This window comes from Vombatus ursinus, unplaced genomic scaffold, assembly GCF_900497805.2.
Source record: "Vombatus ursinus unplaced genomic scaffold, bare-nosed wombat genome assembly UNPS02014932.1, whole genome shotgun sequence".
Taxonomy (NCBI): Eukaryota; Metazoa; Chordata; class Mammalia; order Diprotodontia; family Vombatidae; genus Vombatus; species Vombatus ursinus.
This window is the reverse complement of record NW_020954710.1, coordinates 7,880,298-7,952,386: the sequence shown is the minus strand read 5'-3', so window position 1 is coordinate 7,952,386 and position 72,089 is coordinate 7,880,298. Positions and strand designations below refer to the sequence as shown.

The window sequence follows — 72,089 nt, the reverse complement described above, 5'->3', positions numbered from 1 at the left end:
TACCAACTGGAGTAAAATATAATTGGGAAACATTTAACTAAATAAACAAATAAATAAAAACACAACAAAACATAGATAACATGACAATTGAAAACTAAGTCCTTTTGTATAGACTAGTGGGCACCATTTCTATTTGAGTTTGATACCATTAGTCTAGAAAAGGTTATGGGGCTGGGCATCCTGGACCTCCTGAAGCCTGGGAGGGTACCAGGAAACTCAATCACCCTGAACCCCTTAAAGGTAAAAACCATCCTAGCACGGGGGGGTGGGTGTTTCCAGCTTCAGAAGACCATAGAAAGGGAAGGGTTCCCTCTCCCTGCCCCTACCACAGGTTCAGAGCCCTCAAGGTATTGTCTCTTCTCCCTGGGACATTGTCCCTAAACCCTGTTGACTTTTCCTTTTAAAATAAATTTTAAAACTTTCCTCTAAGCCTGTGAAGGGGAAATGGAGTTGAGATAGGCAAGGGGGAAGAGAGAGGGGTTCCTTACATTTAAATTTAAAATTTTAAACTTTTTTGGGGGGGGGCTAGGCAATGGGGTTAAGTGACTTGCCCAAGGTCACACAGCTAGTAAGTGTTAAGTGTCTGATCCTGGTTATAAAAGGGGTTAATCAGGGGAGTCTCCAATTGACTTGATGAGACTTCAGGGCATGGACCTTTGCCTGAAGAGAACCTCCCACAGAATTAGGTGTGCACCCTGGGACTTTGCTGAGAGGACCCAGAGAAACCTTTTGCTCGCTTCCCACTGACTGGGGCTCATTCCAAGAAGTTTGGCAACAGAGAGTGGGGCAGGGAGCAACAGGCCCTGACTGGAAGAATTGTCCCTCCCCCAAAGTCTCTAAAAGCAAGCCAGGAAATGATTTAGGGCCTGTTCTGCCATTACGCTTTCTTTCCTTTGACTTCCAGACAGGAGTACCACAAAGTAGATTCTCCGTGTCCACCATTCCCCAAGAAAAGCATATGGCAGGCAGTATGAATTAGCCTAGGTAGCCTGAGTTCTTGGCCTGACCCAGTTTCTGGCCATTTTTTCCTACCTTTTTGTTTTCTTTTCTGAATACAGGTTAGGAACTGGAGTTCCTGAGAATGGGTTTGCCGTACCCAAAGATATGGCAGCAACCAAGGTCCCATAAGAGTTCTTGAAGAGGTACCTGGCAGTATAGTGGGCATGTGCTCAAGGGACTTGAGCTTCGCCAGCCTTGGGGGGTACTTTGTGGGCAATTCCAAGTAGAATCTGGACATTGAGTAGGATGAGTGAGGAAAAGGTTTCTTCCTCTTGTAACTTGAAGTAGAAGGAAGAGTCCTGAAGTGCAGCTAGAGTAGAGAAGCCTTTGGATAGCACTTGTTTACGTGAGGTCATGTGGGTAAATAGAACCTGAGCAAATGAAGTCTTGGGTCTGGCAGTATACCTTTGTAAATGCTGGCAGAGCACTCATCCGGTGACCAGCCAGAGGTAAGTGCAGCCAAACTGACTCAGGCTAGAAGGACTGCAGAAAGCTTAGCGCCTGGGGCCAAGTGGATGGGGGGGGCAGCTGGCCTTTGTAGCTCCTGGTGCAAAGTGGGTGGGGGCAGCCAGCCTCTGCAGCACCTGGTGCCAAGTGGATGGGGGGACAGCCAGCCTCTGCAGTTCCTGGTGCAAAGTGGTTGGGGGGCAGCCAGCCTCTGCAGCACCTAGGGTCAAGTGGGGGGGGGGCGCTGGCCCTTGCTGCTCCTGGTGCAGAGGGGGTGGGGGGCAGCCAGCCTTTGCAGCACCTGGGGCCAAGTGGATGGGGGGTGGGGCAGCCGGCCTCTGCAGCCTCCTGGCCCTTGAACCCATTAGCCCTGACCTTATGTGAAGCTTGTCCTTTCTAGATGTGCCTTTGCCTTAAAGACTTCTCTATGTTTGGTCTAGGGGATACTTAGGGCTTTTTGTTCTCTTGCTTATGGGAATTTAAAAATGCTCCTTCCTGACACTTCCACAATATTGTAGCTTGCATTGAAAAGGTATAATATCTCCCGTCTCTTTAAAGTATCAAGACCTCTCTTCAAATCTCCATTTGCTGCTGCTCCATTAATCCCACTCCAAGAGGAGTCTGGGTCTGGCCCATGTAGAGAAGTGTTTCTTTCTACTGGAGAATTTAGAAAGCCTACTTCCTGGAGAAGGCCATTGGCAATCCGTGACTTCACTTCCTTTCCTCTCATTCTTTTCTTAACTCTCTGTAGTCTGGTTTCTGTTCAGTTGATTTTTAATCGTGTCCGACTGTAGTCCCATTGGGGGTTTCTTGGCAAAGACACTGGAGTGGTTTGCCGTTTTCTTCTCCAGCTTGTTTTAGAGATGAGGGAACTGAGGCAAAGAAGGTGAAGTGACTTGCTCAAGGTCACTCAGCCAGTAAGGGTCTGAGGCCGGATTTGAACTCATGTCTGCCTGACTCTAGGCCCTGCTCTATCCACCATGCAACCTAGCTTCCCTGATTTCTGACCTCAACATCTCTTCAACGTTACCAATGATCTCAATTTTCAATGGCCCTTTCTCAGTCCTCCTCTTTCTTGACCTTTCTTCAGCATTTTTCACTTATGTTAATCATTCTCTTTTCCTTGATCCTCTCCTTTCTCGGTTTTGGTGACACCCCTCTTTCCTGGTTCTCCTACCAATCTGACCTCTCCCTTTCAGTCCCCTTTGCTGGATTTTCATCCAGGTCATGCTCACTAAATATGGGCGTCCCCAAGGCTCTGCCCCGGGCTCTCTTCTCCCTCTATACTATTTCACCAGGTGATCTCATTAGCTCCCATGAATTCAATTATTTTCTCTAGGCAGGGCTTTGAGCCAACTCCATTTCTCAGACAGAGAGAAGCACTAACCCTAGCAGTTCAAACCTCACCAACACACCAGTCACTTCTCAGTAGTTTCTGGATGTCCTATGACTTCTGATCACCACCATTCTGCAACAGCAGCCCTCAAGAGTTCTAGTGGACTGGGGGCATGGGGTACAGGGAAGACCACTCCATGCTATTACTGCAACATGGGCCTGTGCTGCTTCTGTATGACTCTCAAGATGGAGTCTTTTTTTCCTTTTTCTCCTACCCAGAAGTCTCTTGAACCCAGAAGTTCAAAATATCATCATACCGGTAAATTCTGAGACTACTTTTTGGGAGGCCCATGACGCAATGGTCAGCAGGTGCCTCATAAGGTTGGGCATTCTGAAGTTGGAGTGTTTCCAAGAGAATGAGAATTTTTTTTTTTTTGGCAAGGCAATTGGGGGTTAAGTGACTTGCCCAGGGTCACACAGCTAGTAAGTGTCAAGTGTCTGGTCTGAGACCGGATTTGAACTCAGGTCCTCCTGACTCCAGGGCCGGTGCTGTATCTACTGTGCCACCTAGCTGCCCCCAGGAATGAGAATTTTTGACTGAATGATTTGGGCACCAGCCCAATTTTCTCCTAGAGGGAGAAAAGATATCCTCAATTGTTTCTAAGAGGAGGAAGAGAACTGTCAGCGAGGATTGCCCTGCAGCTGAAGGATGGAAGCCAGGCCACAGTGGGTCACGATGTCTGGATCTCGCCAGTTCTGCTGCTGCTGCTGCTGCTGCTGAGAGACGCACAGCCAGTGAAGGCTCAATGTGACAGGCTTTGTTTCTTCATCAGGGCCTCAAAATGTATTTACCTTCTATGGGGAGTCTAGGGACCCATTTGACTGCTTTATGTTCCTGTATTTTTTTGTGGGCTCCAATGAGTCCTTTGCATCTTGAACGTTTTCTGTGGTAGGTATAAGAAATAAAATCTGGCCCATATATAACCATACTGTACCTTGAATGCCTGTGCAAGAGTTGGGGATCCTGTTACCTGCATCTGGGGAATCCTAGACATGAACCCTGGCTAAGCTTTGTTTTGGGGATTTTTCTGGAATAAAACTCTGTGGTAGGGTGTATGAGTCAAAGACGGAATGCGTCCCCAGGATTTGACCCAGCCTATGTGAGCCCAGAGTTCTTGGGTAATGGGTGACGTAGAAAACTGCTGTCTGGTCATATCTCCTCCCATTTTGAATTTGTAAAATTGACTTTAGATCAGAAAAGGAAGGGGAAGGGAGAAAAATCATCTATGAATATTCACCATGCCAGATACCATAGAGAGCAGTCACGACTTAGGAAGAATAGCTCGGAAATTCATAGCAAAAAAATTCAAAAATGGAATAAGGAGTAAAACCCATGGCTTCAGATATTTATATACAACTGGGCAAATATACATAAGTACAGACAAACTAGAAATCTGAATGCAAGGAACAGAATTTGGCCTCATAGGTAGGTATCACAGAGATTAAGTGGGATAAAATCCATGAATCTATATGCCTTGGATCATGACACCTTATTTAAAAGAAACAGAATTAAAAGGGTCATTGTATAGTAAGAAGGCATAGTTGTAGCCTTTATATAAACTATGGGGAGGGGCGTCTTTCTCCCAACTTCTACTTGCACTGATGAGTAGAGTGCCCTAGAGTAGTAAGTCTGGCTAACTCTATAACCCTCGGAATCCTAGGGGTGCCGACGATGGGCATTTTGATAGGGGGGTACCTTTCTACTGCTGTCGGCTCAAGATTCCAGTCTGCTGTGTTCTCCTCAGTGTCCATCACCACTTACAGCCCCCTATATCTTTGATTTACCATCATGCGACTAACATTGATTAGCTATTACAGGGGGATATTTACTGAGAAGAGATAGTAAAAACAAGTGTCACAAAGCATTTTCCCACAACAACTGAGGGAGTACTTTACCCCATACCACCCTGGTCCTTGAGGAGAGTGGGCTTAATTTAAAGTGGTTGCAACAAAATCCACGAAGGTCATTTCCAAATGTGTCTTAACTGATGGACGAAGTGGCTGTCTTGTTTGTAGAAGCCAGCATCCTGGTGTTAATTCACTTGGTCAAGCAGGTCTGTGGGGCTTTACTCATCACTGTTGGGCTTAGTTGCCTGCAAACTCTAGGATAGACTCCTGTTTCTGGACCTCTGGTGCTCCTCTGACATTTTGAAGCTCACAAAAATCACAGCTTAGTTTCTTCTGTTTCCAATACTCTTGACCCAAGAGAAAGAAAGAACAAATACAAAAAGGGAAAGAAACAGGTATCATGTTTAAGCTACAGGTCAGGCTGCTGCTGCTGCTACTACCACTACTACTACTACTACCACCACCACCACTACTACCACCACCACTACCACTACTACCACCACCACCACTACTACTATCACCACTATTACTACTACCACTACCACCACCACCACTACTACTACCATCACTACTACTACCACTACTACTACTACCACCACTACTACTACTACTACCACCACCACCACCACCATCACTACTACTACTACCACTACTACCACTGCTACTACTACCACCACCACCACTACCACTACCACTACTACCACCACCACCACTACTACTACCACCACTATTACTACTACTACTACCACCACCACCACCATCACTACTACTACTAGCACCACCACCACCACCACTACTACTACTACTACTACTACTACCACCACCAGCTGTCTTCACACCCAGAAGCTTCCAACAGTCCTTTTTTCTTCATGGCAGCCAGGAGAAAAAAAATAAAACCAAGGTTGTCAACTTTTTGTATGAACATTCAATTCTAGCTCAAAAGCCTTCCCTTACCACACGGTAAAGTGGACTAGAAATAGCCATAGACTACTTGTCCGTGCCCCAAAGTCTGCATGGTAAATTGCATCAGTTAAGTAGAGTGAAGAGCATTTGGGTAAAAGTCAGAGCCACAAAAAGACCAGGATATTTGATGCATTTAGGAAATAGATCACAAACCTGGAATGGTGGCATGATCTAACAGTAATGGGGAATTCAATTATCCAGTCATTCACTGGAATACTCTTTCTGCCAAAAGAAGAGTTTATAATAATTTGACTTGCCTTCATGTTAATTTCATCCTTCAAGAGGCAGATAATGCAACAAGAGGAAATTCTATTCTGGATTTGATTCTCAGTAACAAGAATAAAATAGTTGCTGAAGTGGACTTCATGTTAACATTGGTAGGAATTGACCACTCCATCTTAGAATCTGCGATAGAGAAGCAGGAGGAAGCCAGGCAAAATCTTAGGTTTGGGGAGGGCAGATTTCCAAAGATTCAGATAAAGGGCAGATAAGACTCTTAGAAATTGAAATTCTACAGGGTAAGTCAGTTCAGGAAGAATAGGAAACTGTGAAGAGTGACATTCTGATGTTACAAAGCAAACAATTTCATTGAAGTGAAGAGAATTTGTATTAAGAGCCTAAAGCATACATTTAGGGAACTCATCAGTCAACAGATTTAAAAAGGTCATGTAGAAATTTGGCAGCAAGAGCAGGTGAAAGAGATGGATAAGTATGGCTCAGTCCAGTAAAAATAGTCAGGAGTGCTAAAGCTCAGAATAAACAGAGGCTAGTAAGGAAAACTAATAACAAAAAGGTGTTTTTTTTTCTTTTTCTTTTTTTTAAACCTGTATTAGAGAAAGGGGGATCAAAGAAGAGATTGGACTGTTGCTTGGGGTGAATGGAATAAAAATGACTAATGGGGAGCTGAAACCCCAGAAAAGTAAGAAGATAGTAGGAGAGCACCCAGCTGCCCATGGTGAATTCAAATTACCTGGCCAACGTGAATGACATACCAGGATACTCAATGAACGGGGAGAGGTGATTATTGAGTCACTGTCAGTGATCTTTAAAAGACTAGAACAGTACCAGAAGACTAGAGAAGAGCAAAAGGCTTGGGTTTTTTTTCTGTTTGTTTGTTTTTTGTTTTTTGTTTTTTAGGAGAAGGGGAAGAGAATAGAATCTGCAAACTATTGGCTGGTGAACTTGATTTCACTTCGTTGCAACACAGAAAATATTCAAGATGGCCAATGACCATCAAGGAAACAAAGTGATGATTCCCAAGAGCCCACTTAGGTTCATCCAGAATATTTTATGCCAGACCAATCTCATTTCCATATTAATAGCTTTCCCAAATTAGATCAAGGTAGAATACGTTTACCTATATTTTAGCAAAGTATTTGGCAGAGTCTCTAGCATTATTCTTGTGGAGAGATTGAGACATGGACGAGGTGATATATAATACAGTGAAGTGGATTTGGGCCTGGTTGAATGGCTGGGCCCCAAAAGTAGTTATTAGTGGTTTGTTGTTAACTTGGAAGAAGGTTTCCAGTGAAGTGCCCCAGAGACTGATGCTTGGCTCCTGGTTGTTTAATCTTTTCTTTTTTTGTCAATGAGTTAGAGACATGGATGGTGTGCTTAACACATTTCATACAAGACACAATTTGGAGGGACCTCGAATGCACTGGGTGATAGAGGCAGGTTCCAAAAAGCTCTTGGTAGGCTAGAAGGTTGGGCTGAGTTGAATACAACGAAATTCAGTCAAAATAAATGCAAAGTCATACATTTGAGCTGCAAAGTCAACATTACAAGGATGAGATGGAAGAGAAAAGACGAAGTAGCAGTTGACACGTGTGTTTATCTGTCTCACATCCTGAGGAACCACTCCTTTTCTCCACAATTACTAATAGTAATTCAATAAAGACATCAGTGAGTTTTTACATTGGGTTGGAGTCAGGAAGATCTGAGTTCAAATCCTGCCCCAGACACTTACTAGCTGTGAGACCCTGGTCAAGTCACTTAAGCTCCATTAGCTTTAGTGATCTCATCTGTAAAATGAGGATGATAATAGCACCTACCTCATAGGTTTATTATGAAGATCAAATTAGATAAAATATGTTTAAAGTGATTTGCAAACCTCAAAGCACTAAATGAATGTTAGCTGCTACTGCTACCACCACCACCACCACCACCACCACCACTACCACTACAACCAGAGATGATAATTTACATGTGGCACCAGGAGTGGAATAGGGGGGATCCTCAAACCCTGAGTAGGGCTTCAAGCCTCAAATATTACGAATTTCCCCAGCAAAAACATCAAATTTGGAAACTTTGTGGATAGTGTAAATTCCTTCCTATAGGTGGGGCACTTATCTTCCCAATGACTGAAAAAGTCTTCCTAGGGCCATTTTCCTTTTTTGACTCAAGTCTCAGATTGAGCTGAGGCTTTACATTTCTGATATTTGCTTTAGAGGAATGTATTTCTCTTTTCTATTTGTCTTTATTCTCCTGTTTTACTCCTGGGGTTCCTGTTCATCTACCGCACTCCAAATTTTTGTTGCCTCTTGGGATTTTTGGTGCATTAGTTTAAAATTCATCTAGATCTGCCTTTGAGACCTGGTCTGGTCATTATGAGCTCAATGCTTTGAGCTATTCTTGGCAGACTGGTAATATAGTTGGGTATGCTGTCTATATTTGGAACGTAAGGGGAGCAGCTGACTGCCCTGCCTGTCACTAATGGAAACAGAAAGGTACCTTGTCTTCATGTCGTTGGTCCATGTACTTCCTGGTCTCCAGAATAACTTTGGCTGCTGAATCATCTTTGTTCCTTGCCATAAAAAAAGACTGAGATTGAAATCTTCTGGACACAAGCCTTGTGTAGGTTTGTCTATAACCCACACACTTCTATAAACACGTCTATAACACACTTCACGGAATCTGTAGTAAAATAATAATGATACTAAATACTGGGTAGTTGTTAAGAGCACAGAAGCATCAAGAAGAGGTAGATAGATTGATTCTTTCTGGGGCAGTATCTGAACTCTATTGTGTTGTAGATCTTAGAAAAGAAGGTACAGGCATGATGGGGAAGAAAGTGACATTCACTTTAAAAACAATAGATTTGGATTGATATCTTTTGTTTTTATATCTCAAAAGTTTCCTCCTGTATCCCTTTTCCTTTCCCTAGAGAACCATTCTTTACAACAAATATATTTTTTGTAGTTATAGAAATGCTAGCCTTTATTTTTATTTGATATATTTCTTTTTTTATTAGTAATTAATTTATTTAGGGGGCAGCTAAATGGCACAGTGGATAGAGCACTGGCCCTGAAGACAGGAAGACTTGAGTTCAAATCCGGCCTCAGACCAAACACTTGACACTTACTAGCTGTGTGACCCTGGGCAAGTTACTTAACCTCAATTGCCTAAAAAAAAAATTAATTTATTTATTTTTAGTTTTCAACATTCACTCCCATAAGATTTTGAGTTTTAAGTTTTCTCCCCCTCTCTCTCCTCCTCCTTCCCCAAGGCAGCGTGCAATCTGCTCTACTTATATATTCATATTAAGCATATTTTCCCATTAGTCATGATGTAAAGAATAATGAGAACTAATGGGAGGAACCATGAGAATGAAGCAATAAAACAAAACTACGAAAGAAAAGGGCAGCAAATAGTATGCTTCCATCTGCATTCAGACTCCATAGTTCTATCTCTGGATGAGGACAGCCTTTTCCATTGTGAGTCTTTTGGAGTATAACAAATATTGTTAAGAAAATTAATAAGAGGAAGAAAAAAATACAGCAAAGCTGATTAATACACCAGAAAACCCCCAAACCAAAGCAAGCAACCATGATGTCTATGCTTGGCTCCACCTCTGCAAAGGACTTAGGGTGGGGGTGGGGGGTAGGAGAGATGTTTTCATATATTGCTTCTTTGGGGCCAAGCAACATTAACTTCTTTTTTCAACTCAATTTTATTTTTTTCCAGTCAACAAAAGCCTTTCTTCTCTTCCTCCCAGCTTCCTTCTCTCACTAACTTTCCCCAGGCCTCTTCCTCATATGACATTCACTAAGGAAGGTAGGGCTTTAAACAAGTGAGGTCTGGGTTAATTAGAGAAGCCGCAGAGCTACATATAAAAGTGGAAGTTGATGTAAATCATTATTTTTCTAGAACAGTGGTTCTCAAAGTGTGTCTGGTCACTCCTAGGCATCTCTGAGCTACTTTTAGGGGCAGGTAGATTGGGTGCAGTGAAGAGGGTGTTGAGCTGGGAAGACCTGAGTTCAAATTTAATCCCAGATATTTACTTAGCTGTATGAGCCCAGGCAAGTCAATTCACCTGTGTCTGCCTCAGTTTCCTCAACTGTAAAATGGGGATAATAATAGCATCTATCTCCCAGAGTTGTTATGAGGATCAAATAAGATAATCTTTGCAAAGTTCCTGGCATATAGTAGGTGCTTAATAAATGTTTATTCTCTTCTTTTCTTTTCCCTTTCATGGGGTCCTCAAGGTCAAAACTGTTTTCATAATATTACTAAGATGTTTTAATCTCTGATATGGTAAATATTGACAGTTATAGCCTGTCTAAACAAAAGCTCTTTGGGGAGGGGTCCTCAGTGATTTTTAAGAGTATAAAGGTGTCCTGATATCAAAGTTCGAGAACACCCATTCCTGAAGATGAGAGCCAAAGTCAAAGTAAAGAGAAGATGGCTTTCACAACATGACTATAATCGAACGTGTATAACCTATAGCAAACCGCTTGTCATCTCAGGGAGCAGGGAAGTAAGGGAGGGAGAGAGAAAATTTGGAACTCAAAATTTTTAAAAAATGAATGTTAAAAATTGCCTTTACATTTAACTGGGGAAAATACAATATTATTTTTTAAAAAGAGAGAGAAGATGGTTCTATGCCTGAGCACTGAGAAAGCAAAAAGAAAATATATTTTGTGGAGATGACTTTTGGAAATGAGTACAGGCAGTAAAGATTTTCACTTCGTTGCACTTTGCACTTCTGTGTATTCTCCTCAGTTACTAATAAATATGAGTCTTGAGGGAAGAAATCCATCGCTCACTAGTTTAGTAGATCTGTGATCCCACTAGCATGGGTATTTCCTCCACCAGTGTGAATCACACCCCATCTATGCCTTCTCTTTTGTTGTTTAGTTGTTTCAGTCACGTCTGACTCTTTCCGTGTGTTTCCATCCATGACACTCAGTGACCAGTCCTCACTGACCTAACCTCTAGTCGTGAAGGACAACAAAGAGATATTGAGACATCTTAGCCTCTGTCCTTCAGCAAGAGGTCTTCCCCTGGAGACACAGCAATGCTGCGTGGGATCTCCTCCATCATGCTAGAAAGTGGGCATATGAATTGGTAGTTCCTGAGGTCTTCTGGCTGCCTTCTTCTGTATGTGGTACTGTGGAGAGACTAATGGCCTGGAATCAGGAAGACCTGAGCTCAAATGCAGTTTCAGACACCAGTTAGCTGTATGACCCTGGATAAGTCATTTAACACTCTGTTGCCTCACTTTCCTCAACTGTGAAGTGGGGAAAATAATAGCACCTCCATCTCAGGGCTGATGTAAGGATCAAGTGAGATAATATGTGTAAAAAGTGCTCAGCATAGTGCCTGGTACATAGTAGGCGTTACATAAATGCTTATTGTCTTCCCTTTCCATTTGGTTGTGCCCAGCCAATCTTCCTGACCTGATCCTAGGTATCATGCCCCCTTCCTCACATGATCATACAGTATTTGAGTGGCAGAGTCCCCAGATGGTAGCTCTATTTTTATTGTGGATGTGAATAAGTTGCTATGGCGATGTGGGCATATCTCTTCCATTTCATGTCTATTGTTTCATCTTTCCAGACTCAATAACAAAGATTCTTGAGATTGTCAGCCTTAGGTGAGCCCCAATGACACGCGTACACGTACAGGTTAAATAGGTCTACTCCCCTGTCGCTGAATTCAGGACGACACTAAATTTCCACTGGGTTCTGCCAAGTCCACATTCATGATTCCCAACCCTTCCCTTTCTCTGGACAAGTATCTGTCTCAGCTTAGCTCATCTACTTTACTCTGTTCCTTACATACCTGGTCCTTGGAGGTGACAATTTGAAACTTGTTCTGACTAAGATTGTCTATTGACCAAGGCAGGGCTGAAAAAGCAACCTACTCAGCCCTATTAAAATGAAGTGGGGTGGTGGTGGAGGGAAGTGTATTTATATGATGCAAACAGGACTCCAGAATGCTCTACCACAGATGTTCCTGGAGACAGCAGATGAAAACAGGGCATCCAATTGCAAAAGCAGCTTCCCTGGTGAGTCTGCAATGGAAAAGGGGTGCAGAATGTTGGTGGCATCTTGGTTGGCCAAAAAGCTCTGCTTGCTTTTTGCTCATGCCTGGGTCCGTACAGATTTTAGGAGGAGGAAGGGTGGTTTTTTTGGAGGTGGATCCAGGCAAGGAGGGACAGGAAGAAGAAATTCCTGCTGGTTAACACCTTTAAAAGATAGGTATCGTGCCTTAGGGGAAAGCCTAGGAAGGAGGAAATCCTTCAGATGGAAGACTTCATCTGGAAGGGGCCAAGGAAACTCTAGAGGAAGGAGGTCAAATTAGGCTCCTCACTGGGCTGGGCCATCATTCTGGCTTGGGACACCACAGGGAGATTTCAGTTGGGAATAAGAAAGCAGCCCAGGCCTCTCAAAGAAGTCAGTATACTGCTACATAACTGAAGGAAGGTAGGATGGCTCGAGAGGTTGGAAAATTAGACTAGAATGATTCAGTGGGTAGTGGGGGGGGGAGCAAGAATTGGGAAGGGGAGAGCAGTACATTTTATAAAGTCCAGGTTCACGACAAAGAGGTGTCTAGTTGGTAGAATATCTCTGGGTCAATTTGATGGGGAATCTCATGCTAGGAATCTACTAAAGGTCACCCAAATAAGAAGACAAAATCTTCTGAGCCTGCTTTAGGCAACTAACTGAAGCAAAGTAAAGAACCAAATGGAGAAGGAAAATAAGGACCAGGGTATTCCCTAGTAAAGCTCGAAGATTGAGACAGGGAAGGGGACTTGACCTGCGACTTTTTTGGTATAGGGAACTCCCAGGTGAGGAAATTTCCTCCAGGTCAATGCAACTCCTAGTCTTAGGGAGTTGCCTAGATCGATAGGAGGTTAAAGTGACTTATCCAGGGTCACACAGCCAGGATGGATTCGAGGTAGGTGTTGAACCCAAAAGTTAATGAGATAATCTCAAAGTTTCAGAATATACAGGGAGAACAAACAAACAAGGTGAACTTATAGAGATGAAATCAAAGCAAAGAGAGTCAAGGAAATAGAACTTGGAAGAAGTGAAGAGGAATATGGAAGCATTTTAAGCATACTACCTGGCCTATTTTTGTATGCCTTTCTAGTCTGTGGTTTTATGTTTTATAAAGCATTAAAGATTAAGCATTAAAGAATTTGGATTTATTGGGTCTCCTGAACTATTACCATATCAGGTCTGATAATGGATATGTAAAACATCTTCCTAGAATAATAATCTAGAATTTATATCACCTACTATGTGCCAAGCACTATGCTTAGTGGTTTATAAATAAGAGGGAAGTTAATATGCATTTATATAACACCTACTATGTGCCAGGCACTATGCTAAGTACTTTACACATATTATCTCATTAAAAAACCCAGTATTTATTTATTTATTTTTAGTTTTCAACATTCACTTTTATAAGATTTTGAGTTTCAAATTTTTTTGTCTCCCTCCCCTCCCCCCTCCCAAAGACAGCATGCAATGTGATATAGACTATACATGTATAATCATATTAAATCATATTATCTCATTTTAACCTCCCAACAACCCTGGGAGGAAGGTGCTATTATTATTTCCATTTTACAGTTGAGGAAATTGAGACAGAGATTAAGTGACTTGCCTAAGGTCACACAGCTAGTAAGTGTCTGAGGCCAGATTTGAACTTTGGATTCCCTGACTCCAGGCCCAGTGCTTTATGTACTATGGCGCTACCTAGCTGCCTTGCTGAACGTTTATACTTTGATGTCCAATGAAGAGGATCCTTAGTAACATCTCATTCATACAGAATGCAAAATTATCTGGCAACTTGGCCACCATTTGTCACCTGTAAGCTCCTGGGAGGCAGGGGACAGGGTCTGCATTCATTTTTATCTTTGTATTCTCAATATCTAGAACAGTTCCACTTCCACATGAGGTGCTTAATAAATGCTTGTTGTATTGAATACTACCAAGAACTACAGAGGAAGGAAAGAAGTCTTCTGGGTACCTTAAATATAAAGGGGATAAGGACTATGCCTGTGATTGCATTGCTAGAGTGAATTTCCAGGAGATAAAGCTCATCAGTGTAGGCTGGCATCTTCTCCATAATTTACAGAGTGCCTAGAGCACCGAGAGGTTAAGGGACTTGCCCAAGGTCATATGTCCAGTAGATGTCAGAGGCAGGATTTGAACCCAGGCCTTCCTGACTTTGTTGTTAGCACTCTATCCAATAACATGCTTCCACACATCTAAATAAACATGTATATGTGTATGTATATATACACATATATCACATGCATAAGTATAAATGTAGGTCTATATATACACACATATATTACATATGTAAGTATACATATGTAATAAGCGGGGAAACCATATTATCAAGGTTATTCAAATTGTGGATTTACAAAGAAAGAAGGACTTTCCACACACCCACACTCACACACATATTATCACAAAATTCAAGCATTTAACATTCGTGTGCTTTACTTAGAGGAAAGTCATTTGACCTTTCACTTAGCTTATTTATTCTTATTAAGTCTACAGTTTTAATAACCTTGATAATGTGGTTTCCCCCCTTACAACATATTAGAAGCAGGAAATTAGGAAGAAGAGGGCTGCTATGGCAGGCACAGTGGAAGCAAGAAGTGATGGCAGACAGTGAGAGAGAAGACAGAATAATTATAAAAAGCAGACAGAAGAACTGAAGCATAGCAATCTATGACAAATTAGCATAGTAGCAAATGACTTTATACATATTCAAGGATGCCAATTGATTTTATTGCAATAGAATGCATGTTACAATTTATATTCATAATGATAACCCTGAGTCATCAGGAAAAGGTGAAATTTTGTTCTTTTTGAAGAGGTAGGGAATCCCCAGTGGCAAAAACATTTTAAAAATTGTAGTGCTTAAAAGGATAAACATACAACTATCTGGTAGAACTGAGCTACTAATGATTTCACATAGAAGAGTCAAAACTAGAATTTTTTTTTTCACTTGGGGCAAATAGTCATACTCCAGAGGGGAATCTAGTCTTTTTTTTTTTTTTTTTAGGCAATTGGGGTTAAGTGACTTGTCCAGGGTCACACAGCTAGTAAGTGTCAAGTGTTTGGTCTGAAGTCAGATTTGAACTCAGGTTCTCCTGACTTCAGGGCCAGTGCTCTATCTACTGCGCCACCTAGCTGCCCCAAGTCCTTGTCATTGTTAAGGTTAGAGGTCAGCTGTGTCCGGGAGAGGGGAATCAGCAGTGGGACATTGAGGCAGCAGCTGAATCACATAGTAAGTTAAGCAATGTGACTGGGGATGGGTGAGACACCGGGACAGTAGTTGTAAAAAGTAAGAAAGCTTCCTCTGAGATGGAAGTGTGTACCTGCTCCCCCAGATTTTGGTTTTATTGTTGAGTTGTTTTAATCTTATCTGACTCTTTGTGACTCTATTTGGGATTTTCTTGGCAAAGATGCTACAGTGGTTTGCCGTTTCCTTCTCCAGCTCATTTTACAGATGAGGAAACTAAGGCAAACTGAGGCAAATCAGGGTTAACCCATGACTTGCCCGAGGTCACACAGCTAGTAAGTTTTCAAGGCTAGATTTGAACTCAGGTCTTTCTCACTCCAGGCCTGGCGTTCTATCCATTGAGTCACCTCGCTGCCCAGATTTTGGTACCTTTGGACAAAGTCCTGTTCACTCTGTGCTGTGTATCCCCAGCACTTAGCACAGTGCCTGGCACATAGTAGGCACTTAATAAGTCTTTATCGACTGACTGTTAAGATACCCTACCAATCATCCAGGCTCCCAACCTTGAACTCCTCATTCTCACTCCAAACAGGCAATGTTGCCAAAATTTGTGTTTGCCTTCACCTCTCTGGTGTCCATCTCCTTCTCTCTACTTCTTAGACCCCAATTCAGCCACAAATCACTCTTTACTTGGATGATGGCAATAGCCTTCTTGTTCTCCTCCTCCTCCTCCTCTTTCTTCTTCTTCTTCTTCTCCTTCTTCTTCTTCTCCTTCGTCTCCTTCTTCTCCTTCTTCTTCTTCTTCTTCTCCTTCTCCTTCTCCTTCTCCTTCTTCTTCTCCTTCTTCTCCTTCTCCTTCTCCTCCTCCTCCTCCTTCTTCTTCTCCTTCTTCTTCTTTTTCTTCTCCTTCTTCTTCTCCTTCTCCTCCTCCTCCTCTTTCTTCTTCTCCTTCTTCTTTTTCTTCTCCTTCTTCTCCTTCTCCTTCTTCTTCTCCTTCTCCTTTTCCTCCTCTTTCTTCTTCTTCTCCTTTTCCTCTTTCTTTTTTTCCTTCTTCTCTTTCTCCTTTTCCTTATTGTTGTTCTTCTTCCCCATTTATAAAGTTGATAGCAAAATGGAAATAAGAGAAATTATACAAATGATAATATGTTTTGGGTAATACAGTGTGAATGAGTTTTTCCACCAGGAGCAAGATAACTCAGCTCAGCCAGGAGAGAAGGTCCCAGATCTCATCCAAAGGAGAAATTCCCCCAAGTCTCTAGTGTAGCAAGCTGAGGATAATGACACGCTGGAGATTGCCAGCTCCTCTCATGTCGGCTTCTTCCCAAAGTCTTATTCTCCCTCCAGCAACCTGAAGTGGGTTTGGCATCGTCCATCTTCTCTCTTAAAGATTGCAAGAGTCTTCTAATCTAATTAGTCTCCCTGCCTTTCCCCACTCCACTCCATCTTCCTCTCAGATGCCCACGTTATTTTCCTTAAACACAGCTCCGACCATGTCACTCCCTTACTCCATAAATTCCAGTGGCTCCCTATCACTTCTAGGATTCAGTCAAAACTTCTCTATTTGACATTTAAAGCTCTCCTCAAACTGGCCCCTTCCTACCTCTCTGGTCTTTTCTGTCTTGCCCTTCCACATACTCTATGGGTTATTCATTATCACTTACTTGCTATTTCTTGCTCCATCTCTCATCTCTGTGCCTTCTGTTCTGGCTGTCTACCCTTCCCCCATCAGGGATGCTTTCCTTCCTCACTTCTGTCTTTTTCAGGAGTCCTTTCCTGGTCCCCCACCCCCACCCCGTGTTGGTGTTTTCCCATCCAAGGTTTCTTTTTGCCTTGTATGTGTCTTGTATATACCTACATATGGACATAGTATCTCTGACATTAGAATGTAGGTACTTTTTAGTTAAAGACAGCTTCATTTTTTGTATTTTATTTATACCCAGGGCATCATGCAGTACCTATCACATAATTAGCATGGTTTGTGGATAGATTATAAGTACATATCGAACAATATCTATTTAACTAACCCATGGCATTGTCATAGGCAAATTTCCCCAGATACAGTCATATGCAAATATGAAATCCATAGCATACATAATAGTTCAAACGGAAGCCCAAATACAATATTTGCATGCAAATATATAATATAAAACCCTATGCAACAAGGTTACGTAATGTGGACAAATACATTACATGCACATACCTAGTATGTAATATCATATCAATATTCTATACAAAGTATGTATTATTGTACATTTCACTAGCAGGTACCATCTGGTTGCTGATATAACCTCCTTGCCCACTGTGCTTGGGCTCAGGAGCTTGGCGCGCCATCCTTGTCACTGGTTGGACAATCTCAGCACTTTGAAGACAACCTACTATTGCTTCTGCATCACCCTCTTCATCTCTTTGTCCCCTGGGTGTGGGTGAGTAACATTAGACCATTGGTCTCCAGTCTTTATTCTGGTTCTGTGTATGGCCCAGGTAGATTGTCACTAAGGCCCAGGCTCTTTTGGTACCTTCTGCCCCTTAGGACCTCCACAGCTGGTGTATCAGGCAGGGAAAGGTGATTTTTGGCTCTAACCCTCCCATGAGTCCTGGAAGAGTTGTCCTTCGGGCCACCAGCTACCAGTAGGTAGCTTTCCTACCTCCCCTCTTCTCTGGTCCCAAGAAGATCCCAGTCTACAGCTTTCTCTCCATGTGGATCTTGACCCAGATTCTCCTCATATGGGTATCAAATGTCCACTAGTGAATTGGAAATGGCCCTTTCTTGGACCCTGCTTCTTCTATTTTCTATTGTTTTGGACTCTCCCACTCCCCCCTTCGGGAAAGAGTCTGACTAATTCCCACATGGACACTAGGTGTTTGTGGTGTAGCATCTTTGTAGGGCCCCGATCTTTTCTTCAGGGTTATTTTACAGGCTGTCAGACTACCCAGGCTTTCAACTACTTGGCTTGGGTGGGTGGCTCTCAACAGTCCATTCGCCTGTCCTTTCCTGGGTATTGACGTATGAAGGAAGGAACCAGAATTCTCCATGTCTTTATAATAAGGATAATTTTCCCTGAAAGGTAATAAAGCTGTCCTGAGACTTTATTGGTCCATGCTTTCTTTGATGAAGCTTCTTGGTCATCTAGGGAAAAACAAACGAAGTCACCTATTGGATCCCTCCAACTTGGTGTATTTCTGAAGATCATGCAAATAACCATACCCTCCCCTGCTGATCAGATAAATGCTTTTCTATGTAGACTGGGGGGCCTTGTCCAGAGAACCTAAGTGCCGCTATATCCTTCCTTGTTGGACATCTTTGCTATATAAGCAAGGAGCAGCTGGGAGGCCAGCTGGGTGGTGCAGTAGATAGAGCTCTGGACTTGGAGTCAGGAAGACCTGAGATCAAATCTGAACTTGGACACTTACTAATCCTGGGCAAGTCACTTAACCCCTGTTTCCCTCAGTTTCCTCATCTGTAAAATGAGGATGATAATAATAGCACTTCTCTCCCAGGGTTGTTGTGAGAATCAAATAAGATAATTACTGTAAAGCACTTAGCACAGTGCCTGGCACATAGTTGGTGCTATATAAATGTTAGTTATTATTATTATTATTATTATTATTTAAGGGCAAAGTAAACTTCCTTTTGTTAACTGTTTGATGATTTTCAGATGCCTCATTTTGTCCTAGCATTAAACCCAAACTATGAGGATTCTGGCATTAGACCCACCCCTAACGCAAAGTTTCTCAGTAAGACCTTTCAGCTGGCTAGAGTTCTGGACAGTGACCTCGAAAGCCGTACCATTTCTTGTTCCTCTCAATACCCTTCTATGTTGATGTTGTAGCCAGGCATCAGGCCTTCCTTGACGGCTCTCTCAGCTGAGAGATGTCCTCTTTAAGACTGCGTCTGTCCTCCCTTCTGAGGCTCCAAAGCACAGACTGGTGGGCGGCCGTAGCTCTTGGACAGACCTCAACAGGTATTCTGGTGTGTCCATAGTGGGAAGGGCACAGGTTGGCTCCCCTGAGCTTCTGCTCGGGCCTCAGGACCCTCAGCACGTTCAGTGGGATGTGATTGGAACATTCTGATTTTGGGGCTCCTTGAAGATGACACAGTATGGCTCGATGGAGAGGTTATCCTTTCTGCTGTCATAGACTACTTCGGCAGCTTGTCAAAGACTATGGAATAATGTCATTAAATGAATAAAATACAACACAATGGATTACAAAGGCAATCAGTCATATTGAAATGCAGTTATCTAAATGTTAAAAAAAAAAGTGCATGGACCCCGGGTTAAGAATACCCCATTCCAGCAGGGCAGCTGTAGTGGACAGAGTGCTGTGCCAGGAGTCAGAAAGACCTGAGTTCAGATTCTGGCCTCAGGCACTTACTAGTTGTGTGACCCTCTGCTTGCCTCAGTTTCCTCATCTGTAAAATGGAGATAATAATAGCATCTACCTCCCAGGGTTGTTGCAAAGATTAAATGAAACAATAATCATAAAGTGCTAAGCACACTGCCTGGCACGTAGTAATTGTTAGCTATGTAAATATTAGTTATTATTATTATTATTATTCTAGCCCCTCTGATTGCTGTTGAGTCAAACACCATCTTGAATAGCGCACTCTCAAAATCATGACCTTGTTTTCTAAGGGGCAGCTAGATGGCACAGTGGATAGAACACCAGCCCTGGATTCAGGATAGACCTGAGTTCAAATCCAGCCTCAGACACTTGACGCTTACTATCTGTGTGACCTTGGGCAAGTCACTTTACCCCATTGCCTCCCCAAAATCATGACCTTGACCAGATGGATCTTAGCAGGGATGCCATGTTCTAAAAATACTTTTTTCTCATACCTTGGCTATTGTCAGTGCCTTCTAACTCTCATGTGTTTTTACAATCCTATGTTTCAAGATTATAATGATTTTTGCTAATGTGCCCTATCTGTGATATTTATTATTATGGAGAATTCTTCCCCCCAACAAACATCACACCCCATCTATGATTTAATAGATAAGGCCTACAGGAGTTGCTTGGGGTACAATAGCGGTTAAGCACCCAGCTCAGGGTCACACCTATTCATTGTCAGAAGTAGGATTTGAACACAGGTCTGACTCCAAGTCCAGTACTTTACCTACTATACCATAATGCTTCTGAAGTGATTTTAATATTTAACCGCTGAGTGCCATTGATAGCCACTTGCCTGATCCTGTTCAGGAAACGGACGAGTCTTGGAGAATCCCACACACATCCTAGTATGTGTGCTGTATGGGGTAGACAACAAAAATGCTTAGTAGGTAATGTTCTTGCTGGCTTCCAGAGTCAACAACCTATTATCCTGCACCTCCGGCTCTCTCCGTGGGCAATGCCTTCTTCCTGTCCAGGGCCCTGTAGTTTTTGGGATCTACCCAATCCAAATTAGCCCCCAGCCTCTACCTCCTTTTAAAATTTGCTTTATTTCAGTGAGTACTCATCATCATGTAATCTTGGCCCAAGAGGGTTATCGTGCCAGGGAAGCAGGCACCCATTCTTGACCGTGGTAAGGAATAAAAAAAAAAAAAAGAGAGAGAGAGAGAGAGAGGTAGAAACAGAGTGAGATGCATTGGGAAAAAAAAAAAGCATGAAATTGGAGCCAGAGGACCTGGGTTCAAATCCCAGCTTTGCTGTTTCCAGCCTGAGTGACCTTAGGCAAGTCACTTAACTTCTCTGATCCTTCTCTTGCTCATCTTTAAAAGGAGAAGTTGGACAAGGTGACTTCTGGGGCCCCTTCCAGCACTAAATCTATGATCCTATCATTCAAATCAAAAAAAGAAATAAGCAGTATTTAATAATGAGGAAACAATAAATAATTGAAAAAATAGCTACCAAATAGCTACCAGATGAAGCCTCCAGGCTTCCGGACTGGTGGTTTATCCTCATGGCCATGACATAGACAAGGACAAAAACAACAACATACTCCTTTCTTTCACGCCTCCAGTAGGACTAGATATCAGAAGGAAAGGTTGATGGCAAAGGTCCCCAAGACCTGCGACTCTCGACGTGACCCAGAGCAAGAAACTTGGGTTCTACTATCAACTGGTGCACATGATGATGTGATCCTTTGACATCTCAATTGTCTAGTCACTACCTGATATCTTCAAGTGGTGCACTAAATAGAGCACTGGGCCTTGAGTTGGGGAGACCTAAGTTTAATTCTGGCCTCAAACACTTATTTTTATTTATTTTTTTTGCTAGGCAATCGGGTTAAGTGACTTGCCCAGGGTCATACAGCTAGTAAGGGTCAAGTGTCTGAGGCCGGATTTGAACTCAGGTCCTCCTAACTTCAGTGCCAGTGCTCTATCCACTGCGCCACCTAGCTGTCCCTCCTCAAACACTTAAGGGCTGTGTGATGCCATTTGCCTCACTTTCCCCATCTGTAAAATGGGGATAATGATAGCACCAACCTTCCAGGATTGTTGTGAAGAGCAAACAAGATAACAATTGTAAAGTATTTGGCACAAATCTTAGTTATTATCATTATTAGCTAGCCCATCATGGAGCAAAATAGGTACACTCAGCAGCTAAGCTTAGTAAGGATTGTAGAGGACCATAGAATTTAGAGTCCCTTAAAGGTTATCTGTCCCAACCTCCTCATTTCATTTTTTTTAAAAATTAAAAAAAATTTTTTTTAATTTTTAAAAATATTTATTTATTTATTTTTAGTTTTCAAAATTCACTTCCACAAGGTTTTGAGTTTCAAATTTTCTCCCCATCTCGTCCCTTCCCCCACTCTAAGACAGTGTGCATTCTGAATACCCCTTCCCCCAATCCCCCCAGCCTTTCTATCTCCCCGCCCTCCTTCTCTTATCCCTTTCCTCTCCTATTTTCCTGTAGCCATCCTCCCCATTTCACAGGAGCCTTGCTTGACCTCATGTCACAGTTGCCCCTCCTAATTTCCTACCTTCCCTCCTTCTACCCCTCCCCAGTCAAATAATCTCCCCAGTCAGCCATGGCTGAGTGCAGCAGAGTGGGAGAGGCAGGGACAGAATGGGAAAGACGTTATATCTGCATTAGAAAATTGCTATACCTTTTAAAGAATACATTCTAGCTAGAAATATTAGCCCTTGGCAACCAGAATGTTTCTGAAGCTAATGGAAATGTAGAATGAGTTGCCATTCTGACCTAACAAAGAACCAATCAGTGAGATAATTGAGGTCAGGGAAGGGATTATCTCTGCGTTCAAGAGCAAATTAACCCTATTTAAAATTAGCTAGGATGAGACTTAAGTAGAATGAAAATTTCTTGAGGAATGGAAATATTTCATTTTTGTCTTTGTATTCTCAATGCCTATCCCAGTCCTGGACACAGAGTAGGAATTTAATAAATGTGTGTTGAATTCACATTTAGAAGTACTTTCCCACTTATTGTTTTTTCCCTCTTTAATAAGCCACTGAGTATAAAATTCTGGAAGCATTAACTGGAAGTTCTTCAGATAACATTTTTCTAAACTGAGTTGGCAAAAGAATTAATTTTTCTTTGAACATAGATAAGAGAGCTAAACCATGTCATTTGCTTTGTACATAGCTATGACTATGTTCCATACATACAGTTGGGTTATTCATTGCAAGAGATCCTAACAGAGGGGCAGCTAGGTGGCACAGTGGATAGGGCACTGGCTCTGGAGTCAAGAGGACCCGAGTTCAAAACTGTCTTCGGTCACATAACACTCACTAGTTGTGTGACTCTGGGCAAGTCACTTAACCCCAATTGCCTCACAAAAAAAAAAAAAAAAGAGATCCTTACAGAGCTGGCACCATGCACAGAGAATATTTTAGTTGAGAAGCACCAGAAATCACTATATATTCTAAATATCTAAAAAATCTCCCTACCCCTACGAGTCTGTGAACTTACTTTAAAAAATATTTTGAAAACTGAATTTCACTGTAATTGATTTCTTTTTTATGATTTTTTATATCTTATTTTGTGTATTATTATTTTGTGTATTGAGTAGGGTTTTATAGGCTTCACCAGACTGACAGAGGAGTGCATGACACCAAAAAGGTTAAGAGCCCCTGATCTTTTTAAAAAACAATATTTTTTTTCCAATTATGTGTAAAAATAATTTTCAACATTTGCTTTTTAAAATTTTGAGTTCCCGATTCCCTCCCTCCTTCTTTCCTCTCCCTCCTCGTGGAGAAGGCAAGCCATTTGATGCCGGAAGAACCCCTGATCCGGGGATAGTCCCCAAGATATGATTCACTTCCTCCACCTCAGAAAATTGCAAGGCATGCTTATGTAAGTGGATCTGCAAGGATTAAGAAACACATTGCTCCTGGCTTGTTTGATTAGTTTGGGTGTTACACACTTCAGTGCAGGTGTCAATAGAAATGAGTTGTATGCATGGAACAGATGCCCCCAATTGCATAAAATGTTCACATATTTCATCAGCCCCAGGATGGTCAAGTATTGCCTCTGTGGAAATGATGGCTCCCACCTCTGTAATTTCTTTAAACTTGGCACTGCCTAATGCCTGCTGCACATCTGGATATCCTTTAGTCCTTGTCATCACCTTTCCAAAACAGAACTCATCATTTTCCTCACTCGTCCCATCACTAGAAGGCTCTATCAGCCTCCCAGTGACTTGGGGGCATAATCTGGGAGTCATCCTTGACTCTGCCCTCTCCCCTGACTTCCAGTCAGATGTCAAGTCCTGGTTTCCTTTCTTTTCTTTCTTTTTCTTTCTTCCTTCCTTTCTTTCTTTCTTTCTTTCTTTCTTTCTTTCTTTCTTTCTTTCTTTTTCCTTCTTTCTTTCTTTCTCTTCCTTCCTTCCTTCTTCTTTTCTCTTTCTTCCTTCTTTTTTCCCTTCCTTTCTTTTTTCCTTCCTTCCTCTCTCTTTTTTCTTTCTTCCTTCTCTTTTCTTCTTTTTTACTTCCTTTCTTTCTCTCTCTCCATATATATACACATATACATAAACATACACACACACATACATATACATATATATATATATATATATATATAAACATTTTTCACAGCTGTTCTCTTTCTCTTTTCACAGTCACCACTCAAGTTTGGGCTCTCATTACATCCCACATGGACGATTTTGTAATTGCCTTCTAATTGGTTTCCCTTCCATCATCCTCACCCCTCTATGAATCCATCCTTCACACACCTGTCAAAATAGTCTCCCTAAAGTGCAGGTTTGACTCCATCACTCCTCTGCTCAAACGTCTTTAGTGTTCCCTATTGCCCTGCAGATAAATTACAAGCTTCTTGTCTGGAATTTCCAATCCGCTATGTTTGGGCTCCGGACCGCCTCTTAAATCTTGTTTTGTCCTACTGTATCAATTCACCATCCAGTCCAACTGTGCTACTTGCTGTCATTGGAATTTGATAGACCATTTCTTACCTCCATATAGTTGCACAAGCCATCCCCCATGCCTGGAATGCAGTCCTTCTTCCTCTCTGACTTTCAGAATGTATCTTTCCCTTTAAGGCTCAGCTTTCCACCTCTTCCTCTATGAGACTTTCCTTGATCCACTCTCCCTTTCGCTCAGTTCTGCCATCTCATGTTTTTATAAAACTTTCTATCTGATTCTTTCCTTTTCCCCTGCCCTATCAACTCCCTACCCTATAATATATGCATAATATCATAAGATTACAAATGTAGAACTGGAAGGGTCCTTAGAGATCACTGAATGCAACCCCTTCATTTTACAGATGGGAAAACTGAGATGCAGAGGGGATACACTGTTTGCCAAGGGTGTATAGCTAGTAAGTGTCTGAGACAGGATATGAACCCAACTCCCCTTGACTCCAAGTCCAGTGCCCTGGACTTTGCCATGCAGTCTGTATTCATATTGCTCTTCACCCACTGCCATCCCAGAAAATAAGTCCCTTGTAGGCATGGTCTGGTTAGTTCCATTGTATTCCTAGCATCTAATGTAGTGCCTTGCACTTAGGGATACAATAGGGACTGGACCTTTGACTTCACTGTACAGGGAATTCCCAGTTCCTCCCGGAGGCAGGCAACTTCCTGCAGGTTGGCACTTTCTTTACAACCTATAGCCTTATAGAGTTACCTACAGCACAAAGGGGTCACACATGACTCAGCCAGGACACCAGTACATGTCAAAGGTAGGGCTTGAACTCATCTTCCTGGCTCCAATCCATTATATCACTGACAATTAGTAGGGGCACTTTTTAAAACTATGCTAAATGCAGGGATGAATATAAATGCTGCTCACCTGCCGTGGGATCCACAGTGGTGTTATGGCCAATGGGCTTCAGAAGAGGAGACAACCTAATTTATTCCATTTTGTATTTCTCAGTTTGAACTTAGCTCTAGAATGTGGGAGCTGAAAAGAAGAGAGTGATGTCTCTCCCATCAGTATAGTTGAGGCTCTGGGTGGGTCACTGTTGATGGTTATTGACAACTATCATGCCATAGATTTGGAGCTGGAAGGAATCACAGATTCATAGACCAGAGAGCTTGGAAGGACCTCAGTGACATTCTAGCTCAACCCATATTCAGAAGGAATCCCCAATTGTACCATACCTGATGAGTGATCATCTGACCTCTTCTTGAAGACCTCTGATGCCCTCCCAAGGCAGCTCATTCCATTTTGGGATGGCTATAATTATGAGGACATTTTTCCTGACATCAAGGATGCATTTGCCTCTATATCATCACCCCTGTTCTTCCTTCTGGAGCCGAGCAGATCTCTAAGGATCACCTACTTCAAACCTTTCATTTCACAAAGGAGGAAACTGTCTATTTTGTGTCATATTATGTGACCAAAATAGATACATGTCAAATGTGAGCATAGCAATTGTTTTCAGAACATTGCTGAAAGGCTCTCTTAGTTTCTGAAGACCCCATTTGCCAGATGCAAGGATGCAGAAAATGTCAGTGTTTTGGAAGGTCTCCACATCCTGACTCTCTTTGCCTTGGGTGCTTTCCCTGTCCTGTGGATGCCTCAATTACAAAGCCTTCACTGTGTGGCTTTTCAAGGGAGTTCTGATAATGTTAGGATGTTCAGCAATACCCTGGTGACTAATTAAAGTGAAGATGCCTCCTGAGAAGACAAGTCAATCACCCATCTCAGCCTCCCCAGGACAGACCAGATGAGAAGGGTCCATTGTGGTGATACTGTTATTGTTTTAGTGGAATGTTGCAAAGGGTAGAACAGGACAGGCTGGATAAATGATTATTTATACTTTCTGGCCTTTAAAAAAAAAGCTTTTACTGATAAAAGAAATGCAAATTAAAACAAATCTGAGACACCACCTCACACCTGTCACATTGGCTAACATGGCAGAAAAGGAAAATGACAAATGCTGGAGGGGATGCAAAAATATTAGGATATGAATGCATTGTTGGTGGAGATGTGAACTGGTCCATTCTGGAGAACAATTTGCAACTATGCCCAAAGGGCTATAAAACTGTACATACCCTTTGATCCAGAAATAGCCCTAATAGGTCTGTATTCCAAAGAGGTGAAAGAAAAGGGAAAAGGACCAGTTTGCACAAAAAATATTTACAGTTGTTCTTTTTGTGGTAGCAAAGAATTGGAAATTGAGGGAATGCCCACGAATTGGGGAACAGTTGGACAAATGGTGGGATATAATTGTGATAGAATACTATTGTGCTATCAGAAATAAAGAGCAGGATGGTTTCAGAAAAACCTGGAAAGACTTATATGAACTGATGCAGAGTGAAGTGAGCAGAACCCGCAGGACATTGTAACAACAATTATCTAAGTAACAGCAACATTGTAATGATGATCAATTGTGAAAGACTTAGCTACTCTGATCAAGACAACAATCCATGGTAATTCCAAAGGACCCATCAGGAAAAATGGTATACCTGTCCAGAGAGACAACTGATGAACTCTGAATGCAGAGTGAAGCATACTTTTTTCATTTTGTTATTTTTTATTTTTATTGTTTTATTTTGTTTGCGTTTTCTTTTGCAACATGGCTAATATGGAAAAGTGTTTTGCATGATTGTGCACATGTATGATCCATATCAAATTGCTTGCCTTTTCAAAGAAGGGGTAGGGACAGGAGGTAGGGAACTCAAAATTTTTAAAAATGAGTATTCAAAATTTTTTACATGTAATTGGGAAATATTTAATGAAATAAATATAAAATTACTTAAAAAAAGAAGTGAAATAATCAGTAATCTATAATTAGTAAAAACTTTTCTTTTAAAAGGCTAGAAAGTATAAACAACCTTTTACCCAGCCTGTCCTGTTCTACCCTTTGCAACATCTCCCTTAAAACAATAACGCCATCACCACAATGGACCCTTCTCATCTGGTCTGTCCTGGGGAGGCTGAGATGGGTGATTGACTCGTCTACTCAGGAGGCATCTTCACCTTAATTAGTCACCAGGGTGGTTGCCAAACATCCCAACATTATCAAAACTCCCTTGAAAAGCCACACAGCAAAGGCTTTGTAATTGGGGCGTCCACAGGACAGGGAAAGCACCCAAGGCAAAGAGAGTCAGGATGTGCAGATCTTTCAAAACAATGACATTTTCCGCATCCTTGCATCCGGCAAATGGGGTCTTCAGAAACTGTCCTTCAGCCGTGCCCTGCAAATAGCCGCCACCTGTTCTCGTTCTGATTTCAGACTCAGCTGCACCATGAGGACCTTCGTAGCCCTGCTTCCTCTGCTCCTCATACTTCACACCGAGGGAAGTGGGCACGGCTGGACGTACCCAGGTAACGCTCACCCAACCCAAGCTTCTCTCTGCTCCTTCTCCCAGGGGCCAGATAGTTGGAGGTGCTTTCAGTCTGGAAAACCCATGGGCTAGTTTTGTTTCTAGGCTTTAGCATCAGTTAGTCAATCAAACAGCATTTATTAAGCACCTATTATTTGTCAGACACTGTGCTAAGTGCTGGGGCTACAAAGAAAGACAAAAAGATTCCCTGCCCTCAAGGAGCTCACTTTTTAAAGAGGGGGACAATACGAAAATAACTAGGAACAGACAAGATACATACAGAGTGGATGAAGGTAATGTGAAAGGGGAAGGCAGCTGAGCAGGACCTGGAAAGGCTTCCTGTAGAATGTGAGGCTTGAGCTGTCTTGAAATAAGCCTGGAAAACTAAACGGTAGGTGGTGCCATAGTGCATAGAGCGCTGAGCCTGGAGTGAGGAAGGCTCATCTTCCTGAGTGACCTCAGACATTTACTAGCTGTGTGACCCTGGGCAAGTCACTTCACCCTGTTTGCCTCAGTTTTCTCATCCGTAAAATGAGCTGGAGAAGAAAATGGCAACCCACTCCAGCATCTTTGCCAAGAAAACCCCAAATGGGTTCGGGAAGAGTCGGACATGACTGAATAACAAAAGAAGTGCAAGGGCAGAGAATTGTAGGCATGAGAGACAGCCAGTGCAAAGGCATGGAGATAGGAGATAATCATGTACCAGGTACTACAAGTACCAATGTGGTTGAGAGAGAGAGAGAGAGAGACAGACAGAGAGACAGAGACAGAGAGAGACAGAGAGACAGAGAGAGAGACAGAGAGACAGAAAGACAGAGAGAGAGAGGAGAGAGACACAGAGACAGAAAGACAGAGAGAGAGAGGATAGAGAGACACAGAGACAGAGGAGAGAGAGAAAGAGAGAGAGAGAGAGGAGAGAGAGAGGGAGAGAGACAGAGACAGAGAGAGACAGAGAGACAGAAAGACAGAGCAAAGACAGAGAGAGAGAAAGAGACAGAAAGAGACAGAGAGACAGAGACAGAGAGAAAGATAGAGAGAAAGAGACAGAGACAGAGACACAGAGAGAGACAGAGAAAGCCAGAGAGAGAAAGAGACAGAAAGAGACATACAAACAGAGGCAGAGAGACAGAGAGAGACAGAGAGAGAGATAGAGACAGACAGAGACAGAGAGAGAGAGAAACAGAGAGTTCATGTGTGTTACTAGGAGCTAGATTATGCAGAGCATGCATATGTATTCATAGAGTTTATCCTGGAAGTAACAGAGAGCTGCTGGTTCTCACTGAGCTGGGGCTGGGGGGGGGAGGTGTCCCCTCCACAGAAAGAAAACCACAGGTGGTTCATTAGTTCATGCAACTTCTCCACGCAGATCATAGACTGGCCATAGACTGTCCTTCAGTGTCTAGTTGAATATGAGTTTCTCAAGGGCTCAGACTTTAGTTTTTGTCTCTGTGCCTCATCTCCAGTACCTAGAACAGTGCCTGGTACACAGTAGGTGCTTAATAAATGAATGAAAAGCATTTATTAACAGTTTATTACGTAGGAAGTGGTAGAGACATAGAGAAACCAGTCAGCCAGTTGTCTTCTAGAACCTTCTTCCAATAGGGAGAGATCACATGCTGCCCATGTTGCTGTTGAATCATTTTTTAGTTGCGTCTGACTCTTCTTGACCCCGTTTGGGGGTTTCTCGACTAAGATACTAAAGTGGTTTGCCAGTACCTTCTTCAACTTATTTTACAGATGAGGAAACTGAGGCAAACAGGGTGAAGTGACTTTCCCAGGGTCCCACAGCTAGTAAGTGTCTGAGGCTAGATTAGAACTCAGGGAGTATGTGGAGTTTGGTACACCTCTGGGATACTGATATCCTCTTATGAGGAGGTCATCGGGGCCAGAATGATGTCCTTCAGAGAATGCTGGGCTTTGATTGTAGGCCACTCTTCAGAGAGACAAGAAGGTATCTATAGTGGATAGAATGATGGAGCTAGAGTAGGGAAGACCTGGGTTTAAATCACACATAATGGGAAGGAAACAAACAATCATTTATGCAGCTCCTATTATGTGTCAGGCACTAAGTCCTTTCCATATATTATCTCATTTGACCCTCATAACAATCTTGTGAAGTAGGTCCTGTTGCTATCTCCATTTTTCAGTTGAGGAAACTGAGGCAGACAGAGGTAAAATGACTTGCCCTGGGTAACATAGCTAGTAAGTGTCGGCGTCTGAATTTGAACTCATATCTTCCTGACTCTGGGACCAGCACTCTATTCACTGGGCCACCTAGATTGTTATACAGGCCAGTAGTTTTGATAAGGATAGGTGCAGCATGGAGCAGCTAGGTGGCTTAGTGGATGGAATACTGGGCCTGGAATCAGAAAGACTCATCTTTCTGAGTTCAAATCTGGCTCCTTGACACTTACTAGCTGTGTGATCCTGGGTAAGTCCCTTCACCCTGTGCGCCTCAGTTTCCTCAACTGTAAAATGAGCTGGAGAACGGAATGGCAAACCACTCCAGGATCTCTGCTAAGAAAACCCCAAATGGGGTCATGAAGAGTCAGATATGCCTGAAAAATGATTCAACAACAAGAATAAAAGGGACAGCATGAAGCCTTCTCTTATTATCCTTCTAACCTTGGCCAACCCCTATTACAGCTTCAGTTCTAATTTTTTCCTTTTCCCCACCTAACAGAGAATGAATGGTCTGAGCAGTATCCAACTTGTGGAGGAAAGAGGCAGTCCCCCATCGACATCCAGACAAAGAGAGTATTGGAGAACAAGACTCTGGGGCCTCTAGAACTGGCTGGCTACGGTCTTCAGGATGGAGAGTTTCTGCTGATCAACAATGGTCATTCAAGTAAGACAGAATGGAAGCATGGTGGGGCATTGGCACCTAAGTAGACTGAGGATTATACCAAAGACAGACGCTCTGGATCAGGGGTGGGGAATACGCAGCCTCGAGGCCTCATGTGGCCCTCTAGGTACTCAAGCATGGCCCTTTGACATCAGCCCACACTTGAGGACCTAGAAGGCCACGTGTGGCCTTGAGGCTACAGGTTTCCCACCCCTGGCCAAGGAGACGAGGTATCAATACAATTTTAGAATATAGAACTTACATTTATGTTTTTGTCTCTGCTCTGCCCTTCTCCCCATAGATGCTTTGGGATACTTCACCCTAGGCAGCCGTAGGTTTAGACATATGATCACAGAAGTTTATCAGAGAACAAAAAACAAAATGAAAAGGGAAATGGGGGGGAAACCCCATGCCTCCAATCTCTCCCTGTCACACCTGATACTATAAAAGAACAGCTAAGAGGTGTTCTCTCACTTTTCTTTGGAATAAAATAATGTGAGTGAGGACCCGGGTGGCCAGGGCAGCTCATGCCTCTGGTACTTGAGGGCCCCGATACCTTTGCTTTTTTGTGGTGTCATCACATTGTTCCCCTGTTGGGCACCCCTCTTCTGCTGGGCAGGTGATTCCTTTGGGCTTCTCCTCTCTCTAGCTGAAGTCCCAACTGTTGGAGATAACTCTCTCTTGAAAACAGGTATCTTCTTTGCTGGCAGAGGTGTCACTTCTTTTTTTTTTCTTTTTTTTTTTTTTTGGTTAGGCAATGGGGTTCAGTGACTTGCCCAGCATCACACAGCTAGTAAGTGTTATGTGTCTGAGTCTGGATTTGAACTCAGGTCCTCCTGAATCCAGGGCTGGTGCTCTATCCACTGCGCCACCTAGCTGCCCTAGAGGTCTTACTTCTTGAGGTTGGCTGTCTTTTTTTCTCTAACAACTGGATATGGAGTCTCTTATTGGGAGGGTAGCTCTGATACTTGATGTTATGGAGGATGTGGTAGGGCAGGAGAGAAATAGCTACCCCTCCAATAGTACTCTCTGGTAGGTAAATGCTCAGGGGTCACATTCTACAGAACTGCTTCCTTTCTTAGAGGTAGCCAGGTGATGTAGCGGACAGAGCACTTGGCCTTGAGTCAGGAAGACTCGAGTTCAAATTTAGTCCCAGGCATGTATTAGCTGTGTGACTCTGGGCAAGTCACTTTACTTCTATCTGCCTCAGTTTCCTCAACTGTAAAATAAGGATAACAATAGCACCTACCTCCCAGGGTTGCTGTGAGAATCAAATAAGATAATATTTGCAAAGTGTTTAGCACAGACCTTGCACATGGTAGACAATAAATACTTATTTCTAAGCATTTGTCTTGACTGTCTCAGAGCTGTCAAGTTTTTAAGGGCCACCAGGGCATGGTCAATCTTTTGCCAGTCAATGGCAAGTTGCCTCTCTAAATTTCATTGGGGAGAACACGTTCACATTTTGTGGGGGGGCTTAGATTTGTCTTTGCACTTCATTTGATATATGAAGGAATACCTTATTTCTCTTACTTTCAGTGATTACATCAACAAGGTTGGGGCATGGGGGAATCAATTCTCTCCGCTACGTCTATATTATTTCATTCAATCCTCACAATAATCTTGGTGCAATGGCTGCTATGCTCCTCATTTTACAGATTAGGAAACTGAGGCATAGAGTGGTGAAATGAATTGTCCAGGGTCTAATGGCTAATGTGTGTCAGAAGCAAGGTCCAAACCCAGTCCTTAAGCCATTTCACTCTTGTTGCCTTCTTACTATGCCATCTTCTCCTCAGTTCACATTTTAACTCTGTCTTTGACATTTCATTCCAACTCCATCCTTGACATTTCATTCCAATTCATCTTCTGATCTCACTGATTTCTGGTTGTCAGTAGGAAATGCCATTGACGGAATATATGTTGACATTAATGACATCTTATATTTGTACAGCTACTGTGTCTGAGGAGTTCAGAATACTTTAAAAAGAGATCTGATATTTTTCTAGAGTAACAAAGAATGAAATTCTCATTTCTTGCCTGAGTAAAGATCAAACAGAGAAAACAGTATCTCAGATACTCCTTCTTGGATCCACTTAAGAGCTAAGTTATTCTACAGGGAGACAGAATGGTCCAATGGAAAGAGCCTTTGCCTTAGTCAAGAGAAGCATGAGTTTAAATGTCTTCTCTGACTCTCACTAGTTAAGTGATCCTGGGCAAGTCTCAGTTTCTTCATCTGTAAAATGATCATAACATCTACCCTTTACAGCTATTGGATGAGGATCAAATAAGACGATGGATGGGAAATACTTCTCAAACCTTAAGTTGCACCTTTGGTGGGCACAGTGATGGAAAGCATAGTCTCTCATGGCTTTTTACTTTCCCATGCCTTGACTCATGTTATGGACTTGGCCAAAGGTGCTAATAAAATGGGAATCCTAACTGTAGAAGTATAACCAAATCTTAGCTGCCTGTGAGTTAAAGGGGATAAGAGTAACTAAGAAACTCAAACCCACCATCAGCATACAAACTTCACAGCATTTCTTTCCCTAGAATCCTCTAGAAATTGGAATTCCACTTTTTCTTCTTCCCCTTACCTTCCCAGGGGTGAAATGGGCAAAGAGCAGGTGGCTAAGACAAAGAGGACATAGAATATACACGGAAGAGTAATGATTGTGGATGAACCCAGTGCCATGTTTCCATTTCCTCTCCACTGAGGGCTCTGTCTCTGAAATCAAGCTCACATTTCAGACCAGGTTCAGTCCTGGCGGAGTCTGGTCTCTAATGAGAGAGGTGTCTCTCTTTTCTCATACTCTTTTGATTCATAACCCTTTCCCCATGTCTATTTTTACCGTTGCATTGTCTGAGATCATGACTGCTAACCCCACTTTTCAAAAACTTGCCTAAATCATAATTTATTATGCTCTAGTCCCTTACTTCAACTTTCTGTGAATTCTTATGTTTCAAGTGTGTTTCTTCTCAACCATATTGTTGAACTTTATTTCCTAATCTCTTTTGTTATCCTCCATTTTATGGGTATATTTTTCCCAATCACATTCACAGTTATGATCCTTTTACACTTTTTTTCTCTTTCAGTATCTTCTTTCCTCCCACTTTGTCAAGAAGGAAGTGGAGAAAAGATCAAATCTGATCTTTTGTATTTGAAATAGTCTTGTCCTACTCCAAAGTCTCTCTTCTTCACCAAGCCCAGACCCTGAAAACTAGTTCTTAGATCTTCTTTCTCTCTTGTAGACACTTCCATTTTGGTCTGCCTTCTAAAGTAATCAATAATCAATCAACCAATTAACATTTAATAAGCACTTACTATATACCAGGCACTATGCTAAATGCTGGGGATACAAAAAGAGACAAAAGACAGTCCCTGCCCTCCAGCTGCTTATAATCCAATGGAGGAGACAACATGCAAACAAATATATACAAAATGAGCAATAGTGAGGATAACTAAAAAATAATTAACAGAGGGAAGGCTCTAGAATTAAGAGGGTTGAGGAAGGCTTCCTGTAGAAGGTGGGATTTTAGTTGGGACTTACAGGAAGCCAGGGAGGTCAGTAGGGCAGAGATGAGGAGGAAGAGCATTCCAGGCATGGGAGAAAGGCAGAAGAAATGATCTGAGCCAAGAGACAGTGTCTTGTTAGTAAGATAGCCAGGAGGCCAGTGTCCCTGGATCAGAGTATGTGTTGGTGAATGAAGTATAAGAAGACTGGAAAGGTAGGAGGGGGCTCTAAGTTGAGAAGGGCTTTGAATACCAAATAAAGTATTTTGAATTTGATCCAGGAGGTGAGAAGCAGCCACTGGTGTTTTATTGAGTAAAGTGAAAGAGTAGAGTGTTTACTTTGTTTTTGACTATTCCCTCCCTAGACCTGCCTTCTTTCTTAAACACTCTTCTCTCTTTTCCCTATCCGTGTTTATTTCCTTGTTGAATTGAATGTATTTCTACATGAAATCTTGTATTTATGAACGTTGTGTGTAACTCCTTTGCATGATTCAGATAACAGTGAGGATCATGAGATGCCCACTCCTCGGTTTTTATTCTCTTCTTACGTACTCCAATTGTGCAAAATAGTAAAATCCTTTGCCTTCTTCCTCCTTTCTTCTCTATTACAGTATTTTTTCTCGTCCTTTTCTTTCTTCTCTCAAAACTAACTTGACTGAAACAATCTCTCTGTGTGGTTCATAATTTTCTCTGTGACTTTGAAGACACTGGCAACTCTGAAGGGATACTTCTCTCCAGAAGTGAATGTATAACACCTCTGTCTCCACCCTCACCAAGCTAGGGAGACACAGAGACACACGCACATACACACACATACGCAGACAGAGACAGAGACAGAAACAGAGAGAGACAGATACAGAAAAAAAGACAGAGAGACAGAGACAGAGACATAGAGAGAGACAGAGATAGAGAGAGACAGTGAGAGAGAGAGACAGAGACAGAGAGACAGACAAAGACAGACAGAAACAGGTGGTGTGATCCTAGGCGAGGTGTGGTCACTGCTCTCCTGGTCTGCACTCTGGTCTCTCCCCTGGAGTCTGTTCCTTTGCAGCTGCTTGCACTAACACTCCTCTTGGCCCCAGAACTGTGACCAGGTACCCGCTCCCTTGTGATCAACCAGAGGCACTCCTCTCCACCCTAGAACTGTGACCCAGGACTGCATATGGACAATAGAGTTGCCCAACAGCACTGGGTCCTGCACCTAGTGCCAGCAAAGGGTTCCCTGCAATCTCTCTCTGGTCAGTTGCTTAACTCGCTCACCATTTCTGACCTGAGAGCTCCCAAAGATGCTGTCACTGTTATCACTGCCATCTCTAAGGCCCTCTGATGGTGTTCCTGTTGCCTCTGCTTCCAGTCAGCCCCCACCCCAGTGTCCCAGACCTTTCCAGCCAACTTCCTAAGTTGTCTCAAGCTCTAAAAACATCTCACCCTGACCTTCTGTTGGCTCTGCCACTCCAGAACTCAATTTGAGGCATTATTTTAAAGTTGTTTGGAGGGGAATGTTGGGAGAGTGGACTGGGTTGTTGTCCCTGCTCTGCCATCTTGGCTCCACCTCCTATCTAGGTCATTCTCATGAGTATTTTGTACAGACTAGAGAGTAGGCATTTAGGCGAATATTTGTTAAATATTTTCTTGGTCGCCTTTTTTGTTTTGTAACAATAAGGTCTGGGATTGTTTTTAAGTCTTTGGTATCCTCTCTTGGCAGACATCTTGAGAAATGATCCTTCAATGCTCTTAAAATTGTGTCACCTCTAGCACAGACTTCCTTCACGCCTAGTAGACATGGTTTAGCTATTCTCATCTGTTTTCTTTATTGACATTTCTACCTTCTCATTGGTGACTATGATATTAGTCCATACATGATACCTCTACTCTGATGGAGAAAAAAGTTATAGAAACCTTTACAAATCTTTTCTATTTTTATGGTGTCTTTCCCCACTCCTTCCATTTCATCCTTTAATGCCTTCAGGATGCTCTGGCTTAAGGCAGGCCTCTCAGTAAACCTTCTGTAAACTTCTTTCTCCCTCTACTGCTTCTTGCTATTTTATGAGGCAGTAAGGCTCATAATCTCCACTGTCTTCCTCTAGAAGGTTTTACAAATGAGTTTATCTCCTTTATCAGTGCTGCTCTTCATTGCCGCATCCTTCCACTTGACAAGGAGATCAAGAGTTTGTAGAGTAAGGTGCTTTCTACGTTGCTTGATATTTTTTTGTGGCAATTGATTTATATCAGTTAAAATTCTTTGGGAAATGGTCTGTGTCATATCTGCTTTTTAATCCTTTCCCATTTTTTTTTTTTGTTGTCAACAACTCATTTAAATAGGCCAGCTTGAATCATATTCTTCCTGGGCCTTTTGCAAATTCAAATGTGCATTGCAATATTAAGATGACCAAGTGTTCCCATGAAATGTTGCCTTTGGGCACATGATATACTAATTCCAGCTACTCATTTATTTGCTCCAAGGACACCCAATGAGTCCTCCTTCCATTTATTTTTAACTTCCTTTTCTTCTGGTTTCATTGATTACAATAATGGTAATATTATTACTAACAATAGTAACTGAAATTGATATATTATATCATTGATAAAGATCAATCATCTTTATAGATTAGATTGCAAGCTGCATAAGGGCAGGCTTTGTCTTTTACCTCTTTTTGTATCCCTGGTGCTTAGCACAATGCCTGGCACATAGTAGGTGCTTAATAAATGTTTATTGAATCAATCAAGTGGATGAATGAATACTTTACAATTTGCAAAGTGCTTTCCTCATATTATCACAACGAAGCTTCATAATGCTTCACAATAACCTTGTAAGGTAGGTACTATGAGTATTATTATCTCCATTTTGTAGATAAGGAAACTAAGACTTCAAGGATTTAACTTCCATGTTCAAGAATTATAAAATTCCTTTATTTGATTATAATCTTTTTCTTCTGCTTTGTCTGAGTTTCCTTCCTCCTTATGAAGATCATCCTACGTGTATATTTCATCTCATTTTCTCCCATTTCTGTTGTGGGGGAAGATTGCCCCCATAATTGTTCCTTCTTTTTTTAATCTTTAGTCTCTCCTTTCTGCTGGCTCTTTCTCTGCTGCCTGAAAACATGACCAAGTCTGTCCCATCCCTATAAAAAGAAGATCATTTGACTGTACCATCCCCTTAAACTATAATCCTGTACCTTTTCTTCCTTTTACAACCAAACTTCTAGAAAAACCTGCCTATTTTCCTTCCCTCTACTTCTCCTCTCACCACTCAGTCCTTTGCAATATGCTTTCCAATCTCATTGCTAAATTGAATCTATTCCCTCCATCTGCTGCATCACGCTGCTGACTCATCTCACAGGTCTTCTTCATTGACAAATCTGATGGCCTTTTCTCAGCACTCGTCCTTCTTGACCCATTTCTTGACCTTGACTTGACCTTGGCTTCTTGACCTTGAATACTGCAAAGTACTCATCACTGTTGACCACTTTCTCTTCCTAGGAATTTGCTCTTCTCTAAGGGTCTGTGATTCTATTCTTTTTTGATTCTCCTTGTCAGTGTCCTTTCCTGGACTACCATCTATATTGCACCCCCTAATTGTAGGGGTCTCCTAAGGCTCTATCCTAGGCCCACTACTCTTTCAACATTCTCTTTCTTGGTCCCCTAATCAACTCCCATGGATTTAATCATCACCTCTATGCAGATGACTTCCACATTTATGTATCTAGCCCTCGTCTCTTTCCTGAGCTCTAATCCCAGATTGCCAACTGGCTATTAGATGCTTCCAACTTGATATTTTTTAGACACCTTGAACTCAGCATGACTCAAACATAACTCAATATATTTTCCCTCAAACTACTTTGAGACGCCTCTATTTTTATCAAGGGTACCACCATCCTTTCATTCCTCCAGGTTCTCAACCTCGGGGTCATCCTTGACTCCCCATTCTCTTACTCTGCCTCTCCCTACTACTGTTATCTCTTTCTCTCTCTCTCTTCTCTCTCCCTGTGCTCCCTTGACCAGCAGAACCCTGTGTCTCTATACCCCCTGTGAGTTCCTTGGCGTCTTTTTAAGCTTCCATTGTACCTACACCAAGAGAGAATGCACTAGGTAATGCTGCCAAGCTGGGGGAGCTTAAGCATTCCCCTCAATGAGAGGGGCTCTCTCTTGGATCCAATCATTGTGGGAACACAAAGAAAACAAATGCACCTGCTCCTGTACAGACATTTTTGTTCAATAGCTGGAAGTCAATTTCTGCATATTTCTTTTTCAATTTTGCTTTTGGTCTTTTGTTGTTCAGTTGTTTCAGTTTTGTCTGACTCTCTGTGACCCCATTTGGGGTTTTCTCAGCAAAGATACTGCCATTTCCTTCTCCAGCTCATTTTACAAATGAGGAAATCAAGGCAAACAAAGTTAAGTGACTTGTCCAGGGTCACATAGCTAGTTGACTCTTTTTTTTTTTTTTTTGAGAGAAGCAATGGTGTGTGTGTGTATGTGTGTGTGTGTTAAGTGACTTGCCCAGAGGCACCCAGTTACTAAGTGTTTGAGACCAGATTTGAACTCAGATTCCCTTGACTCCAGGGTTGGTACTCTACCTACTATACCACCTAGCTGCCTCACAGTTAGTTGACTCTTAAAGATCCAGATGCTGGCATAACAAAAACTGAAATGATGTCTTAGGGAAGTAGTTTTACTGTTTTTTTTTCCAGGCTATGAAAGTTAGGGAGTATGCTAGAAGGACTTTTCTCAATTTTCTCACTCACAACAGTATAAAATTATATACACTCAGTTAAGCTCACTGTGAACCTTATGGAGCATAACATTTGGAACTCAAAAAACTATTCTGCTAGCTCCCTATCATTCCTCTGGTATTTGGTCTAAGGGCCAGGTAGGATTTCTTAATGCCATCTTTGAGGTCAAATTTCAACAACTCTGACTAATGGACCATGGACTCTAGCCCATTCGGAAACTTGTTCTCAGTCTATTTTCAGATACTTTTAAAGGTGAACATCAATGTTTTGTTTTGTTTTTGCTATGTATAGAGACTATCTGCTCTTGAATCACTTTTAAACAATCAAATCCTAATGGTTCTATTGATACAATCCTACACAAAAACAAAAACAAAAACCAAACCAAACCTATAAGAAGAGCTAACTCAGTCTAATCTGAATGTGCCCAGAAAAGCAAAGGCCAGTAACAACCAGATACAGGTTTTTAGTTGTGTTAGAGGAAGAAGAGGATCAAAGAAGGAAGACCTGAGTTCAAATCTGACCATAGACATTTACTAACTGTGTGACCTTGGGCAAGTCACTTAATCTTTGTCTCAGTTTCCTCATCTGTAAAATGGGGATAATTATAACACCCACTAACCAGGGTTGCTATGAGGATCAAATGAGATAATATTTGGAAAGTGCTTTGCAAACCTTGAAGTACTATATACATACTAGCTATTATTATTATTTATAATTCTTATTTTTATAGAAAGCAAAAATAATGCTTGTTTTTTGGAAGGTCTAACCAGTCATGGACCTTGACCTAATGTATCTCTTGGAGGCTGAGTTAGGACAAAGATTGCACATGAGCTTAAGTAATATTCTTTTTGAAGTGGCAAAGAATTGGAATCTTGAGGGAGGTGCTCATAAATTGGGGTATGGCCAAACAAATTATGGAATATGAACATGATAGAATACTCTTATGCTATAAGAAATGCTGGAGGGGAGAGCTTCAGAGAAATTTGCGAAGACTTTTTATGAATTAGTGTAGAATGAAGCGAGCAGAACCAGAACAATTTATACAATGACAACAACATTGTAATAGCAATCAACTCTGAAAGACTTAGGAACTCTGATCAGTATGATGACCCACCATAATTCCAGAGGATTCATAATGAAACATGCTACCTACCTCTTACATATATATATATATATATATATATACACACACATACACATATATACATACACATAGATATACACCCACACATATATGTATATCTACATATGTATATAGATGGATAGCATGTATCATTTCATCATGAAAAATATATATCATATACCTCATATACATATGTGTATATACATACATATCTGTACCTACCTATCTATCTATATCTATCCATCTATCCAGCTAGGTATCACAGCTAGGTGACAGCATAGTGCATAGAGTATTGGGTCTGGAGTCGGGAAGACTCCTCTTCCTGAGTTCAAATCTGACCTCAGACATTTACTAGCTGTATGACTCTGGGCAAGTCACTATTTGCCTCAGTTTCCTTCTCTGTAAAATGAGCTGGAGAAAGAAATGACAGACCCCTCCAGTGCCTTTGCCAAGAAAACCCCAAATGGGGTCACAAAGAGTCAGGCATGATTCAAATTACTGAACAACAACAACATCTGTCTGTCTGACTGTCTATCTGTCTGTCTATCTGTCTGTCTGTCTATCTGTCTATCTATCTATCTATCTATCTATCTATGTATCTACCAAATATCAAAGCTCCTAGAAGCCTTCTCAATACAATCAGGGGTGAAGTAAGGATGCTCATCATCACCTCTATTATTCAATATTGTACTAGAAATGTTAGTTATAGCAATAAAAGAAGAAAAAGAAATTGAATGAATTAGAATAGGTGATGAGGAAATGAAAATATCACATTTTGCAGATAATACAATGTTATACTTAGAGAATCCTAGGGAATCAACTAAAAAACTACTGGAAATAATAGAATAGCAAAGTTGAATCGATCTCCAAGATGATGAGATTTCAGGTGATGAGCTTATTCTGGGGAAGGCATAATGTTCAAGGAGTAGAAACCAGAGTAGCTGATGGTAAGTGAAGTAAGATGGAAAAGTCTGAGCCCTTTATAAAGCAAGGCCTTGAGAAGAGTTCATTGCTCCCAAATACATAAATTAAATGTTCTCTTGATCTGACAAAAGAATTTTGCATCTTATAAAATATTTCTTCAATAATTTATCAGAAAGAGAGATAAATAGAGTGACTTTTGAATCCAGGGATTTGGGGAATATGAGGGGAGTTTAAAGATTATCTAGTTTTGTCCCTGTTTTAATGGAAGAGAACATTTTGACCCAGAGAAAATAATAACTCACTTTTCTGTATCTTGAGATGCAGCAAGTCTCAGTAAATAGAGATCCAGCCTTGAAGTCTGAAGGAGGTTCAGGTTATGCTCCTGATACATGCTAACCCTGTGACCATAGGCAAGTCACTTAATCTCTCAAGCCCCCAGGGAGCTCTTAAAAATTATGAATTATACATGAGATCTTTATCTGTGGAGAGAGTTTCTATATTGGAAGTTCTTTGCAGAGAGTAAGAAATTACTTGGTTTATCATCTGTTAGATGAGAGCATTGGATTTTATGGCTCTGAGATCCCTTCCACCTCTAGGGCCACCTTTAATGCTATGGTGATAGGTCTAGACCAATTTTTATACCTCACAGCCCTAGTAAATCAATATCATAAACAGGTGTGTGCTGGTAAATGCTTGACGATTGGCTTTCCAGGAAAAAAAAAGAGTATGAAAAACACACTTTTAAGTTTAATCTGCATTATTAAAATTTTCTCTATCACTTTCTTAAGACTAGACTGGGGTTGGCAAACTTTCTGTAAAGAGCCAGATAATAAATATTTTAGGCTTTACAGGACAAGAGATAAAATTGAAGATATTTTGTAAGTACTGATATAACAAGAGAGAAAACAAATTTCCACAAATTTTTTGATGAAATTCAAAATATAATAATAATAATAATAGATTTCCTTGGGACGGAGGTGTAATAGAGTTCAAGTGAGAAGGATGGATTTCTTTTTTTGGGGGGATAACATTTCACTTAATTTGGATTCAAAATTAGTGTTCATCATCAAAATTGATTGGAAATGTTCATCTGTTAATGCTGATCTGGAATGAGATTTTATATATTTCATCTTTGAAAATGTCTTCACAGAGATAGGTACTGCCAAATGCTAATGTCAGTCCACAAGTATATGATTTTAATTGAGCTGATAAGCTAATAGTCTTAATCAAATTTATTTTCTCTGGACTATAATCAAAAGCTAATTAACTCATCATCAGTAAATGGCTTCCCTTGCTTGGCTAACAAATAAGCCAGTGGGAAACTTTGGTTGTAGCCTTATTTTCACTTTTTGCTTTTAATTTAATTTTAATTTTTAATTTTAATTTAATTAAAAATTTTAATTTCAAGAAATTTTCCAGCCATGAGATATTCCATTGTTTTCCTGTGAGTTGGGAATATTGTGATGTCTGGTAATGTCAATGCATGTCATATTTTTTTAACACAGCTATAGTATTATTGCATAATAAGCACAATGCTTTGTCATCTAATGTGATAACGAAATAATCCACACTCCACTGTGCCTTGGAAGCGCTACATTTGAAATCCACTTTTCTCTTCTTTTCTTGTTTTGACATGATGGGTATGCACCAGTAACAGAGAAGTGTTGCTGTCCGGTGATAAGTGCAGCAATTGAAACGTTGAGATCTGAGTCAGAAAGATTGGTGATTTGTTGTGCAGGAGTGAGGGCTGAATACAGTCTCTGCCCCAACTATTTATCTGCTCCATTGTAGCAGGAAACCAGTCACTGACAATATGTAAACAAATGAGCTCAGCTGTGTCCCAATAAAACTTTATTTATGGACACTGAAATTTGAAATTCATGTAATTTTCACATCATGAAATATTCTTCTTTTGATTTTTTTTCCCCTCAACCATTTGAAAATGTAAAAACCATTCTTAGCTCACAGGTCATACAAATACAAGCTAGGGGCCAGATTTGGCCCATGGGCTGAGCTATAACTGGCTGACCCCTGGTCTAGACAATCAAAGAAATAATAACTCAAGGTCTGATTTGTAGTGTTTGCTAATTCCCAAGATGTGAACGCTCACACTGAAAATTTAACAATGAGAACCAGCAGGAGCTGGTTCCAGCTTGTTCTTGAATGTAAATTTGTTTTGGTCCTGGGGATATAAATAGAAAACATCTGTGAATTTATTGGGGGGACTCCCGGTGTGAAAGCTCCCTTCACTCATCTGTAACTTTTAGTCTTAGTGACTTCGTTAGGACACTGAGAGGTTATATCTTGTCCATGGTCACACACAGTTAGTATGTGTCAAAGACAGCATCTGAACTAGTGTATTTTTTACTCCTAAGCTGGTCCTATCTATCCATTATGCCATGTTGCCTCATAAACATTATCCCTGTTTTATTATTGAGGAAGCTGAGGTTAACTGAAACGAATGGCTTACAGTCACACAAAGTTAGTGGAAGAGTTTGGACTAGAACCCAGCCCTTCCTAACACATCTTTGCTTCCTCTAATAATGTTCTCTCATCAATGAGTAAACTGGAGTCTTATTAAATATGACTCTAGAATAGAGTCAGCAAACTATAGCTTTTGGGCCAAAACCATTCTACTGCCTGTTTTTGTATGGCCCATGAGCTAAGAATGATTTTTTATATTTTTTTTAAATTATGGAGGAAAACATTTAGTGCCAGAGGCATATAATCCTATTGAGTTGCATACATTGTGCAATGTTAAATTAATTAAAAGATTTTTTTTTTTACCATGGATGAATAGTATAGAATTGAATAGAATAGAATTCATTTTTAATCATTTATTAATAAATATTTATATTTAGTCTCATTAATTCTGCTACAAGATGAACAATGGTGATGTGATGATTAAAAAGCTTTGAGAGACATGGTTTCTGGGTAATTTAATCATTTTGTTAAAAAGGCCAGCAGGTTATTAATAAAAGGATGGTCATTTGTCCATCTCTCTTAGATCAAAGACAATCATGGCGGTGGGCTCATAGCTTATATACCCTTTCAATGTGGGGCTGATGTCTCTCATCATCATGTCACCCTTGGACAGAGAAAATATCTCTATACCAGACCACTCCCAGCCTTGGGCTATCTAGACAAAAGGATGGGTCTCTACCCAAGCTTGAGTAGAACACAATGGGCTTCCCCACTTTAGCTTAAATTCCTTGTAAGCTTGGGTGGCGTCTGACTAAGATCAGGAAAATTAAAATAATCTCATTATTAGTAATGTAATTACTAATTAGCAATTAGTAAAATGAGAAATTTAGAAGGGGAGAAACTCTGAATGTCCCCAAGATATTGATTATTAATAATAATTTCTCTCAGTGAAGTCTTAAGGAGTGAGAGTTTTTGAAATAAGCATACTCACAGAATATGCTTTTCATTCAATTTTTATTAAATTTTCAGTTCCAGAGTCTTTCCCTTCCTGCCTCCCCACCCCTTCCTTACTCATTGAGAAGGCAAGATATACAAAACCCCATATAAATATAAATTAATGAAAGATGAATTTCTGTATTAGCCATGTGCTGAAAAAAAAATCAAGAAAAAGAAAAGAAGATTTTAAAATATACTTCAATATACTATACTCTGAGTCCATTAGTTCTCTATTTGGAGGTAGATAATGTTTCATCATGAGTCCTTTGGAATTGGGGTGGGTCATTGCCTTGATCAGATTTTCTAAGTCTTTCACAGTTGATTATCTTTATACTAGTGCTATTACGGTGTAAATTGTCCTCCTGGTTCTGCTCACTTCACTTTGCATCAGTTCATACAAGTCTTCTCAGGTTTTTCTGAAACCATCCCCTTTATCATTTCTTATAACATACTAGTTTTTCATTACTGGTTTCTAAACTTTTAAATAAAATTTTATTATATGTAAAAACATAAAAAAAACCCAACAACCTTTTGCTCATAGCTGTGCACAGTCAGACCCAATGGATTTAGCCCTTGGGTAGGTCATAGTTTGTCAACCCCTGTCATACAAGGTTATATAGACTATCATGTTATATAGACTATCAGTCTGGACTAGGGTGGCATCCTAAGCTCTGCTCTGTAAACAATTCCAAACCACTTACCATTCTCAGGAAGTACAAGGAATAAAAAGATCACTGAAGTTGTAGCTAGATTGTTTTCTTCTTTTCCTACTTCAGACGAGTTCTGAGAATTGGCCCAGTAGGTAGTGGTGGGGCAGAGTGGGTCAGTAAGTAGACTCATTGCTAAATTCTCTTAATTGACTAGGATTGTATTCCACAGATAGGGAAACTTTCATTCCTGAGTGATTTGTGAGAGCCTTCTCATCAGCTCTGAACTAGTGACTTATTGTGGGCAAATAGGTGGGTGGGTGGCTGTTGTCAAGGCTTCTGAGCCTGTGAGGATTGGTTGGACTGGGTCCCAACCCAACAACTCTTTGGGTGCTGTCTGTTCTCTTCCAGTTCAGCTCAGTTTGCCATCCAGCATGCATATCATCGGAGGATTACCCCAGGTCTACACAGCTGCCCAGCTGCACTTTCACTGGGGTGGAGAATTCCATGGCTCAGAGCACCTCATCAATGGAGTTCAGTTTGACAGTGAGGTATACAACTGGAATTTATTTTATAAATATTCCTTCCCATTAGAATCGAGTCTGATGATGGGGTAAACATTGGAAATTTGGTAGTCAGGCAAGTTAAAGCAAAGCAGGTGTTTTACCTAATAGGCTTATATTCCAATTATCCTGGGTTTGAATTGATCTTTAGCAAAGCCTGATCATATGTGAATCTTTGTGAGCCCTAGCTCACAAAGAGCTAGATGGCTCAGTGGTAATCTGGAAAGTGGCGTTTCAGTCAAGTAGTGAGGTTGCAAGCTAGATTGCAAGGGACTTCAGAGAAGTGAGTGGGAGATGAAGATGGAAGGTCATCAAGTATAAATTACTTTTCCTAGGAGTTTGGCTATGAAAGAGAGTAGAGTTATAGGATGATAGCTTGAGGAGATGGCAGGGTCAAGTGAAGAATGGTTTATTTGTTGTTTGTTTGTTTTTTATAAATAGTATTTTATTTTTTTCAATTTCTTGTGAAGATAGTTTTTAACATTCATTTTTAAGAAGATTTTGAGCTTCAATTTTTTTTTCTTCTTACCTCCCTCCCTTTGCCCCTCCTCAAGATGGCAAACAATCTGACGTAGGTTATACATGTGCAATCATGCTAAACATATTTCCACATTAGTCATGCTGTGAAAGAAGAAACAGAACAAAAGGTAAAACCGAAAAAAACAAAAACTAAAAACTAAAAAAAAAAGCAAAAATAGATGCTCCAATCTGAATTCAGATCCATAGTTCTTTCTCTGGATGTGGATAGCATTTTCCATCATGAGTCTTCTGGAATTGTCTTGGGTCATTGTATTGCTGAGAAGAGCTAAGTCAATCATAGTTGATCAGTGCACAATGTTGCTGGTGCTGTGTACAACATTCTTCCGGTTCTGCTCATGTGAAGAATATGGATGGAGGAGATCTGGGCATATTTGTAGGCAGTAGGGAAAGAGCCAGTAGATAATGAAGGAGACAGGAGAAAAAGGAATTAAGATCACAGGTAGAAGGGTTGGACTTGGCAAACAGCAGGTTATGTCTTTTTCAAAGGAGCAGAGAATGGATGAAGACTGATATAGATATAGATAGAGAGTGGTTTTGAGATATGGAGTATAGAAGAAGAGGAAGTCCCTATAAGTAGTCTTGATTTTCCTCAATAAGGTAGGAAATAAAGTCCTTTGCTAAGAGGAAATGGGGGAGTAAGTACAGAATGGCACAGAAGGCCTGAGGAAAATGGAGGTCTAGAATAGCTGTTGTGGAGAATGTAATAATGAATTAGAGAAGAATGAAGGATTGTGCTGCATAAATCATGGCCCAGTGGAGATTAGATAATAGACATTTCCAGCAAACCCAGTCAACTTGCTTCTGTGACTTGCTTTAGTCACATTTGGCAATAGCAGAGTGGCAGCAGAGAAGGGGGGCGCATGGGTAAACCAGGGTTGAGGTTTGTCAAGTTTCATGTACCGATAGGACAAAGGGCAAGGGTTTCAAGGGTAGAGGACAGAGCCCAGTCAAAATGACCTCCATGAGATTAAGTTTATAAGAGCTGAAGAAAGTGAGGTGATAGGGGGTGATGGACTAGAAGAACAGGAAGGGGTGGAGGAACTAGAAGTCACAATGAAGATGAAGAATAATTTTAGGAAGAATAAGGCAGAGGGAGATGAAAGAATAGAAACTCAAGAACTCTGTGTCAAGGAGACTGTACAGTTATGGGTGACAAGATTTAAGTTATGACCATCCCTGTGGATGGTTAATGAAAAGCAAAGAAATAGGTCATGAAAGTTAAGGAATCAGGAAGATCTGAGTTCAAATCCTGCCTTAGACATGTACTGGCTGGGTTTCCCTGAGCAAGTCTCTTGGCCTCTTTATGACTCCTTTATGAATCAAAATGAGAGAGGTGGTTTCAGTGATCTCTAAGGTCCCTTCAGTCTCTAAATCTATGATCCTATGAACTGGGAAGGCAGAGTGTTTGAGAGGACATCAATTGGTATGTTGAAATCTCCAAGTATGAGGGCAAGGATTAGACAGAAGAGGAAGCCTGTAAAGTAAGTGCTGAACTCCTTATATTGGAGGGCCTTGAGGGTTGATCTATTACCATATTAAAAGCATAGATGGGGTGCCATCCATGTCTAGAATGAAACTCAAAGAGAAAGTTGAGTGGTGGTGGCAGAGGGAAGGCTTGGAAATAGCCAGGAGCAGTAAGGAGTGTGCCTGTCTCTCCTGGCCCAGTAATGTTAGCAAACATGAGAAAAAGAGCCCCCAGTCCTGGAATGTGTGCCCACAAGTTTGATCTCTTCTAGAGAAAACCAAGTTTTGTGAGCACAAGAAAATGGAAAGAACATGGGCCAATACCACTACTAGGTCTATACCCCAAAGAGATCAAAGGAAGAGGAAGAGGATCTATATGTAAAAAATACTTATAGCAGATTTTTTTTTTGTTGGCAAAGAAACTAGAAATTGAGGAGATTTCCATCAACTGGGGAATGACTCAACAAGTTATAGTAAATGAATGTGACAGAATACTATTGTGCTGTAAGAAATGGCAAAGGGGATGGTTTCAGAAAAACCTGGGAAGACTTGTATGAACTGCCACAAAGTGAAGTGAGTAGAATCAGAAGAACAATTAATACAATAACAACAGTACTGTAAAGGCAATCACCTTAGAAATTCTGATCAACACAATGATCAACTACAATTCCAAAGAACTCATGAGAAAACATGTTATATACCTCCAGGTAGAGAGCTGATAGACCCAGAGTGCAGATTAAAGTATATTACTTTTCTTCCTTCCTTTTTTTGGGGGGGGAGGGAAGGAGACATGGCTAATGCAGAAATTATTTTGCATGACTATACATATTTCTAAGGGGTTTTTTCTTTATATTGACTTAATGGGTAGGGAAGGTGAAGGAAGAACAGCATTTGGAAATGAAAATAAATTAAAACAATTTAAAAAAAAAGAATATGGGAAGAAAGGGTGAAGAATTCTAGAGCACCTAGAAGGGAGTAAAGTGTAAGAAGACTGGAAAGGTTCCAGAAAGACTGGAAGAGGATAATAATAGCCAGCATTGCCATAACATTTTTAAAAATTTTTAAAAATTTTTATTTAATTTTTTATTGCCATAACATTATAAAGTCTGCAAGGTGTTTTATATAATCTTATCTCTTTTGATCCTCCTAACAATTATGGGCAGCTAGGTGACACAGTGGATAGAGCTTTGGGCCTAGAGTCAAGAAAACTCATCTTCCCGAGTTCACATCTTAGACTTTTACTAGCTGTGTGACCCTTGGCAAGTCACTTAACCCTGTTTGCCTCGGTTTCCTCATCTATGAAATGAGCTGAAGAAGGAATGGCAAACCACTGTAGTGCCTTTGCCAAGCAAACCCTGAATGGGGTCACAAAGAGTCAGACACGACTGAACAAAAAACACTGATCCTTCAAATTGCTCTACAGAGGCATTGATTTCCCTAGGAGGCATCAGTTCCATGTGACTTTTCCCTGGCACATAGTTTTTAAAGGCACATAGACTGTAAAGTAGGAGTTCTTAGCTTGGGATATGTGAATTAAAAAAAAATTGTAACTGTATTTCAATATCATTGGTTTCCTTACAATCCTCCATAGTTTATTTTATGCATTTAATGAAAACATTAGTCTGAGAAGGGTCCATAGGTATCACCAGACTACCAAAGGGTCCTTGACACCCCAAATTTTTGGAACGCCTGCTTTAAATGCACATTACCCATTATTATAATTTTCCTTCTGTTCTTTGGTTGTCTGGGATAGTGGTCTTCAAAGCAGGGGGTGTAGCCATTGGAAACTCAAGGGGCCCATAGATTGACCTTAAGTTGTGCGATCAACTAATTAGATGGTTGCTCAAGGCAGGAGGGACAGCTATCACAAAGTCTGATTCCTGGAAGTTGTTTTTGACTGTGTCCTTTTTTAATTTTTGGACTTACGCTACCTAACATATTTTTGAATATGTTGAACTGAATTAGCATCTTACCTGGGGGGAGGAGGCAGGGAACATTAGGAAAGGGCTTCCATGGTATCTCCCCAATGACTGTTGCATCATATTCTTGCAGGGGACCCTGGAGTTCAGATGAGAGAAGCCTTGTTTCAGGCTTCTGTGGTTTTTCCTTTAGAGGAACATCTAGATATCATCTTGACCTTTGCTCTGTCCCCACAGCTACACATTGTACACTACAATTCTGAGAAATATGGCAGCTTTGATGAAGCCCAAACCAAGCCTGATGGTTTATCTGTGGTCACAGTCCTCATTCAGGTAAGCCAAAGCTCTTCATTTTTACCATGGCTGGGTTCAGATGGCTCGCTTAGAACCTGGAAAGAGCTCTTCCTTTCCATTCCTGTTCATTGTGTTTGGGATAGAACTATCTTACATTCCCTAGAAGCTCAGACCCTGCTGTGGGGTCATTTCTGTACCCAGTCCCTGCTCACCATCACTAGCTCACCCCTAATTATCTATTTCAGGGCACCACAGGTTCCCCCAAAATTTCATATCAGCTTTGACTTATGTTTGAAGGGCAGAATTAGCAAAACCTAGACACAATGGTGATAATTCCAATACAATCTAAAGGCAAGGGTTAAGCATGAAAACTTTGTTAGAAAGATTAGCCATTTTCTCATGTTCCCAGTGTATATAAAGGGGGAAAGTGGAAAAAGCATTTATTAAACTCCTACTATGTGACACTTACAAATATTATCTCATTTCATTTTCACAACAACCTTGAGAGGCAGGTGCTGCTAATTATCTCTATTTCACAGTGGAGAAAACTGAGACAGATGGAGGCTAAGGGGCTTTCCCATAGTCACACAACTGGGAAGTGTTTGAAGCTGGATTTGAACTCAAGTGTTTCCTGACTCTAGGTCCAGTGCTCTATTATGACACCACTTAGCTAACTCTAGTCCTGTGTATGATATGTGTGGGCTATGGAGGTGAAAGTGGGGGGTTCCCCAACACCATTGATGACCATTCATGTTTTTTCTCCATTGGCCCCCCCCCCCCATCAACGGAGTTCTCTTATAATGCTTTGGAATTGAGGCTATCTCTTTTACACCTTGGTGACATCTCTCCAATCCCCAACCTCCTCACCACTGAAGGCCCTGGAATGAAGCAAGGAGAGCAAATAACAAATTATATCATTAGGGGAAGGAAATAAGCATTTATTAAGCTCCTACTCTATGCCAAGCACTGTGCTAAGTGCTTTACAAAGATTATCTCATTTGATCCTCACAACCACCCTGTGAGGTAGGTGCTTTTATTTCCCCCACTCTGAGGCAGACAGAGATGAAGTGACTTGCCTAGGGTCACAGAGCTAGGAAGTGTCTGATGCTGATTTTGAATTCAGGTTTTCCTAACTCCAGGCTCAGTACTCTGTGCACTATGGTGCCACATAGCTGCCTCTAGGGGAAAGAGTCAAACATGCCATGCATAATATTGCTTAAAACAAGCTACGTTAGTACCACTTAATAATCACTTATGGCTATTCTCCTTAGAGCAGGAGATCTAAAAGGGAATCTTTGGTCATTTAATAACCCCTCCTCCCACCTTCCCATCACTCTGAGAGGTAAGGCCAGAGGTGGGGAGGTGGGGAGAGCCTTGTAGTCCAAATCTTGCTTTGGCTACTTAGTAGCCATATGATCTTGGCCAAGTCAATGTACTTCTTCAATTATCTATAAACCAAAGATATACAAAGGATCAGATGAGACAATGCCTGTGAATCATTTTGTAGCTATAAAGTGCTTTGTGAAAGCTTTTTTTTTTTAGATAATTTTTTGTTGGTATTTTCTGTTTCTTACATAACCTTCCCCTACCTGGAGAGCCAAACAATATAACAAATGGGAATTTTTTTTTTTTAGAGAGGGGAAATGTGTTAGTGCAACTAATCAATACATTGAAAAAGCACCCAAACCTTTGCAATGTGTAGCAACCCTTGTAGACCTCCCACCTCCAACAAGAGCTAGGCTGGGGGAGTCTTCTTATATCTTTCCACTCGAATCCTGCTTGATCTTTATAACTTTGTTACATTTCCTTTTGACTTTTTGGAGCGTCATTGTTCTTTCCATTTACATTGTTGCAGTTGCTGCACATACAGTTTCCTTGGTTCTGCTTGCTTCATTCTTCTTCAATTCATATGGATCTTTTCATGCTTCTCTGTGTTCATCACATTGTTAGCTTTTTAAAATTTTATTTATTTATTTATTGTCCACATCTCTCATTTCACTAGTGTAACGAATTCTTTTTAAGGAAACTCTGCCCATCAGTTCAAATCAGCAACTGGTCTGAAACTGATGATGTAGTAGATAGAGGGCAGGTCTGGAGCCTGGAAGATGAATTCAAGTTGTCTCTGGGGTTAGCTAGGTGGCCCAATGAACAGAGCACTGGCCCTGGAGTCAGGAGGACCTGAGTTCAAATCCAGATTCAGATACTTGCTAGCTATATGACCCTGGACAAGTCACTTAACCTTGATTGACTCAAAGAAAAAAAAAATGTCTCTGACATATATTGGGCAGGTCCAGGCACTTAGATCTCTCTAAGACTTTAAGCCAGTGGTGTGCTGTTAAAGGTTTTAACTACCAGCTCTTGGGGATAGGGTGAGGGGATGTGTGAAGGATGCATTTTTAAACTTAGCCTACACTATTAACATTTTCTCCATCATTTTCTTAAGTCTAGACAATCAACAAAACAATGAAGTGCTGATACAGAGCCTTTGCCAATTTCTGAGGGCATAAATGATCATATTGAAAATTTAACAAGTGCCTTTCCCAAGACTCCACAAACCCTTTCTTTAAGTTATTCTTATTTAGAACTAAAAGAACTTTTCCTGGGAAGATCCCGAAGGGCTCCATGAGCATTGTCCCTATTTAGCAATGAGCAAACTGAACCAGCTTGAGATCTCCAAGTGAAACTCTCCTCATCATCTGCTTTTCCACACTTCTTCCCAGAGAGGCCACCTAGAACAGTGCAAAGAGGGCTGGACATGGAGTCAGGACAGGCCTAAGCTTGATTCACTTTATAGCTGAGTGTCCATGGGTCAATTTCTTAACTTCTCTGAGCCTCAGTTTTCCCATCTGTGAAAGGGAGATGATAAAACCCAAACCACCCACTTCCCAAATGAGATGTTGGTGAAGTGCTCCATTGTCAGCTATTATTATTATTCCCTCTTCTTTACCATTCTATACTGCCATTGTACTCCCTCAATATTCTGCTTTTTTCCTATAGGCTAAGAAAGGTCCAGACAATATTTATTACGAGAAGCTTTTTTCCCATTTGTCTGAGATCCAAAATGTAGGTAAGTCAACACAGCACCAGGGGAAGAGAAATTAGCCCAAGGGACACATCAAAGGGAGGAGAGAAGAAGCAGGCAGACAGTTTGGAAATAAGGACCCTTCTGGGGGCACCCCGATTTTGGAGGCCAGGTTTCTCTTGCTGCACATTTGCTCTTCAGGGGGGGCCCTTGGAAGGATTTGTCTGTAAACTTTCCTTATGGTGAATGGCTGTGTTTGGGGAGTTCTGGTGCATAAGTCCCAGGATCATGACAGAAACAAATATTGTGCAGAGGTAAAAAATGGAAAATTTGGCATCAGGGGATTTGAATTATGTTTGAGAACTGATTTTCTTAAGAACTCAAAATAGTTGACTATTCTTCCTGTGGGGGATAGGGTGGGAAGATGACAGAAGGAGGGTGGTTTTAATGGTTCCTTACAACATCCCAGTGATAATCTTTGGATGGACCAGGAGCATTTTCCCATTTAACTTTACTGGAAGATAGATCAGGGATAGAGTTTTTACACAACGTAGTAAGTCCAGTCAGAGCCACAATTCAGCCTCATGACCACATCTGTGTGGTTTCCCCAACCCCAGGGCCATATTGGCCAGCCATCTATGCTTGCCACAGATCTACTGAGTGACTCAACCTCTCTCATTTCCTATCTCTCTTTTAGGGGAGAATGTAACTCTGAACTCCATCGACGTTGAGCACATGTTGCCCCATGACTTCTCAAATTTCTACCGATATCAAGGCTCATTGACCACTCCCCCCTGCACTGAGAATGTCATATGGACTGTTTTGGTAGAACCTGCCACCATTTCTACAGCACAGGTAAACATTTGCGCCTCTGTTATTATCCTTGACAAGCTTCCACTGATGGCTTTGGAGATTGTAAGGAATTAATTCAGCTGCTCCACTCTGTCCCCTGGTTTCTCCTGATGTTTGTTTCATTCAATTAATCAGAAAGCACTCATTAAATGCCTACCATATGCCAAGCACAGTGCTAAACACTGAGAGTACAAAGCAAGGCAAAAGCAGTCTCAGCTTATCAATACTTGATAGAGTGCCTGGCAAATAGTAAAACCTTGTTGACTGCCCTCAGGGAGCTCACAGTCTAGTGGAGGACACAACATGTAAATGATTCTGTACAGACAAGATATATACAGAGAAGGGCTATGAAACTGGGCATATCCTTTGACGCAGCTATACCACTCCTAGGTCTGTATCCCATAGAGACCAAAGGAAAAGGTAAAGGATCTATTTGCACAAAAATATTTATAGCAGATTTTTTGTGGTGATAAAGAATTGAAAATTGAGAAGATGTCCATAAATTGGGGAATGGCTGAACAAGTTGTGATATATGATTGTGATGGAATACTATTGTGCTATAAGAAATGAGGAGCAGTATGATTTCAGAAAAACCTGGGAAGACTTACATGAACTGATGAAGAGTGAAGTGATCAGAACCAGTAGAACATTGTATACAGTAATAGCAATACTGTACAGTGATCAACTGTGAATGACTTAACTATCCTTTTTATTTTGTTTTATTCATTTATTTATTTGTTTTTATGACTTAGCTATTCTTAGCAATATAATGATACAAAAGAATTCCAAAAGACTTATGGTGAAAAATGCTATCTGACTCCAGAGAAGTAACTGATGGAAGAGTCTGAATGCAAATTGAAGTGTACCATTTTTTGTTTTCTTTAATATTTTTATGTTTTTTCAATTGCATTTTCTTTTGCAACCTGGCTAATATGGAATTTTTTGCATGACTAGACATATATAATCTATATCAAATCACTTGCCTTCCCAAGGAGAGGGGAGGGGAAGGAGAGAGGGTATAGATCTAGTGTGGTATTGCTGGGTCAAAGAGTATGCACAGTTTTATAGCCCCTTGGGCATAGTTCCAAATTGTTTGCCAGAATGGCTGGGCTAATTCAAAACCCCACGAACAGTACATCAGTGTCCCTATTTTTCCACACACCTTCCAGGATTTGTCATTTGCCTTTTCTGTAATGTTAGCTAATCTGATAGGTATGAGGTGGTACTTCAGAGTTGTTTCATTTGCTTGTTGATAGCTTTGATTTCTTCTGAAAACTGCTTGTTCATATCTTTTCACCATTTATCAATTGAGGAATGTCTTATTTCTATAAATTTAGATTGGGTTCCCTATATATTTGAGAAATGAGACCTTTATTAGAGAAACTTGTAAATTTTTTTCTCCTAGTTTTCCTTCTAATTTTGGCTGCATTGCTTTTGTTTGTGCAAACCTTTTCTGAATTAATATAATACAAATTAATCATCTTACCTTTTATGATCCTCTCCATCTCTTGTTTGGTCATGAACTCTTCCTTTATCCATAGATCTAACAGTAATTTTTTTCTATGCTCTCCTAATTTGCTTATGATATCACCATTTATGTCTCAATCATGTCCCCTTTTTGAGCTTTTCTTGGCATCTAGTATACAATATTGGTCTATGCCTAATTTTTGCCAGACTACTTCCCAGTTTTCCGGGCAGTTTTTGTCAAATATTGAATTCTTGTCCCAAAAGGTTGGATCTTTGAGTTTATCAAAGACTAGGTTACTGTGGCCTTTTACTTCTGCATACTGTGTATCTAATCTATTCCATTGATTTAGCTACACTATTTCTTATCTAGTATCAGATTGTTCTGATAATTGCTACTATGTGATTTGTAGCTTGAGATCTGGTACCACTAAGCTATTTTCTTTCACTTTCCCCCCCATTGATTCCCTTGATATTCTTGACCTTTTGTTCCTCCAAATGAATGTTGTTATTGTTTTTCCTAGCTTTATAAAATAATTCTTTGGTAACCTGACTGGTATGGGACTGAATGAGTGAATTAATTTAGGTAGAATTGTTATTTTTATTGTGTTGCCTCAGCTTACCCATGAGCAGCAGTTAATTTTTCTCTGATTATTTAGATCTGTCTTTATTTGTATGAAGTGTTTTGTAATTGTGTTCATATAGTTCCTCTGTGTGTTTTCCTAGATAGACTTTCAAGTATTTTATGCTACATTCAATTATTTTAAATGGAATTTCTCTATTTCTTCCTGCTGATTTTGTTGGTAACATGCAGAAATGTTGATGATTTATGGGGTTTTATTTTATATCCTACAACTTGGCCAAAGTTGTTAATTGTTTCAACTAACTTTTAAGTTGATTATCTATGGTTCTAAGTATATCATCTGGTTTCTAAAATTCTTTCCTCTATTAAGAATCATGGCGACACAGCACAGCCCAGACCCTCAAAGCAAGTGGGTGGATGGTAAAATTTCTAAAACTTTGCTCATGGCAATTAGAGATTGTCTAGTGGTCTTTTGAAACCTAAGACAAATATTAGCACCAGCAATTGTGATTTGGGAAAGACTGCCCTGCAGGCCAGAGATTTAAAAAAATTTTTAAAAAATGCAAGACCATGGGAGCTAGGCCAAGCTGGCTTAATGGATGGTTGATTGGGAAGGTGGGTCAGGGGATATCAAAGAGAGTATTGTAAAGAAATGGCCTATCTTCCTTGAAGAATGGTACCTACCTCCTGGCAGGGAGATGATAGGCTAATATATAGGATGAGACACTTTTTTGGACATGACCCAATATGGGAATTTGTTTTTCTTGACTATGCTTATTTTTTTTTGTAAGGGTTTTATTTTATTTTTTTCCACTGAGGATGAGTGGGAGAGACAAAGAAATATTTGATCATTGGAAAAAATTAATTTACTAAAAAAACAAACAAACCAGAAATGGCCTACATTAAAGGTATAAGGATTTACTTCTTCTAGGTTGCTAACAATCCTATATCTGGCTCAGTAACAAGGTCCCAATTCCAGCCTGGAAGCTAACTAGCCCTTTAGCTTTCACTTCCCCTACATAATGAACATCTCCTGTGTTACCTGCAGCTGGAGAAGCTACAGAACTCAATCATGAATAGTAATCATCAGATACTTCAAAATAACTTCCGGGAGGTTAAGCCCCTCAACCAAAGGAGAGTGGAAGCCAATTTCTCACCTAAAAAAGGAAAAGGTCAGTGAAAGCCAGAACCTCTATGTCAGTCCTTGGCAATGGAGTTTTCTTTCTTGGAATTTATTGGTCATTAGGTACATTAGAGTGTTGGCCATAGTGTATCATACTGATAGTACAAGAGGCCTTATTCTCAGATCCTGGCAGTCCTTGACCCCCAGTTCAGACATAGTGAACAGGTGTCTAAGAAAAGTAACATAAAATTCTAGATGGAGGAGGGGCACTGTTATACTATGTAATCAAGAGAATTGTCTTGAAATGGGGGTATATAGAAAGGTTTCAGGGCTTCCTATGACCTAATAATAACAATAAATTAAATTAATCAATATCAATTAATAAATTAAATAATAATAGCAATATTATTAGGTTGCAGGAGGCACTGAAATAACTTGTAATTAATAAAAATTATTAAAAATAATAATCATGATCATAGCTAGCATTTGTCTTGTACTTTAAGGTTTTCAAAATGCCTCATATATGTTATCTCATTTGATTCTTGTAACAAGCCTGTGGGGTAGGTGTTATTATTATCCCCATTTTACAGATGAAGAAATTGAGGTTGAGAAAGATTAAGTGACTTGCCCAGGGTCAAAAAGGTAGTATCTGAGGCAATATTTGATCTTATCTTCCTGATTCCTTATATCAGTGGTCATTCGGTATTAATTAAGCTCCTGCAATTTGTCAGGCATTGTGTAAAGTGATGGGGATACAAAGAAAGGGGAAAGACAGTCCCTGCCTCAAGGATGTCACAGTCTAATGGGGGAGGCGGGGGGCGGGTGGAGAGACAGCATGCAAACAACCATGTACAGAAAGGATGGATGAGGCAAATTGGAGATTTGTCAACAGAGGGAAAACACTCACATTAAGGGTGATTAGCAAATACTTCTTGTAGAAGTTTTTTAGCTGGGACTTTAAAATCTACAAACTTCTTTGGTTGTTCTCATCGCTAAAATTTTTTTGAGTGCATCCCCAATATAGAAATACTTATTTGCAAGTTATATACATGTGCATGCTAATAATTATAAACATTATAAAACTTAGAGATAAAGAATAAGACATGGATGAAATAATCTTTTATCCTAGAACTTCTAGGAAGCCACTGTTGTTTATTGAGTAGAATAGTGACATGGTCAGATCGCTGTTTAAGGAAATGACCTTGGCAGCTGAGCGAGAAGGGAACGCAAAGAAGAGATGAGGCAGGGAGACTAAATAGGATATTGCAATAGTCTGAGGCAAGAGGTGATGAGGTTGGAAGTAAGGCGGGAGCCCTGTGAGTGGTGATAAAGGGTGTGTATGAGAGATATGAATGTAAAAAAAGACAATGTTGGCATCGGAGTGGATTTGTGGGGTGGATGAGGAGTTAAGGGTGATATCGAAGTTGTAAGCAAGGATGCTTGAGATGATGGTGCTGCCCTAGGCAGTAATAGAAGAGTTTGGAAGGGGATGATTTGGTGGAAAGGGGAAGATATCACATAATGAGATATGTGGTGCAGACTACAAACCACTTACATCTGCTCATTCTCTTCAACACACTTGGTCCTGATGAAAAGGAAAAGAGTCACAGTTCCGGTCCAAGCCCAAGTTCAAGACTGCCAAGAGGTGGCAGTGTAGTGTCAACTGAAACGCAGAAGCCTGGAGACGAGCTGGGTGAATGGCAAGGTTGAAGGGAAGGCCAGGGTGTGGGTGTGCCTTGGGAGGTGAGGTGTTCCCAACAGTGTCAGTGGAAGTGACAGTCCATGGGTCTGGGTTGAAGTTAAGCTATAACTGCCCAAGGGACCAGAAGGGGAAAGATTGGGATCAAGGACAGCTCAGGGAGAGGGAGGAGTTGGAGTGTGTATTTGGAGATAATGGGTGATTGGTGGAATAGGTAGACAAGTCCTCCCCACTGCCCCTGCTATTGTGGGAACAGTGGTTTGCAGCCATCTTTCCACTCTCCTTCTCACTGGTTGATGATGAAGTAAAGCCTTATGTCCCCTCCAAAATGATTAGGATCATTTTCTGGGAGAGGGAAATTTCATCTCTTTGCCAAGAAAGGCCCTCAGTGTGTTGAAAGTCCCTTGATAAATGACTGGTTTTTTTTCTAGAATGTTCTGAAGGTAACAGAGGTGGTGTTCTAAAGAAAAAAAGCCACTCAAGATACTTTTCTACAGTTCAAAAATGGCATGAAAGAGGCAATCCTTATCAGAAATAAAAAGAAGCAGTGTAGATAAACATCATCAGCCTCCAGCTTACACCACAAGCTAGAAGATGCCAGTTCACCATTTCCTTCACCATAAAAACATTCCTTGCCCTGGATCCTTACTTGGTTGCTCCCTTATCTATGCAAAGCTCCTTTTTGGATTACTAACCTTGTGCATTTTCCAGATACCTTAGTGGAACTGCTATTGCTGAAATGATCAGATGATGGAATTAAATTATGCCTGGAGGGATTTAATACAGATAGAACTGATGATAGAAATGGAAATCAATTACTTTGTGAATATTGATTTTTTACTGTTAATATCTGCTTTGATGGATATTAACTCTCAACCAATCTGCCCTTTTATGCATTGCGATATAATAAAATTATGATGCTTAAAAGTTGTCCCTTTATATATGTTTTTTCTTCTTTCTCTTTTTCTCAGATGTTGTACTCCTTGGGATACACTCAGGGACAAAACAGGAAAGAAATGAAAGGAAGGAGAAAGAGGAGAGAGTGGGTATAAGACTAAGGGAAGGTGCAGCTAGGTGGCGCAGTGGATAGAGCACCAGCCCTGAAGTCAGGAGGACCTGAGTTCAAATCCGGCCTCAGACCAAACACTCGACACTTACTAGCTGTGTGACCCTGGGCAAGTCACTTAACCCCAATTGCCTAAAAAAAAACCCACAACAAAAAAAAAACAAAAAAAGAATAATATAAGAGTAAGGGAAGTGAAAGATAGGGATACTAGAGATGGACATCAACAATTCGTACAACATTTTACAACCATACTTTCCAACCTCTACAAAGAAAAGAGGGAGGTATATTTATTCAACTCTTCTCCAGGACCAAGTTTCTTTCTTAGTCATTAGAGTTACACTACATTTTTGTTGTTCTTCTTTCTGTTTACATTGGTGTAGTCATCATGTATGTTGTTTTCCTGGTTCTGCTGACTTCATTCTGCATTTGTTCATATAAGTCTTCTCAAGTTTCTCTAAATTCTTCCTATTCATCATTTCATATGGTACAACAGTATCCATTAGGTTCAAGTACCACAATTTGTTTAGCCATTCCCCCAATCAATTGCCATTTGATTTTCTGCAGTGTTTCTATTTTCTATTATTTGGATCACTCCCTTGGCACTTAGCATATGTCTATCTGGTGTTGAAAAGGAAGAGAGAATAAATGAAAGAGATAAAATAGAAGGTATTCAGAGAAGGAAGAAATATCTGCTGATTGAAGCCTGGAATGACTAGGAAAGGATTTGGGGATGAAGTTTGAAGGAAAGGAACCACATGTCTATGGTCACAGTTGGAACAGACTTCTTGTCCTTGATTAATTCAAGGAGGTATCCAGGACTTGTTCACACCTAGTGAACAACTGATGTGTTTCAACCTGATAAATGTATCAGGGCTTAGCATCTTGACACTTTATTAATTTATTTTGGCTAGGCAATGGGGTTAAGTGACTTGCCCAGGGTCACACAGCTAGTGAGTGTTATATGTCTGAGGCCAGATTTGAACTCAGGTCCTCCTGACTCCACGGCTGGTGCTCTATCCACTGTGCAACCTAGCTGCCCCTTGACCTTTACTTTAAATGGGGTGGAAGTGATATGATTGATCTATTCAATCTACCCAGCACCCCTTACAGAATTATAATACAGAATTGAACAAGGTCATCCCCATTCCCTTCATCTTTCCTTCAGGATCCTTCTTATCTTTCTATCCTCCCATTATTATACACATACATTCTCTCTTTCATATTGATAGTTCTCATTTGCTTTCATCTTTTCTCCTTCTAGTATCAGAGTTTTTTCTATGAAGTCTTTCCTTCTACATCTAGATATTAACAAATCAATGAAAATAAAACTTTCTTTAGCACTTAAACTTTAGCTCTTCTAAATTTTGGATGTTAATCATTGTGGGACACACTGATTGGCAACTGGTGTTATCCCTGCCCTTAAGGGGCTTATAATTTAGTTGGGGAGAATGGATAAATCCATAAATGATAACTAACAGCACCAGGTAGGCATATGTTATGTGCATCTCTCAGCCCATAGATGGTAGGGGATTCAGACAACTATTCACAAGGAGATTACAAGGGACCCTTTGCTGGCTTTGGGCACAGGATTCTGTTGCATTGCCCATATAGTTCCAGGTCATAGTCCCATGAAGAGGACCCACTAGCCCATAAGCATTTGCAGCAGCAGAGATACTTGGTCACAGGATGCCTGGTCACAGTTCCAGCATGAAGAAGAGTGCTTTCGGTCATTCACAGATCAGAGAATTGTTCAGGAGAGCAGCAACTACATGTCTCCTTAGATACACTACCTTGGAAGGACCCAAAACTTCCAGACCTCCAGAATTAGCTGTGAAAATAGTACCACAAAGCTGAAACTTGGGATAGTGCCCCCTCCACTCCATGAGCAGAGAGCTACTTTAACAAAAAGTTATAAGTCAAGTAATAGGCTGGAAAAATGAGCAAACAACAACAACAACAAAAGAATCTGACCAAAGAAAGTTACTATGGTGACAGGGAGGTTAAAATGCAAACTCAAAAGACTATGAAGTCAAAACAGCCACATACAAAGCTTCAGAGAAAAATGTGAATTGGTCATAGGCCCTAAAAGAATTACTGGAAGAACTCTTAAAAACTTTTAAAAATAAAATGAGGGATAGAAGAAAAATTGGGAAAAGAAATGAGAATAACAAAAGAAAATCATGAAAAGAGAGTCAACATCTTGGTAAAAGAGGTACACACACACACACACACACACACAAACCTGAAAAAAAATAACACCTTAAAAAACAGAATTTTCCAAATGAAAAAGAAGGTACAAAAGCTCACTGAAGAAAATAATTCCTTAAAAAGTAGAATTGGGCAAGTGGAAGCTAATGATTCCACAAGACATCAAGAAACAATAAAATTAAATTTAAAAAATGAAAAATAGAAGAAAATGTGAAATATTTCATTGGAAAAATGACCATCTTAGAAGATAGCTTGAGGAGAGATAATTTAAGAAATATTAAACTACTTGAATGCCATGATAAAAAAAGAGCCTAGACATGATATTTCAAGAAATTATCAAGGAAAACTCATCTGATATCCTAGAACCAAAGGGTAAAATAGAAATTGAAAGAATCCATCAATTGCCTTCTGAAAAAGATCCCAAAATGAAAACATTCAGGAATATTATTGCCAAATTCTAGAGCTCCCAGGTTAGGGAGAAAATATTGCAAGTAGCCAGAAAGAAACAATTCAAATATTATGGAGCCACAGTCAGGATAACACAGGATTTAGCAGCTTTTACATTAAATGATTGGAGGACTTGGAATGTGAAAGTCTGGAGGGTAAAGAAGCTAGGATTACAACGAAGAATCATCTACCTAGCAAAATTGAGTATAATCCTTCAGGGGGAAAATTGACATTCAGTGAAATAGAGGACTTTTAAGCATTACTGATGAAAAGACCCAGAGCTGAATAAAAAAAAAATTTGACTTTCAAATACAAAATGCAAGAGAAGCATAGAGAGAAAACAGGAAAGAGAAATCATAAGGGATTCAATAAGGTTAAACTGTTTCCATTCCTATATGGGAAGATGATTTTTGTAACTCCTAAGAACTTTATTATTATTAGGGCAGTTAGAAGAAACTAGATAGATAGATAGATAGAGATAGATAGATATAGATATAAATAGACAGATAGACATAGATATAGGTAGACAGATAGACAGATAGATAGACAGACTATATGTATGTATATAATTTTTAAATTTTCTAATAAATTTATTTATTTTTAGTTTTCAACATTTACTTCCACAAGATTTTGAGTTCCAAATTTTCACCCCATTTCACCCCTCCCCCCACCCCAAGATGGCATGCATTCTGAATACCCCTTCCCCTAATCTGCCTTCCCTTCTATCTCTCCCCTCATTCTCTTATCCCCTTCCCCTTCTATTTTCCTGTAGGGCAGGATAGATTTCTGTACCCCATTTCCTGTATTTCTTATTTTCCAGTTGCATGTGAAAAAAAATTTTTTTTAAACATGTGTTTTTAAAACTTTGGGTTCCAAATTTTCTCCCTTCCTCCCTCCCCACCCACCTTCATTGAAAAGGCAAGCAACTCAATATAGGTTATACATGTGCAGTTATGCAAAACACTTCCATAGTAGACATGCTGTGAAAAACTAACTCTATTTCCCTTAATCCTATCCTGCCCCCCCATTTATTCTATTCTTTCTTTTGACCCTGTCCCTCATCAGAAGTATTTGTTTCTGATTGCCCCTTTTCCCAATCTTCTCTCCTCTCTATCATCCCCCTACTCTCTTGTCCCCTTCCCCTCCCCCATTTTCCTGTAGGGTAAGACAGATTTGCATACCCAATTGAGTGTGTATGTTATTCTCTCCTTAAGTGAAATCCTATGAGAATAAGATTCACTCATTCCCTCTCACCTTCCCCTGACTCCCCTCTACTGTAAGAGCCTTTTCTTTTCTCTTTTTTTGTGAGATAATTTACCCCATTCTACCTCTCCCTTTCTCCTTCTCCTAGTATAATCCTCTCTCGCCCCTTAATGTTATTCTCCAGATCAACTCGCCCTGTGCCCTCTATCTATCTATCTATCTATCTATCTATCTATCTATCTATCTACATACATATAATTTTTTCCCTCCAACTACCCTAATACTGACAAAGAATGCCTAAGAACACTATTATTATTAGGGCAGTTAGAAAAAAAAATATATATATATGTAGACAAAGCACAGGTGTGAGTTGACTATGATGGGAGGACTTAAAAAAATAAAGGAGTGAGGAAGAAGGATGTGCTGGAAGAAGGAAGAAGGGAGAGGTGGACTGGGGTAAATTATGTCATATGAAAGAGGCATGAGAGGAAGAGTTTTTACAATGGAGGGGAAGATGGGGGGCTGGGGTGGCAGGCAATGAACCTTGAATCTTACTGTCATTGGAATTGGCCCAAAAACGAAATAACATACACCTTCAGTTGAGCATAGAAATCTATTTTGCCCTACAGGGAAGTAGGAGGGGTGGGGGATAAAAGGAGGGGAGTACTGCTAGAAGGGAGAGAAGATTGGGGAAGCAGGAATCAGAAGAAAAACAGATTTTTGAGGGGGGACAAGGTGAAAGGAGAAACAGAGAGAAGGATAAATGGGGAAAAATAGAATGGAAGGAAATACAGAGTTAGGAATCATAACTGTGAATGTGAATGGGATGAGTTCACCCATAAAATGGAAGCAGAGAGCAGAATGGATTGGAAACCAGAATCCAACAGTATTTTGTTTACAGGAAGATACACACAGAGTTAAAATAAGGAAATGGAAAAGAATTATTATTGTATCATATTCTTATGCTTCAGTTGAAGTGAAAAAGGCAAAAAAAGTACAAACATGATTTCAGACAAAGCAAAAGCAAAAGTAGATCTAATTAGAAGTAATAAGCAGATGTGGTGGGTGAAAGAGAAAATAACTGAAAAAAAGGTTTGAGTTTCTGAGCATATCAATTTATTAAACAATACGTGCCAATTGCTCAACACATCAGGACCAATAACTTTCCTCAGCTTTGGCACTAGATCCTGAATATAGGAGAGGATAGCTTTTTATACATTAAATACAATGAATTTGTAATTTACATTGTAAGACCAATTAACTAAAAGAAAACAATTAACTAGGACACAAAATTAGGTAATCTGATATCTAATTGGGAAAAGATTAGGGATTTTCCAAGTTGGGAGGGGGAGAGTGAACAGGCACAATTTCCTAAAATCAGAAAAAGAGGTCATCCTGCTTCCCCCAGGTGTCAGAATGCAATCAAAGGAATATGGTAACAATAACTGATTGATCATTATGGGGGCAATTTTTTATAAGATCTATGGATTGTTCGAAGTGTGTAGTTGTGAGAAATTTCAGAAGAAAATAACTAGAAAATAACATTTGCCTAATTTTCAGAAGAAAATAACAGTCTTCAGATTTGACCAAGTTTCTGGCCAGCATAACCTAGATCCTTAGTTAAGGGTCTCTAAGCAATAGGTAGAGGTGGTCCAGCTTTGCAGCCACACAGGGCTAGGTTCAAATAATGCAATCAAGTCCTCTCACAATTCCAACAATTGAATAAAATTTTCTCACAAGACAGAAATTGGACTGGACCCATAATTGAATAGAAGGGGAACTGAGCTAGCTCCAGAATTGAGTCACAAGATGGACTCAGTGTGGTTCACTCAATTCCCACTACTACTTGGTGTTCTAATCCCCTCAGTTTCCTCACCAGAAAACTACATTTTGCTTAAAGGTACCATAGACAATGAACTAATATGAATACTAAATATATATGTACCAAATGGTATAACATGCAAATTCTTAAAGGAAAAGTTAAATGAGTTACAGCAAGAACTAGGCAGTAAAATAATACTAGTGGGGGATGTCAACTTTTCTCTCTCAGAATTAGATAAGTCTAACCAAAAAATAAACAAAAAAGAAGTTAAGGAGTTGAATAGAATTTTTTAAAAGTTAGAAATGAAAGATCTCTGGAGAAAATTGAATGGGAATAGAAAGGAATATACCTTTTTCTCAGTGGTACATGGCACCTATGCAAAATTGACCATGTATAAGGGCATTTAAAAACTCACAACCAAAAGTAGAAAAGCAGAAATACTAAATGCATCCTTTTCAGCTCATAATGTAATGAAATGATATGTAATAAAGGACCATGGAAACACAGATTAAAAATTAATTGAAAACTAAGTAATACTAAAGAACAAGTAGGTCAAAGAACAAATCATAGAAACAATCAATAATTTCATTAAAGAGAATGACAGCAATGAGACAACATATTGAAATTTATGGGATGCAGCCAAAGCAGTACTTAGGGGAAAATTTATATCTTTAAACACTTATCCTATCTGTATCTTGTTTATACATAATTGTTTTCATGTTGTCTCCATCATCGTGAACTGGGACTATTTTTGCCTTTCTTTGTGTCCTCAGTGCTCAGCACAATGCTTGGCACATAGTAGGTGCTTAATAATGCTTGTTGACTTGACTTGGCCCAATGAGGCCATGCAGCCAGCAGTCACTGCCCTCTGTGATGCTTGACCTTGATACCCAACTTCTCTGAAGCTGACTAAACTTCCAGAGGCAGGTGAACTGGAGTTCTGGCAGACTATGAAGGAACTCCAGCTGTAGACCAGTCAAGAAGTCATTGGCCCAGATGTAAGAGTACCCTGGTGATGTGAGCAGTGTTCTGGCTGTATTGTTAGTGTTCTGACCCCACATGAGCAATGCCAGTAAATGAGATTTATACATATGAGAGGGAAAGTGGTACAGTGGGTAGAGGGCCATCCTTTGAATCATGAAGACCTGGGTTCAGATCTTGTCACTGACATGTGTCAGCCGCATGACCTTGGGCAAGTTACTTAATCTCTGACTCTAGAAAACTCTCTAAGATTATAAGTGAGTTGCCATTCTGTGTCCACGGAGGAGTTTTCACATCAGGAGTTTTCTACATAGATCTTGACCAAAGACTATCCAAGTTCTTTCTCTCTCTCTCTCTTTCTGTCTGGGGGCAAGTGGTGGTGCAATTGATACAGTGCTGGGCCTGGAGTGAGGAAGACCTGAGTTCAAATAAGCTTCAGACATTTACTAGCCATGTGACCCTAGGGAAGTCACTTCACCTCTGTCTCAATTTCCTCAAGTGGAAAATGGGGACAATACAAGCTTACCTTACAGGGCAATTGTGAGGATCAAATGAGATAATATTTGTAAAAAAGTACTTTGCACAGTGCCTGGTACATAGTAGACATTATATAAATGATTCTTCTTTTCCCTTCTCTTTCATCCTTCCCTTCCCTTCCCTTCCTTTCCCTTCCTTTCTGTCTTTTCCTTTTCTTATATCCTTCCCTTCCCTTCCCTTGTATCCTTCCCTCCCCTTGTATCCTTTCCTTCCCTTCTCTTCTATCCTTTACTTCCCTTCCTTTCTTGGAGGGGGTAGCATCTGAGTTGGGCTTTAAATGGTGGGTAGAAGTTCAATAGGAAAAGGTGGTTAGGGAAGATATTCCAAGCATAGAGTCTCTAGTTTAGCTGGAGCATAAAATGAATGGAGGAGATCAATTTGAGAGAAAGTCAGAAAGTTAAGGTGGTTCCAGATAGTGTAGGGCACCTTGAATCACAGGTGAAACTTTATTCAGTAGGTAGTAGGGAGTCATTGAACAGTCCTGAACAGAGGAGAGATGTGGCCAGATTTATATCTAAGAAAGGTCATTCTGGCAGGGAATCGGAGTCTATTATAGTAGTTGAGGGAGAGGATAACGAAGGAATGTGGTAGCCAGATGGAAGTAGGAACAGAGAGGAGGTGATCACTGTGAGAAAGGTTGTAAAAGATTACTTGGTAATTGATAGGATATGAAAGGTGGAAGGGTCATAGAAAACTTCAGAGTCACACATCTCAGAAACAGAGTGAATGGTGTCGATGCCCCAGGCAGAGTGAGTGAAGTCAGAAGGAAGAGAAGGCTGGGGGTGGGGGTGGGGTGGGGTGGAATGGAGAAGAGAATAAGCTTGTCTTGCACCTGCTGAGTCCTAGGCAGGGACATCCTGTGGGAAGCTGGAACCCTCAGAAGAGAGGTCAGGGCAGTAGATACTGAGGTGGCAGCTAGAATCCCAGGATCTCAAAGTAGAAAAGGATGTCAGATGCCACTGTGTACTGCCTTACCTGAAAGAAATCCCTGTCTCCAACATCCCCACAGGGGGCATGAATAAATTCTGGTTGACCTGATTTGACATTGAAGTACTCCTGTACTTAGGGAGTAGAAAGACAATGAGAATCCGGGGAAGGAGATGGAAAAGTTAGGCAGGTAAGAGAAGAGACCTGAGCCGGTCATGGAAGAGAGAAGCCCGTATTCCCGAGTGCCTTTTGGCCACTAGTGAGGTAGCAAGATGAGCAGCTCACTGCTGCGATGACCTTGAGTTACCACTGCCCTCTCTGGGGAGACTTTAGCAAGTAGCAAGATGGTGAAGGTTGGGAAGAGGTTGCTGGGGACTCGCAGTGATGGTGGGCACCATCAAAAATTTGTTTCCTTGGCAGAAGTTGGGTGTGGGCAAGAGTGGAAGTCCATCGTTTCTTCTTTTTTCTTCTCTGGGATTTCCACCTTATTTCTTTTGGCAAAAGTCTGATTAATTTCCACAAATGTTTGGCCCTTGGTCTCAGGAATAACCACATGGATATAGATGGCAGTGAAGAGGCAGATTGCTGCGAAGATGATGAAGCTGTAGGCACCGATGCCCTCCTAAGCCAGGGAACAAAGAAAACAGGCAATGTAAAGCTATGGTGGGATATCTCTTGTCATTTCGTTCCAGGAAGACGAAACCTTTTGCTCCAATTGACCAGTGGGTTCAACCTGTAGGGCTGTTGACTCCTCTGGGGATGTTACAAGGGGTTTGAGAATCTATATGTTGTTGTTGTTGCTGTCCAGTCAGGTCCAACACTTCGTGACCCCACTTGGGGTTTTCTTGGCAAGGTACTGGAGTGGTTTGCCATTTCCTTCTCCAGCTCATTTCACAGATGAGGAAACTGAGGCAAATAGGGTTAAGTGACTTGCCCAGGGTTATACAGCTAGTAAGTGTCTGAGACCAGATTTGAGTTCATAAAGATGAGTCTTCCTGATTTCAAGCCCAGTGCTCTATCCACTGTGCTACCTGGCTGCCCGTGACAAATAGTTCGATGATGATGATGATAATGATGATGATGATGATGATAGCTTGCATCTACATAGATCTTTAAGGTTTGCAAAGTGCTTTACAAATATTATCTCATTTGATCCTCATGACAACTCCGGGAAATCAGCGCTGTTATTATCTATACTAGACAGACGAGGAAACTGAGTTTTAGAGAGGTTAAGTACCTTGTTCATGGTCACACAGCTAGTAAGCGTTTGAGATTGGATTTGAATTTTGTTGTCTCCAGGTCTAGTGCTTTAAGAGACAGCTAGGTGGCTCGCTGAACCTGGTGGTCAGGAAGACCCAAGTTCAAATTTGGCCTCAGACAAACTAGCTATGTGACCCTGGGCAAGTCATTTAACAGCTGCCTACCTCAGTTTCCTCAATTGTAAAATGGGGATAATAATAATATTACCTGCCTCCCAGGGTTGTGGTGAGGATCAAATGAGATAATATTTGTAAAGCACTTAGCACGGTGCCTAGAATACAGTAAGTGTTGAATAAGTGTTTTAAGAATAAGTGATTAAACATCAGCTGCATTCCCAGGAGGAAGGAGCAAGGGGCTTGCTATGGATGGGAAGCAACCTCACTTACCTGGGTGAATGGAAATACCAGTCCTATGATGAAATTGGTGAGCCAATGGACAGCCCCATCCACCATGAGTGCAGCTGGCCGTGAGGACTGCAGGAATATTTCAGTCCTTACTACTGAGGGAACAGGACCTTAGTGGGTAGAGAGAAGAGAGAGAGAGAAGAGGCAGAGGGAGCTATCAATGGATTCTTCTCCAAGGGCCCTCCAGCCTCCTATTGGGGTTCTTGTATGTATCCTGCTCTTAGCTCAAAACTCAGACTCCTATGAGAGTTAAATGTATAGGAAGTCAAGTGGTATAGTGCATAGTACTACTGAGCTTGGAGTTTGGAAGACCTGGGTTCAAATTCCACCACTGGCATTAACTGTGTGACCCAAGGCAAGTCATTTTACCTTGATATGCCATAGGGAATATAGGATCCCCTATTTAGCGTTGGATGTATCTCAGACATTCTTTGTTTTACCATCAAGGAAACTGAGGCCCAGAGAATTTCAATGACTTGGAGGTCCTAATAGATGGTAGTGACAGGTTTGAACTCAGGTTTTCAAACTCCAAGGAGCACTTTCCCCAGAGTCCCTGCTTTTGTTACTTATGATCACCGAAGACTTACTCCAGTGAGAGACTTTAATGGACTTTAATGGAGGGGGTTTCCATGCTGGGAGTTTCCTATTCTGACAAACCCCCATGTTTATATATTTGAATGAGAATTCAAAACAAACAAACAAACCACCCTGAACAAGACTGACCACATGGAGCCATCTCCAAGTGGTCAAAAAATGAACCAAAAACTATTAATAGGGGTGAAGTATCACCCTGGAGTGAGGAAGACCTGAGTTCAAATAAGCTTCAGACATTTACTAGCCATGTGACCCTAGGGAAGTCACTTCACCTCTATCTCAATTTCTTTTTTTCACTGGGTAACTAAATGGATAGATAAGGGAAATACTATAGACAGAACAAAAGCTTATAGACTGGGCTAGTTTGGAAGGTAATGAGTTCCCTGTTCTTGTCAGGTAAGTTACAGAGAGAATTTTTGCTTAGGTATGGTCACACTAAGGGGCCTCTGAGGCCCCTTCTGACTCAGAGATTCTGTGAATACTTCCAGACCATACATCATAGGCCATAGATTTAGATATGGAAGGACCTTAAAGGTCATCTAAGTCCTACTGTCTCGTGGTCTAGATGAGGAAGCTCAAGGTCAGAAGCTAATTGACTTGACCTTGGTCAGACCTGGTATGAGTATTGCAGGTGAGACTTGAACCGTGGTCTTTCTGAGTGCAGTATACTATGCCATGCTGCCAGTTAGCAGTAAACCATTGTTCCTTTCAGAAGAGCGAGGAAGCTTCCTCAAAGCCTTTTAAAATACAATTCCAACCAGAACAAGGATTTGCACCTGGATAGATAAAGGGTGTTATGTACGCCATTAAAGTTTGTGTTTAGAGCAAATGTTGCCACCTTGTGGTGAAATGGAGGTGCCGCAGGAGAATATCTTTGGTAACCAACACCACCATTATGGTCCCCTTCCAGACTCTTTCTGAAGGTTGTAGCTGGAAGGACCAAGGATTATAGCTTTAGAACTGGAAGGAGCCTCAAAGGTCATCTAGAGCCAGAGCTGTCAAAGTTATGGCCCTGCCTGAAGCAGATTAAATATAATTGGGAAACGTTAAACAAAATAAGTAAAAATACAATACAACATAATCTTAATTTGTAACTTTCTAAGTCAATATGAGGACCCACTCTTACTAGACCAAATTTCTCATTTTACAGGGGAGGAAACTGAGTCACGAAGAGGTGAAATGACTTGCAAATCATCATTTCTTGGGGTAAAGTTAGGTCTTGAATCCAAACATCCAGGCTTCCCAGTCCTCTTCTCTTTCTTATTTCATGAGACTGAAAACTCTCACGAGGTAGTCCTTAGTAATTGAGAGTTCAAATGAATGAATGATTCTAGGTAACAAATCAAACCAGCAGTGGGAGTGATGGTTTAGAGCAGGAGTTCTTCACCCGGGATAGATCAGTGGATAGATTTCAGGGGAGTCTGGGAACTTGGGCGAGAAAATTTATTTCTTGGTCTACTTTCAATCCTGTTTTATTTTTACGCATTTAAAAACAGCATTCGCGGGGCAGCTAGGTGGTGCAGTGGATAGAACACTGGCCCTGAAGTCAGGAGGACCTGAGCTCAAATTCTGACTCAGACCAAACACTTGATGCTTATTAGCTGTGTGACCCTGGGCAAGTAACCCCAATTGCCTAAAAACAAAACAAAACAAAACAAACAAACAAACAAAAAACAGTGTTTTCAGAAGGGATCCATAGGCTTTACCAGACTGCCAGAGGGTCCATGACACACACAAAATATGTTAAACATTTGTGGGTTAGAGAGTTTTTGCATAAACTTTCCCCCAAGCCTGGAATGGCTCCTCCTCCCCAACTCCCCACTAGAATCTTTAATTTCCTTCAAGGATCAACTCAAGTCCCATCTCCTGTCAAAAGCCCCTTCTGACTTTCTTCTCCCCCTTTTCTGCTTCCTCAAATTATTTTGTATTTCCTCATCTGTTTACGGCATATTCCCATGGTAGAATGTAAGCTCCTTGTGAGCAGGGATAATTCTAAAGATTAGGAAGTTTTTCCTTACAATTGAGCCTAAAGTTATTTGCTTCCAATTTCCATCCAATGTTTTGTCCCCAGGAGCCACT

At 40.7% G+C, this 72,089-nt stretch overlaps 2 protein-coding genes and 1 long non-coding RNA gene across 3 annotated transcripts in view; 1 reads left to right on the top strand and 2 right to left on the bottom strand.

Annotated features, from left to right (window-relative positions):
* The first annotated feature begins 17,412 nt into the window (after positions 1-17,412).
* Positions 17,413-59,066, top strand: CA6 (carbonic anhydrase 6). Its single transcript, XM_027843980.1, has 10 exons — positions 17,413-17,570; positions 27,748-27,839; positions 30,522-30,686; positions 45,450-45,589; positions 49,762-49,857; positions 52,816-52,885; positions 53,538-53,695; positions 56,788-56,911; positions 58,459-58,567; positions 58,993-59,066. The coding sequence occupies exons 2-9, from the start codon at positions 27,761-27,763 to the stop codon at positions 58,527-58,529; spliced, it is 903 nt and encodes a 300-aa protein (XP_027699781.1). The 5' UTR covers positions 17,413-17,570; positions 27,748-27,760; the 3' UTR covers positions 58,530-58,567; positions 58,993-59,066.
* On the bottom strand, positions 17,577-25,818 carry LOC114029510. The gene is made up of 3 exons (XR_003567499.1): positions 25,667-25,818; positions 18,935-19,308; positions 17,577-18,274 (listed from the first exon to the last, which is right to left on the bottom strand). It is a non-coding gene; the product is annotated as an uncharacterized LOC114029510 (long non-coding RNA).
* A 9,083-nt stretch (positions 59,067-68,149) lies between the features above and the next one.
* SLC2A7 (solute carrier family 2 member 7) overlaps positions 68,150-72,089 on the bottom strand; it is a 30,874-nt gene continuing 26,934 nt past the window's right edge. Inside the window, exons 12-13 of the mRNA XM_027843882.1 lie at positions 69,399-69,526; positions 68,150-68,374 (exon numbers count right to left, since the gene is read on the bottom strand). Of these exons, the coding sequence (XP_027699683.1) occupies positions 68,150-68,374; positions 69,399-69,526 (353 nt within the window). The remainder of the gene's footprint in view (positions 68,375-69,398; positions 69,527-72,089) is intronic.

Bases quoted from the DNA above. Each gene is read 5' to 3' on its own strand.
- CA6 (XM_027843980.1), top strand. From the start codon at position 27,761: ATGAGGACCTTCGTAGCCCTGCTTCCTCTGCTCCTCATACTTCACACC. The intron at 27,840-30,521 runs GTAACGCTCACC...CCCACCTAACAG, and splicing joins GCACGGCTGGACGTACCCAG to AGAATGAATGGTCTGAGCAG. The intron at 52,886-53,537 runs GTAAGTCAACAC...TCTCTCTTTTAG, and splicing joins GTCTGAGATCCAAAATGTAG to GGGAGAATGTAACTCTGAAC.